General features: G+C 29.5%; 2 protein-coding genes across 3 annotated transcripts; one reads left to right on the forward strand and one right to left on the reverse strand.

The window, feature by feature from the left end:
• Positions 1-728: 728 nt before the first annotated feature.
• On the reverse strand, positions 729-5,864 carry LOC129963685 (coiled-coil-helix-coiled-coil-helix domain-containing protein 7-like). The gene is made up of 3 exons (XM_056078190.1): positions 5,652-5,864; positions 4,628-4,726; positions 729-956 (listed from the first exon to the last, which is right to left on the reverse strand). The coding sequence occupies exons 1-3, from the start codon at positions 5,745-5,747 to the stop codon at positions 849-851; spliced, it is 303 nt and encodes a 100-aa protein (XP_055934165.1). The 5' UTR covers positions 5,748-5,864; the 3' UTR covers positions 729-848.
• Positions 5,865-6,369: 505 nt separating this feature from the next.
• Positions 6,370-42,348, forward strand: LOC129963157 (zinc finger protein PLAGL1-like). Of its 2 annotated transcripts, none has more exons than XM_056077272.1 (2): positions 6,370-6,544; positions 30,863-42,348. In XM_056077272.1, exon 2 carries the CDS (start codon positions 30,966-30,968, stop codon positions 32,196-32,198), a length of 1,233 nt encoding a protein of 410 aa, XP_055933247.1. In that variant the 5' UTR covers positions 6,370-6,544; positions 30,863-30,965; the 3' UTR covers positions 32,199-42,348. The 2 variants fall into 2 exon arrangements, with proteins under 2 accessions (XP_055933247.1, XP_055933246.1); XM_056077271.1 differs by lacking the exon at positions 6,370-6,544 and adding an exon at positions 6,750-7,128.
• Positions 42,349-72,089: the final 29,741 nt, after the last annotated feature.

Below are 72,089 nucleotides of genomic sequence, written 5' to 3' on the forward strand. Positions count from 1 at the left end.
ATTTGGCTGGCTTTAATTTCTTATTAAAAAGAAGATGTCAAGAGTTTTGATATTTAATACCAATTAGTTATTGATGAAGTTTTACAGTGAAATTTATAATCTGAGAATGAAATACTACGAAATATTTCATAGTTGAAACTATCAATTAAAATTTGTATACTGGATAGTGATACCGATAACTCATATTTATATCATTACATTTATTTTTATAATCAGACTATGTCAATTTTATCTGATTCTGTTACCATCAAAGCCTAATTAATCGTAATAATCCAAATATATAATAAAATATCATGGTAAAAATCCGTTATGAAGCAACAAAAAAATTATTATCTTCTTATTTAACAAAACAAAAAAAACTAGAAGTTGTGCTCATAAGGTATTTTACTAAAAAAAGTCAGTTGTAATACAAAGTAATTCTTGTAAATAGAGAGTAAACTCTTCTCAGTTGATCCAAAGATTAAAACGCAATTATGAAACATCTCACAGTAAACAGCAAATATGTTTAAAAACCCAATTTGAAGATTCAACATAGCACACCAAAAGTAACAAAATTCATCAGCTTTTCGAAAAATAAACATGGGATTATGTTTAAAATTTAAAACAAAGAGTCTGCCAGTGTTCTATATAAAGGGATTAAGCAAAGATCAACAAATGTTTGGAGCATCACAAAAAAAGTCAAAACAAACATACAATCTTACTTTGTCAACATTAAAATAGAGCAAACATTCAGAAATTTAACAGTTTATTAGTGACATTTTTTCACAAAAATTTGAAAAAATGTGCAATCTTAAAACATAAAAGATCAGTTTATTTACATCACTTATTTTGTACAGAAATGTGTTTCTTCAAGGTTTGAAGCGCGGTAGGTACTCAGCCTTAACCTGATCCCTTTCTTCAGGGGCTGGGATGTGAGGTTTAATACCCGCCTTCCTCCTTTCACGCACCACAAAACCCTGGGAATAGATATAAATGTACTAAACAAAAAAATGCGAAACATTTAAAAATTTTGTTTTATAATAACATTGTCCGATAAGCATATAACAAGATATATTATGCATGAAATTTATAATAGAATGCATACATTTTAATGATTAAGTAATGTAGTAGCAATTTTAAAACAATAAAAAATTGAAAGCTATAAACAAAAACAAAATATTCTTTGAGAGGCATGAGATTTGATATAAAAAATGAAAAGGCATGCAAATTACATATGCATCACAAGTTACTGCATACTTTTACATATGCATCACAAGTTATTATTACGAATCTGTAATGTTGCTTCCCAGTACGGTTAATTCCATCGTAGGAAAGGCCGTTTTGCGATCAGCTCTATTGGATGCTGATAGGATGCAGACTTGGCGATAAAACGGATAATATACCAGAACCTTCAAGAATTTTGGCGATAGGGCCAATAGGAGCCGAATTATGCTTGATTGTTCCAGAACCTTCCCTACCCTGCTCCAGAAACTATAAAAGGCCGGCAGTCAAAGCCGAAATCGGTTGTATGGAGTCGTATAGTGAGTCAACGACAAAATAGTTGGATCAGTCCGGCGACACGCAAGCGTCGAGTGAAGCCCCAGAAAGTGGATTAAGAACTGATTCCGAGCGCCGAGTTTTGGAGACAAGTATTGAAGCAGCATCGAGTCGCGCGTCAAATAGCCAGGCGTATAATAGTGAGTCGGTAGTTGGGTACAGCTAAAGGGATGGAGACAGTGGAAAATAGCATGTGTTTGGAGAGACCGTAATGAATAGCTATAAGATTCCAAACTCCTGCTGAGTTCTGCCTGGTCGCTTTATGTGCTGTGGTTGTTGCTTAGTACCGATTACTACTTGTGGGTTGCTGTTTGTTGTAATTGCTGCTGTGTATTGCTTGTGTACGTCTCGGCTGTGTATTTATCGTCTGTGTATGTGTCTTCATGCTGATAAGCGTCGTTAACTGCTATTTAAGCCTGCTAAATGTGTTCAACCATACATCCACTACATACGAAACCGTACAATTTTTAACAGAACTAATTTGCCCGTAACATTATTTTCTCAAAAGCAGTGAGAATTAAATATAACTCCCATCAAAATGACACAAAATTTTAAAATACTGATGGCCTCATTTCAGGCACTGGGGATATTAGTATTTTGATGACATCCTGCATGACACATACTGACGTTTAGATGAAATAAGACAGATCATGATTGTTTGGTTTATTAAAATAAGTTTAGCAATCAGTGTGTAAAAATACATTTTCCTTCCTTCATTAAATTTCATTTCATATTTTTTTTTTATCATAATTGAATTAATTTAGAGAATTTTGAACATGACAACAAATAATCTAGCAAACATAAAAAGCAATGCATGAATTTAATTTCTTTTATATTGTTTTCATTAAAAGGTTTGCATTAAAAAATAATCTTATATAAAGGAATAATATGACCTTGAATAAAAAATATTGATTAAAATTTCTTTCATAAATGTATAATAACCTTGAATATTGATAAAAATTTGAAGGGTCAATCTGCTTTCAATGAAATAACCCAATAATAACAAGAGATTTGTATAATTTCTTAAAAGGAATACACTCAAATAAATATTTTTAATGACATAATTTCATTTACAGGAGTATTTTATGGAAGTGATATGCTACCTATCAAACATTAAATGGTTATTTATGATTGCAGCATCATAATTTTATCAAACAGATTTAGTTACTCATGTTAAAGAAAACAAATTAAACTTCACTCAATTCTAATATTTTAAACATGAACATAATTAGATTTTTGCAGATAGATGATATGCAGAAAATGCAGGGGATATGCATTTAAAGCTATTCATCTAAATTAAATTATTCATCTTCAGTCATATTTCGGATTTTGCAATAAAAGAAGGCAATCCTAAAATAAATAATTGCAATTTAATATTCACAATCATTGTAAAGCATCATTACTGATATAAAGTTCAACAGCTCCAAATGGCAATGCTAAAATCAGGAAATATGACCATTATGATGATTACTCTCTTACTTGTAATTTCAAATTCATGATAACATGTTTAAATATTCATTTCAATGATGGCCTTTATAATAAAGTGTGAAATATACTAAATAATGCATTGATCAAAATCATTTATCCTTATTCTACGATAATTTAATAAAACCAGCGGGAGTGGTCTCTCCAAAACTTTCTTGTAGACTCTCTAATAAAGATGTTATCCAAGAGAATGCCTTGAATGGCACAATAGTTATAAGATATTAAGCTTTCGTGAAAATTAAAAATTTTTTATTGAATCTATTACGCAATTCTTGGCAAGATTTTTGGCAATTAATTTTGGGCATGCAGTTTATAGTATTTCAAAATCAAATTTGTGTTATAATATGTTTTTTCCCAGCTGATTCAAACAAAACATTTCAACCAATTTTAACACAGAACGACAGTTGAAGTCACAAAATCACATACTATAATACTACATTTCTTTTATTTAAGTCATTGCATTTTTCAGCTATCATGTTTATATAATTGTGAAAGTATCAACCAACTGACAGTCAACCCTCTGATCAATTTGGTTCAAAATTTGATACACATCTACATTTTAGACGCTTAACTTATGCATGTACCAAATTTTATTAAACTACCTCTACACATTTTGCAGCCATTGTGTTAAATTATATTCAAACAATTGGGCAGACAGACTTCCTCCAAGAAGATTTTGCTCAATATTTGAGAGAAATCAACAAATTTGTTGTAAATACCATATACCAAATTTCATCTATCTAGCTCAAAGAGTTCTTGAGCTACAAACAGGCAGATGGACATCTTTTTAAAAAAAGTGTTTTTTGAACTCAGAGAGATCTAAAATGTGGAGTTTTATCAAAATATTGATTTTGAAATTTTTGACAATTACAATACTTTATCTATACTACGTATACAAGAATGTAGTTTCATCATTAAATATCAGATTGGCTCTCTTTAATGATTTATACTATAAAACAATATATTTTAAAATATCATTTATATTATTTTATTTATCCTAATAAAATATTTTAATATATCATTTTATTAGGATTATGATATATAAATTCAATGATAAAATTAGAAAAGCATCAGATTAGAATTGTATGCAAAAATAACTTTAAATTTATCAACAAATCAAAGCATATGCATTAAAAACTGAACTTGTTTACAAACTTGCCAATAAATTGAATTATAATTCTTTTTTTCATCACAAATATTACTTTACATAAAAATCATAAGAAATATATCATTTTCAACCATTTAATAATGACTCTGGCAATAGTTAACAATTTATTTTTATAAAATTTATATATTTGTAATTTCAAAAATAAGATTTCGGTTATTATGATTAATTGTAACTATTCAGTAATTACTCAATAAGTGTAATTATTAAAGCTATCATTTGCTTTAGAATAGTTAGCACCATTAATTTAATATATTTTTAAATTTAACTAAAAAATAATGTAATATTTCCAACTCGTATGGGAAAAAATATTTGTATGGGAAAAAATACCCTCTTTAGGAATCAAAAATGTGAATACCAATTTTTCTGAATGAAGAAAGATGCTCCAATTCAAATGCTTATACACTTTTAATAGAAGAAAAAGAAATACTGGAAGCTCACCCAAAATGCTCTGCAATTTTTGTAATTATCAAAATATGGTTGGCATTTTGCTCGAGCATAGTAGAACTCATCCAAGCATTTTAAGGAAGCATCTCGTTCCTGTAAAATATAACAAAGAATAATTAACTGAAAGATTTTCAAATGAAACTTTCGAATAATGCTAATTTAATAATTAGCATTATTCTAATTAATAATGCTAATTTAATGAAACATAATAAAGCTAATTTAATTAAACAAAAATTAATTAAAAGTTGACTGCAAGTTTTAGACTAAATTTTAATGGAATATCTGCACTAAGACCCTGAGAAGTTATTCACATTAAGTGTTTAAGCTGCAACAATATAATACTAACATTCTCTTTGTATATTTTAAATGATTCTGATTTAATCATTGAAATAGTTGTATCTAAATATAAAAATACGTTCCAAATTATATATAAATTTAGTCATAGCTTAAAAGAAATTAGTTCTATTAAAATATGTTTAAAACTTTTTTACATCTACATAGAAAATATTAGACAAACAAATCATGCTATCCTAATCATTTGTCAGGAATCACAATAAACTAATTAGAAAGTTTGTAGGGATTTATTATGGTCATTAGAGATTTTTATTAGGGACGTTTACCAATTAAGAGTCTAAAACTATTCCCCTTTAGAGCAAGAAGTCAGAGAAAATTAATACAACTGTAACTTTAATATGTTATGTAAGCATTTTATTTCAGGCAGTTTCAAGGACAACGGATTTTTTAAAAAAATGTTATAACGAATGTTATTATGCACCTTAAATTTATGTAATGTGTTTCATCGGATATAGCAAGAAAATACTAGAAGAGAGAATGGTCTTATTTATAATTTTATCTATTATATTTTACTGCATATTTTTAAACAATTAAACCTAATTAGGTTTAACATCCCATCCTCAATTATTAAAGACTTCATAACAATAATTTTTTTCAAACACAAGCATATAAATTAATTATTCTCATATATATTAAAAGTGCACATCTTTTTCCGAAATTATACCTTATAACAAGGATTTATTCTTTCAGTTCTTTCTTTAAATTGTCTTTTGGCTTCTTCGTGCCTTTCTCCGTCGGAAATTTGATGAAAGTCCGACATCTGTATTCTGTGTTATAAAACAATTTTTCTTAAGTAGCACACATTTTTTTCATATCGTTTAGGAAAGCAGACGAATTTAAAATCAAAATAACCTTTCCAGCAAACAGTTAGTTACAGTAACAGTGAACTAATGATGATGTTTCAAACAGTAAATGAATTTCTACAAAAGAGAAAATTAATTTTATAATTTAATCTCAGTAATTTTCGAACGAAAAAAGAATATACTTTTTATAAGAATTTGTATGAAATTAACCTACTGGACAATAAATTTTAATTTTGGCAAGAGAAAATTAATTTTATAATTTAATCTCAGTAATTTTCGAACGAAAAAAGAATATACTTTTTATAAGAATTTGTATGAAATTAACCTACTGGACAATAAATTTTAATTTTGGCACCATATCAACGATAAAACCCATATCATTTATATTATTAATTATGCCGAAAGTTTCTCAATAGTAATTTTATTAAAAGTAATTAATACCTACTTTTAATTATTTAACAATTTCACACCAAATTGATATTTATAATTAGGTAATTTAAAATGGCAATATTTATTTTCGATTGCAGCGCCATCTAGTCATGTTTATTATTTTAAAATTGATTTAATTTTCTGCTAATAGTAAACAAACAGCAGGTGAGACCTGTTGTTGTTTATTAATAATAATGTTCCACTTAAATTAATAAATAATCCCATATGAAATGTGCCTTCTCAATTCCTACATTTTAGTAATTAATCATTGTTGATACCAACCTTCTGATGGCTGTGTTAAAAGGATGCATCCCGGTAAAGCAAGGTAAAATTTACATTTTATTAAATCTGTTTGTTTAATGATAATAGAAATGTTTACTGTAATTAATCTTATTCACTAAGGAAGCATTAACTATTTCCTTTAGTTGGCTATTATTTTATACCAACACCATATTACAAATGTTGGGCGCAGTTAGAGGGGTGTTACTATGTATCAAATCAACCTTCACTTAGCGCTCGTTCGCCGTCGGTGTCGGACGTGTGGGTTGCACTCTCCAAATTATTTATGTTTCTTTTATTATTTCTGAAGGTTAATGGTCTTATTTTAGTATATACGCACTACAAGCACATATTTTGTTTGATACAAATTGAATATTTAATATAATTACTTCAAAAGTTTGCATTCGATAATTTTATATAATTTTTGGGTGTGACGTGTGGATGTGATAGCTTTGAATTAATGGGGAGCTACTACATCCGTTGCCTGTCGGATGTGAGTGATTCAGTTCTGTGAAATTTCTTCCTCCAACTTATTAACAATAACATTGTCTATAATCATGTGTTTGTATTACTATTGGGATTGGATTACTTATTTTTAGAAGTGATGTTCACTTATGCAATTGGAAGAAGGTCAGTAAATATTTTTAATGCTATAGCTATATATTTGTAATACATTCTTTTTCTAATATCTTGTTGAATAAAATCTTTAATCTAACTAATTTATTTCAAATTTAAATAAATATGTAATTTTTATGAAAATAATAAAACATGCTTAGTTTATTATTTTTAATAATTTGATATAATAATTAATACTTTTTAATATTTTTATGAATAAATTAATTTATATATAAAATATAATCTGACTCGTAAAATGTAGTCTTTTATTTAATTTTTTTTTTAATTGTAGCATTTTTTTTAAATCTAACTTTGAGCTGTTTCATTTAAATTGTGCTCCTCGCCCCACAAATTTTATATTTACTAAAAAAATTTGTTATTTATCAATTTTTTTTAATTCAAATTCCCTCTTGTTTTATTACATGTATACAATCTTTTTTTAATGAAATATTATATCTTGTATGCACATAGTGATTTAAAGAAACATAAGTCATTAATGTGTATAATTGTTATATATTTTTTAACCAATACTCTTAAACTATTGCCTTCTCTTAAGTATTGGTTTAGGCCTTTATATAAAATTGAAATATATAAATTTTAAATTAATTTATTAGCTCCTCGACTTGTTGATAGTATCATTGAAGACTTTTAAATACTTAATGGCTCTTATTAATTTTCTTAAAACTTATATCTTTATTGCTGCGTTTTATGTTATTGCATTTTACAAATAACTTCTTTTGTCATTTTTTTAATTCAGATTTTTTTCTGCATTAGCTTAAATTAGTAGATTTTGTACAGTGATCTTGAAAGTTAAAAAGTTATTAATCAAACACATAATTTTTTTTTAAAATTATCAGTGTTTTGGATTTATAAATTAAAATTGGTATTCATAAATGGAACATTCAACTGAAATTCATATCTATTTTGAGTTCTCATTGCGCTTATATAAAAATATAAAGTGCATTCATTAAATAGAAATGGTCACTAAATTTGATAACAAAGCAAACATAATATTTAAATGATAAACAGTTTTTCCTGTAATCCAAAGTTTGAGCTGGTTTGAATTTGTGGAGAATTCCACAATACAATCTATTTTTGCTGAGTATTTTTATTTGAATTGAATTTGATTAACATTTAATAAAAAATAATCTGAAAGAAACTGAAAATTAAAATATTTCATACTCTAAAAATGTAAATAAAAAATATATAATAGAATTTCTGGCATTTAACTTACTATTTCATATTTGTTTCTTTGAAAAGAAAAGTCTGTCTTGTATGAAATAAATCTGCTCATTTACCAGTCCTAAGTGTTTAGTAGAGTAAAATATAGTTTATATATTAAAATGTTTTTATTAAACTCATTTTTCGTGATTACTACTTTTCAATTCACTGAATTTAAATTTTGTCCAATTTTTAAAATTTTGATATTTTTTCATAATTACTGGCAAACAAAATGTAAAAAGCTATCTTTGCATTTACAATTGACTTAAAATTACAACTTACAAATTACAACTATTTTACAATGTAATTTGATGATACATTTAATGGTTGCCTCGAATCGGGATAAGGTTTATTGATTAGATTTATGTTTTAATTGAAATATTTTTAAGTTTATTTCTATACTTCTTCTTTTATTAAAAATTCTATAGGTTATCGTAAATAGATAAACTTTTAGACTTTTGTTCTGGACATTTTAGACTCCTTACTTATCTGGGCTTTTAATATTAAGCTCGTAACAGTTTTTTTTTTAATATGATGTTTTTTACACATTTAATTTTGAATTTTAGTAATAATGTGAAACATTGCTTTTTTGTAATGATCACACTTTGTTATGCTTTTTAGTTTTCTTTTCTTTTCCCTCAAAAGAAAGTGTTTTTAGCGAGTTAAGAATTTCTTTCCCTGGAAATTAAATCATATGATTTGACAATTTAATCTTTATCATATTCTTATGTAATTTTAAAAAAACATTTAAAAAATGAAATGATTCAAAAAATAAAGTAGCATCAGTATAATCTTGTATCTGATTATGTAGATTTCCATCCTTGAAAGATATTGAAATTTTGCTTCTTCTTCTTTAAATAATGTGGTCTTGTGTTGTCTTCTTCTTCTTCTTTTAAATAATGTGGTTTTATGTTGTAACTAACCATGTTGTGGATTTGTAAATTAAATTGTAAAAGTTCTTAATTTATCTATTTATTATTGATATTACAACTGTTTTTGGTTTTCTGTTTCATTAATTCTGATACAAACATTAAAAGTAGTCAAATATTAAAATTGCTATTTCTTAGGAATAAAACTAAATTCTTGTCTTGTTCTTAGGGTAATTTTATTTTTAAATAAGTAATGAATAAGAAGTAATTTAATATTCCTCAAATTTATGAAGTAAAAAGATTATTAATACCTCATATATTTAGCCTAAACTGTTGAGAAACAGTAAAAGAAACAAAAACTACATTTATTGACTTAAAAGTTAATTAATTTTTAAAAAAGCAAAGAAAATATGTAGTGTAGACTTGAAAAAAATCATTTAAGGCATACTGATGAGGTTAGGAAATAAATTGCTTAATTTTGTCATCTTGCACTTGTGAAGATTTAACAACCTAATTTCCAAGCGTAATAATTGTTATAGTGATTGCTACAAATAAATTATGTCCAAATACTTCTGCAAACCTTATACTTGAAAAATAAATGTCTCATATACAAGTTATCCACTTTAATTGTGATCAACAGATAGTTCCTAAATCGATAAAGATGGACATATACGCCATTTCGAAAAAATTTCTAAATAATATGTTGAATTATATTTTGTTTTTTGAGACAACAGTTGCATGTCAGAAGAAATTATGAATTTTTATTCAGCTCTCCAGTTGAGCTACTTATATTAATTAAAATATTTTCGACTCACTAACGTTTTAAATAAAAGCAAAGTTTTATTCATTTGTGATAGAACTGTCCGGATTTTGAATCTTTGAATTTCATTATTTTAATTCCATCAATGACCGCCTCGATGCTTCACGAGGCGACCATTGAGATGTTCTTTAAATGGTGATAGTCGGAGCTTCGTAATTCGGTCAAATTTAGACGCAGAAGAATGAAAATTTTGTTTAAATTGTTAACATTGAGAGTGTTTTACTACTTATGGCAATTCTTTAATGCCGTTCAGAGAATTTTTTTTTATTTCGATTGAAAGTGTTTTTCTAGCAGTTTAGATTTTGAGTTCCGATTAGAATGCATCCTTATTTATAAGCATGCAAGTTGGCATTATATTAATAACTCCCATCTTAATGAAGTTGTTTTCGAAAGTCATTATCTGGCTGGTCAATTTTAGTCAGCTCAATGTTGAAATTCATATCCTGCTTATTTAAAAATCTCTATTTGGCATGATTGACAAAAAGACTTGTCTTGCAATTTTTCAATTTAAAAGAAAAGAAAGAAAGAGAGAACCACAACTAACTTGTATTATCATTTCCATTGTTGTGTTCTGCTATTTTTCAAAGCAATCATAAATTGAAATCTTTTAAGATAATGACTCTTCTGGAAATTTCGGAGTCAATCGTTTAATAAAAATGACTCATACTGAGTTCCAGAAGGTTTAATTCCATTTCTCATGTTTGTGAGATGGATGAAGGACATATTTAGCTTTGAAAGTGTTAGAAAATGAACGATACCAAGATTTAAAAGTTATTGCAATCCCTTTTTTGATCAGCGATTTGAGCTAGACGATTGAAAATTTGGATAATTTCCTTGCACCAAATTTGCAGATTTCTGTCAAATCTATTTTTATTTCAGAAAAATTTATTCAGAAGAAGACCGAATATAAATTAATTCGATACCTACAAAACGAAAAGAACTATATAGATAAGCTTCCGTACACATATTTAATGTTTAAACTGTAGATACTTGCCAAATTTTGAGCCAAATCCAACTACGAATTGACTGTCTGTTGGTCTGTACTTTCAGAAACACGTTAACGCGGTAATTCAAGCGCGCATTGACTTAAATATATCAAATTTGGTATGATAATTGACGACTACAAGTTCACTTTTGTGTGAGATTTTGGTTTCAATTGATTGAAGAAAACGTGCCTAAAATACAAATTCGATTTTTTTGGATATTATTAACTCGTGCCAGGGATTAATCGCCAAATAACCAAACAACTCGCTCTAAAAAACTCGCCAAGAATCACACGGTTGATTCAGTAACAATACTAAATTCACGCCAAAAGTTAATATTTCGTAAATATTGTATGCCAATACCATGCAAGACGTTCTCTGGCACGGCAAGTTTATTAGAGAGTATGCGGGAAAGTTTTGAAAAGACCACTGTCGTTTATTTTTTGGACAAATTTTCTCCTCTCATTCAATAATGTAACCCTAATTGCAATGCACTTGTTTTCTAGAAAAGTTTTATTTGATAAAATTGAGTCTACATTCGATTTAATGTAAGTTTGAATTTCTGCAATTTCTTTAAAGGTATTTTTTCGAAATCGAGGCATCCAGATAAAGGCGAGCTCATACTGAGTTCATAACATCATATTTATCAATTTAAATCCTTGTCCCATTCTTTGAACAACTATTACATAATTAATGAAATTATTCCAAGTTTTGTGATTCAAATGAACTTATGCAAATGAAATCGCATATCGGAAATGGCGCAGAGCCTATTAATCGGAATTTGAATGCATTCTTTTTCAAAGAATAGTCTCATTTTGGTAATTGGGCCAGTCCTCATTACAGTTGCTAATAGAAATCCATCGGAGTGAGATCCGATGAGTGTAGCAGGTGTTCAATGCTATCATTTCTTCCTTGCCATAGTTCAGCTCTCTATCGTGATAGGCCTCATGGCACCCTAATATAATGCGGATGTGGTCCATCTTGCTGGAAGTATTGTTCGCTATTCTTAAACATCTCTTAATCGCGTGTTATGGCTGATTAAAAATTATCGCTGTAATGTAATTTAAGTGTGGAAAAAGAAAAGTTATGTATGATATTTTTATATATTCATGCAAAGTTTATTCAAAATATTCATATATTTTAGGATATCCTGTAGCTTGTTATAAAGCAGGAAATGGAGATTTTTTTTTTCTTTTTTTATATTCCATGTTTTTATAGTGAAAATTTGCCAATGACATTGATTGAATTTTCATATGCCTCTATCCACTGTTTAATTATTTCAAATGCAGTATACAGTGCAAGACTTTTTTCTTACAGATTTGAGATAATCTGATTTTTGATGTTCTGATGCGTGCCATCATTCTTCAAAAATGTGTTGAAATTCGCTGATAATCGTCTAAAGTATTTAAAATATCACTAATTCATTGCAATGGTTGACTGATTTTTCCCCCCTTAATATGCATTATATACATAAAATTGGGGTGAAATATCGTCCTTTCTCGCTAAGAAAATTGGCAATGTCCACTGATTCCACAAAGATTTGATTGTGCGCGTCTCTAATATGATGGATGAGCCGCTAATGGCCGAAGTTGTCTAATGTTAATAAAATTAATCTAGTCATGTCAGTCAGATTTGAGGAGCTACATCTTCTCAAAATAAAAGACCGCATATTAATTTATAGTTGTACAATAATGGCAGAGCATGCTAGATGGTAAAATTAATTGACGATGAAAATTGGCGAAATCGGTCCAATTGTGGTTGGGAGGTCTGTCAAAATTTTATTTTATAAATGTCTAAGAAAGGGAAGGGAGGGGCAGACGACCATTGATGTTGTATGTAGGAGTCCTTAGTTTTCTTATGAAATAAAAAAATAAAAAATCCCTGAAATTGAACCAATTGCTGGGGTTGACAATTTATTTCTTTGGTTTTACTATTTACTTTTTATATATTGATTTTTTTTATTCTTGTAAAGGTATCAAATTAAGATTAAAATATGATTTTTTTAAGCGTGATGTAATTTAAAGTGGTTGAATGTTAAATTTGAAGCAAAAATGTTTTGAGTATTTTAGATTATTTTATATTAAGTACTGAACTACTTTTTGATGTGACATGTAAGTTTGGAGGTGTGTATATTTGTTCAGATGCCCCCTTTCATCATCTAACTGACATTCAAAATGACAAAGCTCATACCAAAAAGAGCCTTCACAAGTCTTTAGTATATTTTTAAGCTCCCTCTATATATCACCAAAAAATGTAAAAACTGTCGCCAACTTGGCAATTGACAACTCGGCGTTGACGATTTTGGCATTAAATGAAACTCACCAAGTAAAACGCGAGAGCCATAAAAATAAACTAATACTATCATGTAATATATTAAAATAAAAAAGAGAAAATTTAAAAACAAATTTCTGACAATCATGTGCCAACATAAATTACAAAGGTAATTGTATGTACTTAGAATAATGGTGTATGTGTGTGCACTTGCGCTCTTAAGAAGGTTGGAAATGTATATCCCGAAGCAATTTTCGGGTACTCGCAGATGACTTTTGAAATTTTAAAAGTACAAAAGTTATATTTGCTCTATCCTAAAATACAAAGAATTGTCTTTCGATTCTTTTTAACTCGTGAATTAAATTTCTTTTAAAAGATATTTTAAGCATATTTTCTGGCAATTTATTTCTCATAATAAAATTTAACCCGCACGAGTACGTTACGCATGCATGGAAAAAATTAACTTTTATGAGTATGTTGCAATCACGTTGATGAAAATTCAAATTATAAAGATAACTCTTACTGCGAACTAAACCTAGGAAAGCATTCTCAAAAGTGTTTGTAGGAATTGAAATAAACATGATATTTTCTAGAAAGTTAGGTGCAAGAAAATGGTTTCTGTGAACTTTTAAAATATCTATATTATTCATTCCATAATTCTGTACTATTTTTCATATCCATATATATATATATATATATAATATAAGAAGTCAACTCGAATCGGGTCCCAACACCTTATTTCTAGTCAGTTAGTATTAGGCATATACATCTAATAGGAAAAATTGTCGGAATGAAATAAAAGATATTAATTTATGTAATTTGAGTCAATAAATGCTTTGATGAAGGAAACATTATACATTTATGTACAGACCTTTGGTCCTATGAGTCATATTTAGTAAAATGATCTTGAAATGCTAATATTTTAAATAAGGAAAGAAAGCTCTACTCTAATGTGACTAAAATGAAGTGATTTATGAAAATCTGAATATAATATTTTATAAAATCTCGCCATTTTAGGTTGCTCTATTCGTTGTCTCGGAGAAGATAGCCAATCGATGCCTGTAGTTTTCCCAAGGCTGATTAATAATGAAATTTGATATTCATAACTCGGTCAAATTTGGCCGCAGAAAATATTTAAACTTTTGAGTATCATGAATATTTCTCAATGATTTCTTAGGAACAAAGGACTGTATAAAAGGTTTCAGAAATACATTTATTGATTAAAGCAAAATAATTATTATTTATGTTATTTAAATCCTTTTGAAAGTAAAACTAAAAATTTAATTTTATGATAAACCTGAGAAATTTTTACCGAATAATTCTTTTAGATATTACATAAAATATTCTGTTATGAACATAAGACACTTCAAAGCTATAGCAGTGAAGTGTCGATTCTGTTCTGTGTATTTATATTTTTATAAAAATATTTGGTTTCCGTGAAAATGTTTTTGTATTTATTGAAATTTAATCATTTCCTCCTCAATTTAAAGTTCAAATTTTATGCAAGATAATGGAAAATTAAAGAGATACATAGTACAATGAACAAAATATCGTAAGGCTTCTATAATAATACGAATAATGTGGCTATCGAAATTCGAAGCTTGAAAATGTTTTGCTAAAGAAACTATTTAAAGACCAAGTTATCTAAAATATTTAATTGTTAATTTTTAATGAGTATTAATTCTGTCGAACTATCTGGTCGCTGAAGTCGACTAATCTACATTCGCCATTTTGTAAATTCTCCGATCAAATGGTGACCTGGTTAAACCTAAACTCTACTAGCTGTTTTTTTTTTTTTTAATATAATCATTATCTAAATACTTTCTTTTGTTAAGAGCTAATGTGCATTCGAACTAAAAAGCAATACTTTAATAAGCAATAATTAAAAAGTATACTTAAATTAAGACTGTTGAAACAAAATTTTCATGTTATTTTTTTGATATTACTGAGAATTTTTATAAAAGTGAAATTTTATGAACTTTTTTGTTACGCACCTCCAATATATGCCCATATGTAAATGGGACAGGCAAGCTTTACTTTGAGAACCAAATTTTTACTCTTAAATTGCGCCGTTTTATTACATTTAGGGAAGCAGTTTTCCCCTTTGACAAAAATAGAGATTCTGAGTTATCTTTATGATTTCGAGTCCAAAGAACGTATTATTGGAATTATGTCGCATTGTATGTATCAACTAATGTGAAATTTAGATGCGATTTCATTATAAATAAATATTGTTGTGATGGTGACTGATTTGGTGCGCTGGAATTAATTGTTGCTAAAATTACAATTAATTACTTTATGTAACTTTATCATTATGGCTTCCTCAACAAAATAATTTTAAATTTCATATTTTGCTAGACATAGATTATTTTAGAAACTGTTCTGTTCATCATATTATAACTTTCCCTAATTTTCGTTTACATATATTTTTATGTCTAATTATATCATGAAAAAAACAGAAGTGTTTAAAAATGGTCATTCTTTAATGGCTTGATTCTGCAGTTAAACTTCATTTATAAATCTTACGTTGAAACCTAAAGATCATGGAGAAAGTAAGCCGACTCTTCATGGATTGATATTCAATTATGGACGAAGTATTAAAATGGAATGTTAGTAATAACAATGAAAACGATTCGGATTTCACTTAAACAATGAAATACATTATTGTAAAATACGCTTAAAATATATATATATATTTTAAATTGATTACAAATAAGAAAAAAAATATTCCACAAAATAAAATGGCATCATTGAATGATAATTTTTTTAATTCTAAGATGACATAAAAAATCATTTTTATACTGTAATGTTTTTGGAAATTCTGTCTGAAAAAGGCCAAAATTTCACTTTCCGTTTTTATCGTCTGCTGTTTTTTTTTTTTTTTTTTTTTTTTTTTATGTACCTAATTTGGTTACTTTAGGCCAAACGATCTAGCCTTAGAATGCCAACACATAGACGTTCTTCTTTTTTTATTAGTAGAGATCGAGATTTCTGTTAAATTTTCAATGAAGTCAGTTAGTAAGAAATTTCCATGCCTATTTGAAGAAGATAACAATGCAATAAGCTAAATGGATGAAATTTTACAGATTGTTATCAAAATTGTAGATGTGTGTCTAAGTTTGGGCCAGATGGTTAGACCGGATGAAAGTGGAAAAAGAAATTAGATATATTTTCAAGACACCAAACTTTTGTGCTTTTATCAAGTTTTAAACTCTTTTGGCTAAAAATAAATTTAAAAAAAAAAAGACATCTAAAATTCATATTTTTTTTTCGATATTCTGCTATTAAGCACCAAGCATTTTATATTATAGAAAATCGAAGGGGACATGCACTGTCGTTGGGACTTCCATCACTTTATGCGTTTGTCTTAGTTGTAAGTGGAAGGTTGCGTCACATATTCAGATTTTTATGGTTAGATTATCGTTTATTATATATATACTCTATTTTATTATAATAGAAATAATGGAATAAGTCTCGATTATCCTCGGTTGTCAATCCCAAAATATAGTTAAAAAAACTCAATCAGAGATTAAACTAGTGTCAATAGTTTTATATAAACTTTCTCGTATATTCTCTATTAAATGTTATATATGTATTATGAATTGATACGAAAGAATCTATTGGTTTGCTATCTTTGGCATTTTTTTTCCTTGCGATTTATCGCTGGAATGTTAATACGCAAATACTAGAAAACCGAATACGCATTTTGGACAGCTTTATTCTGACTTATTTTATTCAAAAATTTGATATATAACTACGGTTGTAATCACAAAATCGTATTTCTCTTACCTAAGTCATTTCATTTTGTTATCGTGTTTGTGAAAATACAGACTGACAGTGGATCTACTTTTTGATGGATTGGTTCTAAATTTTATATATTTATCCATTTTTCTTATGTTAAATTTATGTACCAAATTTTATTCATCCAGCTCTCTTCCTTTTGATGTACTTATCGTTTCAACTTATAATGAAACAGCCGAGCAGACAAATTTCCTTTGGATGAGTTTCATTCGAATGATCGATTCATTCAAGTAAAAAGGTATTTTGGAACAAACAAACTTTTTTTTTTTTTTTTTGTCGGGAGGAAGGGAAAAAAAGTAAGGAAAAAGACTTGGAAATTTAAAAATTTGTTGTTTTCTAAGCGCTAGGGACTTTGGCGAATAACCTACCCAAATCGATGATTTCTAAAATTTTCTATCAAATATTTTTTCTTTTCCTTTATACTTTTTCCAGCAAAGTTTTTTTTTTTTTTTTTTTTTTTTTAAATTTCGAATTTGAATAGGTATATAATTTATACTATTTTAAAAACCGTGCGTCCTCCTGTTTATTATACTGTGTATTCCCCTGGTTTTCTGTCATCTCTTCTAATAATTTAAAACAGAAATGTTTAAACTTCGACCAATACGAAAACTGTAGTTATTTAAAAATCGATGCACTTTGAATTTTTTATTTCTTAGTTAAACTTTTAATGGTATGTGTAACAAAATTTGAAAAAAGTTTGTTAAAAACACACTTTAACTATAAACCCTACTAGTCATGAAAATATAAGCCGTGTCTTCATATCATCATCATCAACAGTGGAAGAAAATTTGTGACGAAATGAAAACGATTGTAATTTCGTCACAACAACGTAATAGAACATATTGTTTTAAAATGAATTTAAAAATGGTTTATGAATGGAGAGGGAAATTGTACAGTAATAAAATTGATATCAGTGGAAGTATAATTTTTTTTATTTTAAGTTGGCGTAAATCTTTATTTTTGTGCTATAATATTCTCTGCAGTTATGAGAGGAAAGGCTTCAAAATTTTCCTCAATATTTAATTAAAATTTCAAGGAAACCGGTCCGAAACACACATTTCCACCTTCCGAAGTGCATCCGTGCCAAATTTGGCAGTTCTAAATCTTAACAAACTGTCTTGTAGAGGCCAATACACGCACGCATATTTTCCTTTATTATTAGTAGATTCGAAATGCCTGCTGTGTTCTTTCTCTGTCATTTTATGGATTATCTGCGTTTTGCTAAGCCACCCTATTCTACGGATAATCGAATATTTTCTGTAGTTTAGTCATTCGTTGATTTCATTTATTGATAGCTAAATTGGCTTCTCTATATTGAATCGTCTTTGCCTATATAAGTTGACAGCATGTACTCAGGTACCGTTGATTGCATAATAGTGTGAAAACATAAAAAGTTCTCCACGCCATTTGCTACATTAGAATATAAAATTTGGCGCCTTTCATTTAATAAGTAATGGTTTGTTATACTGAATGTGGTAAAATTATTGGTGTATTAAAAAAAATATCTTCGAATATATCGATTACTTTTCAATAAATTAGAATGACAATCGAGACTATTTGATTGAAGTAAGGATTACACATTGCATAGATTTCTTTGTGGAAAAAATTAAGAATTGATTCTATTGAACTAAAAAAAAAAAAAAAGTAATACTTTCTCTTTGGATTCTGACAGTTTTGGAAATTTTTCTTATTTGCAATAGTGGATGAGGACTGAAATTTCATTTTTCTTTATAAAATTAGAAAAGGTTATTTAAAATGGGTTTCTTTAACTCGAAAAATTACTTTCTGAATCGTCCACCTCTATGACTTAAAAATGATTTGAAATTCGGGCACTTGCTTTTAATCGTCGACGAATGTTAAAATTCTCTGTTGGAAATAAGTCGCACTGCAAAACGGAAATAACTAGATGAATAAAATTTGATACACAGCTTTAATATCTCAAATGTAAGTCCGTATAAAATTTTGAACCAGATTTATCGAACGATTGAACGTCTATTTGTACATTTGCATTTGTGTAAACGCTATATTTCAAAAATGCATTGATTTTTTTCAATAAAATTGATATGCGGTATTGTCACTAAAATTGTAGTTATATGTAACTGTTGCTTTCAATCAATCAGAAAAATGGTGTCCAAAATGCAAACTTTTTTTCACTGTACTACGAAATGCAGCATTCATTTGTGGGACTCTGAAAATAAAAATCTGAGCACTCCTGACATCTACGTATTTGCTCAAAGTCTACGATTTTTACGCGTTTGAGCAAGTATGAAACTTTTGTTACTTAATTTCTGTAATAATATATAAGGCATTTGAGATATTAAACCCTTTCTAAGTATTTTTTTTTTCTTTCATTTTACATTACTTAGCACTTTTACTTAATTGTAGGTGTATAAGTTCAGTAATTTGATGCACGTGTCAGATATGTCTTTTGTCAAGGGAGTTAAAGATTACACGAAAAAGTTTCGGGTAGACTCATTTCGTTGATTAACTTATAACACGATTAAAAAATTCTTAATATTTTTCATTATATTGTTATTATAAAGTGGCGAATTTCCGCGTTAGATTTAAAGCATGGAAATATAATACTTCTTCAATCTAAAAAAAAAAAAAAAGTAACTTTATGCACGCGATAATCGCCATTTAAATTTTGGTGTCTTACTGAAAAAGAAATGCTGGCATCACAGTGTGAAGTTTGCCCTGCGATTGACTGACTGCTCTGCGAGATTTCCTGTTTTGTACGAGAACCAATGGGAGTGATTCTCGTCTCGGCTTAGTTATATATGTATTTGGACTTTTTTATCAGATTGTGTCTAAAATTTCAAAAAGTTTTACACGTTTGATGTCAAGAGCACCGGCAGTCAACTTTGTGGCGAATTTATTCTTCTGTTTTTTCTAATGATAAATCTGCATGAATTATCGTACTCTTAGATGAACATGGTTCTTTCCCTCTTCTAGTTTTCATATATGAAAAAGGAAGCCATCTTGTATATGGAGGGGGAGGGGGACTCTAAATCGAATAGGGAATGTGTTTCTTTAATGTATGTGATGGCATTTTGCATAAATGTTTTGAAAAATGTTTTAAAATATTTGCATTTTTTAATTTTTACATAAAATAGATTTTAAAAATTGCCTATGAGCTGTAAGTTTATCAAATAATTTTGTTCAAAATTTTGGTGATCGTTTAAGAAATATATTACATAGTTCTTGATTTAAAAAAATAAGCTGTGTTATGTCTAATTTCTGAAAACTGAATTCAACTGATAAATAACATGGAATGTTTTTTTTTTTTTTTTTTGTTTTTTTTTTTCGTTCACTCTATAAAGCTTTAAAACAATTGTTTTAACAATGAAGCGAATAAAATATTTAAATAAATTCTCAAAAATACGAGATTTTCGCCTGAAATCGACTTTTTAACTTAGTCACCTTGCCTTTTTTAGAAAATCTCATAGTAAAAAAAATTTTTAAAAAAAAAAAAGCTATTGATAGAATTAAATTCTTGTAATTTGAAAGCCTTAAAATATTGATTTCTTGATAACTAATATTTGCTCTTTCTCTGAGAGTAGATTTTTGGTTTTAAAATCTTGAAATGCCTCTTGTATTTGATTGAGTTCTGTTGTTTCTATTATTTAGTGATTAGCGTCTTTAGTGATGAGCTTCTTCCTCTGGAATATTGACACTATTTTATTTCAATGGAATCTTTTATGCTTAATTAGATGTTTGTGCTTCTCTCGAATTCCTCATATAAGGTGCACTAGTAATATGCAAAATCTTCCTTCCTTTTCGCCAATCAAAGAAAATCACGCGGTATAGAATAGCATTGCAGTGCGGTTGGAATAGCATTGCAACAATTAAATCTCGTATTATAAATTATGCAAAAAATTGCCAAAATTTAATTGAATTAACCAACTTGAATTGGTGAATTAACTAACTGAATACAATTTAACTAAATTGGTATCATTAAAAAGTTTTTTTAATTGCTATGAAAAATCAGCTTTTATACCATCTGTATCATAATGCTTTCGAAAATTTTCGCGAAAACTCAAAATTCTGCTTAATTTTTAATTAAAATTTCGAAAATATTGCTCCGACATGCACATTTTTATCTTCCAAAGTATATATGTGCCGAATTTAGTTTATCTAGATCACACAATCAGCTCTTTGGAACGCCAAGACACACACACACATTCTCCGTAATTACTAGCAAAAATATAAGGAGAAAAACTTAACTTAAAAGCATAACTTCTATTATAAGTTTGTAGATTTTCTGGTAATCGGCTGTGGGTTTTAACTTTTTTTCGTATGTTTAGATTGAATATTACAATTTTCTACGTCCATTTTTTTTTAAATCAACAGATTTTAAATGTGATAGTAATTTAATTCTAAATGAATCGCTTAAGGACGAATTCAACTGATGTTGCTTTGTTGTCTAACTTCCATTTTTTTTTAATTCGGTGTTAATATCGTCTGCTGTTAAGTTTTCAATGCGAGTCTTTTTTTTTTAATTTAATTTTGCTACTTTTTTTTTAATTATTTAAATATTTATGTTTTGATAGTTTTTATATATAATTTTTTTATAAATTTGTAAATTTTTTCATATAAAAAAATTTGAAAATTAAAAATAGCAGCTTGGTTAAAGATTTCATTTTTCTAAGAATTTTTAATTTTTATTCTTTAAAAAAAATATCTTAAAGGAAATGAAGGTTTGAATCGAATAATAATTTACAGGCTTTGATAAAAATCTTAACGGGATATGAATTTTTTATTAATTAGTAGAGTCAATTCGCTATGAAGTCCCTGACGTGATCATCAGAGTGATAATGATGGTGACTCATAAAACTCAAATGACTGATAAGTATATAATATTATTCATTGTCTTATGCTACGCTGTTGTTTCATTTCTTTATAAACAAAATATACACAAAGAAGTATTGTTATCGTCTAAAAAAAAATTGTCAAATCTCTACATTTTTTACCCCTTGAATTCGAAAAACACGTGCAGCTAGAAGAAAGAAATTTGGTTCTTGGGTCTTTACAAAAAATTTGTAGATTTCCATAAATTTTTTAACGAAATTTATTCACTTGATTTGTCTTTCAGTCCATCGGAGTGCGGGACGATAATGAGTAGAATTGTAGAAATCGATTCAATTCATTAATTGGTAGAATTTGGTACAGAAATTTAACATCTGTCTAGAGGTTGACTCTCTGTCAGTCTGTACATTCGCGCACATACAAATGCGATAAATCAAAAACGTGACCACAGACAAATTAAGCTCTTTATATGATCTTGTTAATAAATTGTTGCGTGTCAAATTTTGCTTTCACTCATTCCAAAGAAAGGCGCCCAATATGCGCATTCGTTTTTCTTTACTATGTTACGAAGCACAAAATGTGTGGAACCTTGAAAATAAGAATCTGAGAAACCTTGGCGTCCACGTCCTTGCTCAAGGTCCACAATTTTTCTAGGGAGGAAAGGGAGTTCAGAATTAAATTCAGTTTCAATCTTATTTAATAGAGACGTTACATTATTTTGTTTAATTAAAGAGGAATGTATTTAAAAAATTGTTTATTTGTATTGTATTATTAGTATTATCCTTTGTATATTCGTATTTCAAGTGTGAAATTATCATACTTTTCAATTTTTTTCCCTTTTTTTTTTACTCTGAAAAAAATTGTGTAAATGAAATTGCATTCATCTTTTAAAATTCCTTAATAGTAGCAACTTTTTATGCGTTTTCTTTTTATGTATTTCTATTTAATATAACATGTTTCATATTTGTAACTGATATACAATGGTTATAGAGTGGTTAAGGTTCTAAGAAGTTGAACAATTATGCATTTCTAAAGGCAGTACCGCATTTTAATATTTTCTGAACTTAAATGTATTAAGGAATATTTGAAAAAAATGTGTCTATACTTTGTGAGATTTTTTAATATTCGAAAAAAAAGGGGGGGGGCAACTCTGGTTATGACAATGTTTTTAATTTTCTCTTTTATGTTGTTTTATTTATACTTCTAGTTGTTATACAATGTTGCTCGGGATACGATTATGTATTTCTACCTACAAAATCTTTACCTCTTCGTTGTTTCAAAATTTTTATCAAAACATTTCTTATGCTTCAGTATATGTAAAAAAAAAAAAATCAAAGAGCATTTAATATTGCAATTTTCAAAATTTTGCCAATTATTAAACCAGCCGTTGAAAGCTATTTGATGAAAGGAGGAAACAACATATTTAATTTTAGAACTCTCTGGAAATAGAAAACAGAATTTCTCTATTTTCTAGAACTTTATTTTTAGTTAAAAAAATTTTTAAAAATCAGTTGCACCGCAGAATTTTAAAATCCCTTAGATTACTTGCTGTACCAAACGATTTTTTCTAGACAGAAAATTAATTTTTATAAGTTATGAATAATTTTTTTAATATTAGTACAGCATGATGAATATCTTGAATGAAAGCATAAATATGTCTTAAAAACATGGATTATGAAGGTTGCAATTTCTAACTATGAGTTTTAAAATCCTTCGACTGTTAAAAGCAAGTAGTCAATTTTTGAATCAGATTTTAAGAAAAAAGACTTCTTAGAACAATTTTCTTCAAGTATTCAGTAACATAAAATGTGAAATAAATCTTTTTGTTATCCCTTTGTCGTGCTTTGTCAAGTTAAGTGCACTAAAAAAAATCTTGAGCATTTTTGTAAATAAAAATTAATAATAATTAGTTAAAAAATTAAATTAGTAGTTAAATGGAAACAGTCTTTCTAAAAATTAATAATACAAATTAAAATTTGAATTTAAAAAAAATTAGACTATTAATAATGATTTTAATTTTAAAAAATAATTAACAAAGAATTAATAACCGCGAAAGCTTTCCTTCCTTTTGCTTCAGGAGCAGAATCTGAATGAAGCATGCTTGTTACTTAATATTTTTATACAGAACAAAAAAAGCTTTTGCACCAGTCTTTTTGTAACAAGTATTTGTACATGCAAATAAATAAGACTGTTTAGTGGCATTTTCTACAGGTGTGTGAGTGTGCGTGCGTGCGTGCACGTTTTTGACGATTTTAGTGTTTCTTTTAATATGCTTCGTTTATAAGAAAGAAAAATCTGTTCATTTTAAAATCAAGGTTACTCAAATTCGCCATATCATGGACACGAGAATTATATTGGATTTAACTCTCTATGTTTCGAAAGGTGTTACATCTGTGAAAATAATATTTCATAAAACAGGAAACAACTTTCACCCTTCAAATTGTCTCATAAGTTATCTACCGTCCTTTCCTTACTTAGCTCTCATTTAGATAGTAATCCAATGTTCCACAGAGACATTGGATAAAACCATTTCCTTCGTTTGTGAAAGCATCAATGAGTGGCTCTGGAGTTTATTTAACATAGATGGCACTATTGACATTTAACCAGTGCTTTAATGTAATCCCAAAGAAAGAAATCGCAAACTTCAAGATCTGGAGACTTCGGAGAAGGGTCTCAATCGTCTTTATTTGCATCGACCCATTTCTACATGAATTGAATATCTTCTTCCCTGCTGCTTTATGCGAGAGCATATCCTCCAATAGCCGCGGAATTTCCGTAGTTATTATAGAAATTAAGTGAACACTATGGACGAATATACGGAAAACTACACAAAACGCCAACAATACCACCTTTCCGAATCTTTGTTGGTATAGTGAAAGAATTTTTAGAAAAAACTAAATGGAATTTCGTTTCAGCATGAATACAAAAACATTGGAGTCGCTGCTCATTACAGAAGTGAATATAGGAGCTTGTTACGATGCTAAACTGATGACTTAAAAAAATGCAATGGTGACTTAAAAAAACAATACAAATGTACTTACTGTTTAATGAAAAAAAAAAATTGTAAATGTTTAACAATGTTAAATTGTTTGATCAATCAAATCGTGTTGTGTGGGGATTTTTTAAATCAAATTATTTCACTTATATATTTAGTCAATAATAAATGACTGTTAAATAATTTTAAAGAATGTTAGAAAATATATTATATGTAAAATATCAGTAAGTACTCCTGATGATTAGGTAACCAGTGTTGGAGTGTACGCGAAAACACATTTTCGCTGCATTACGGGGAAAGTGAACGATTGGAAATAAAAAAAATTAAACATTAGCATTGAAGTTGCCGTGGCATAATGTTTTAATCTCCAGGTTCAAAATCCGATGCCATTGAAGATTCCCTTTATATGTGGGCCTGGTACGTCTTAAATCCAATGGCGACTCGTCAATTCTCAGAAAGCAATACTGCAAAAGATATTAATCAATAATTTAAAAACTAACTTAATTTTTTTACCCATAAGTAGTCTTAAATTTTTAATTTCAAAACCACACTTGAATTTTGTTGCAGTTCAAGCATATTTAAAAACCAGTGCATGATGCAGATTGTAGCCAATACAAGGAATCATGTACCAGTATATGATTCGTTGCAAGTTTGTCAATGCCGGCATCCTGGCATAGGGGTCGCGCGTTTTCCCCATGATCTCAGAGTCCTACTTCGGGCATGGTTGTTGTTCTTCTGTGTTCTATCTGTGATGTGACGTGTGTGAATATGCCCCCTGTAAAAAAGGGTTGCACAAGCGAATGTGACGCATGAAGTAGCAAAGTCATACTCTTGGCCCTGGCTGGCGTTACTGAAGAAACAAGAGACGCTCACTCGGCTCAAATAACTGTCAGCGGGCTTACAAAGTTCCATAAGTCACAACACAGGTTTGTCAATATTAAAGTATGCAAATATGAAAGTGATAATTCATCAGATAAAAATATCAAAGCCTTCCTACCCTCACATGCTTCCGTTTGAAGTACAGTAATGTGATCAGTTATGTTTTTAATTAGTTAAATAATGCTGCAGTTTTTTTTTTTTTTCTTCGCTTGATGCTTTTTATGTATAAGGGGAACACTGTTTTTATCGGCAGCGTTTATTGCTTGATCTTGCTTTCAAAAAGCTCGCTTTTTCAAAGTTTTACGGAGAAGAGGCTGTAAAATTTTCAGTTACGCTGTAGTATTATTTTGATTCATTTTAGCATAAAATTTCATAACCATCTATAATTTCATTTTGTATGTTGCACTCAAAGCGATTCTTTTATCCGCTTTGCTTTCATAATTCAATCGCGAGTAACAGTGGTGTATGGCTGTTCGATAGATTTCAAACCAGACCTGGCATCATAGTTGTCTGTTTAAATCAATCCAGACTACCTAAAGGAACGTGAACCCCATCCATCCCTTGGGAAAATGACTCCCAGAAGATTTCTTACAAGTGCGGCAAAAAATTCCACAAGGGCCATTCTTAAACACTGGTTGAAAATAAAAGAATCGGCATATTTTCTACTTTAAATGTTATTACATTAAACGACGTAGTAATGAAACTAAACGAATAATTTTAATCGATTGGGGCCAATTAGCATTATCCGGATTCCCATTAAGCGGATTCCATTGCATCATATAAGGTGTGCAAACGGAGGTCTTTAACATTCATCATTTTTACTAGTAATGATTAATAATTATTATTTTCCCATAGACATTTTCCTTTGAAAAATGTTTTTTAAAAATTATTTATGTTCTTTTTTTTTCGTAACTTCTAACAAAAAAAAATGAATATTCAATAAAGTAGATGTTTCCATGCAGGGAACAAGAATCGGGAGGAAAATCCATAAACATCCTATAAGAAAGAGAAAAGAAAAACAAGAGAAATATTTCGAACTTCGAATCGAAGTGAATTGAAAAAGGTGATCAGCGCTATTCTGACTGCAGTTCCAGCGCCGCTAAATTCAAAAGAAGGTTGCTTTGATCTTCAGTCACTCAGTATGCTCATTGGATTTTCATGAGATGCACGATTAATTCCTACCCGCATTTTTCTTTCTTGACATTTTTTTTCTTTCTGATTTATATGTTTTTATTTCTTTTCATTTTCATTGATTATCAAGTTCTCAGGCCAAAAAAATAGAGATAATTTTTCACACTTTCTTTCTTTTTATTGGAACAGTAGAGTATTATGACATTTTCATTTTGAAATTTGATTCCTCCAAAAATCACTATTGTAGACGACATGCGTGATAAGTCTATAGGAGTCAAATGTCTCACAGTAATGTGCGACTTGGTAAACCATGTAGAATGTGGGATACCGACTTACTTTAATGTTGCCATCATTGTCTAAAAATGAACTGTACGGTTTCGTCCCAAATAGAGTTCTTATAATTCCAAAACTAGATGTCCATCTAATTGTAATATCTGAAAATTACGTGGACTCTTAAAGTTCTATTCTTATAAAAAATTGTATTCTTTGAATTGAACAAGTATTTCAATTTCAATGTATGAGATGCTGTATTTTATTGTTACGATTGTTTTGCAATCTGAGTTCTCTTACTGCTTTTAGAAACTGCGTAAAAATATTTTTTGATGTTCTGAAATTTTTTGTGATGTGTAATAGGAGTTAATAATATTATTTAATTTAAACTGTTTTATTAATAAATGCCAATATCTAAGTCAACGTAATCTTCCACAAAAAATGCAGGAGTTCCGTCATTTTCTTTGAATTAAAAAAAAAACTCCTGGTAATGCAAATTGATTGCATATTCGAACACTTATATTTATTCTGATTCGTTTTGTATATTTGTAATAATTATATAATGAACTCACTCCTTTGGGTACTAGAGTTTTGTATACATTAAGGCGTATTTTCGAGATGAATATACTATCCATTGTTTTCTTTTTTTAGTTAATCGATTCATTTAAATTTTGATCCATATAAATTACACCTAAAAATGAATTTTTGATGTGATTATAGAATATTTGAAGTGATAAATTGTAAATTATAAACTAAAAAGCAACTAAAATTAAGAAAGTAAGCCCCCCCCCCCCTTTCTGATATGTTTATACTGATACAGCTATTTTTTAAATTACTTACCGATAGTTTCTATGCGATTTTATTTTTTTTATTTATTTGGAAAGGGGGTTAGGTTTACAGTTAATTGCTGCAAAATTCTATTATTTGATATATATATTTACTAGTGATGTCTCGATTGCGTATACTTAGTTCAATAAATTTTTCAACGCCTGTTCGACTTGTATTCTCACATAAACAGAAATATCCATTTTAATCGTAACTCAATAGCTAATTTCTAAGCCATTAGAAGTAGATATTTTCAAATGGGAAATTACTCGTAAGAATTATATTTTCTGTTATTCTAAAATGGCAACACTAAATAAATTTCGAAATCTAAATTTTTATACCGTTCTCCAATCCAATCAATCATATTTAGCAAAATATGCTTTTAAGGCAATATTTATAAATAAATATATAAATTTTTCTGTGATTAAATCTGTCCAAATTATAGGTCTTTTGAGTATCATTATTTAAAACCATTTCACGGCCACCTCAAGTAAGATCCACCAATACAAAGTGACATTTGTTTCAGATGGCATGTGATTGGCTAAAAATAACGAAATTCAAGACATCGTAACTCAATGACGTCTCAGAAGACGGAACATTTTTTTTTTTCTTTTTTTACTTAAACTGTTTATTTATTAAGAATGTTCTGCTGTATATGACTCATTGGATCAGGGGATCGTAAAAAAAGATTAAGATCTCGTACTTTTTCCCAACATTGTATTTATTGACGCGAATGACATAAATTATAATTTTCGTCATTTAAAACATTTTTTGTAGTCTGAGTTCCCTGTGTTTGCCTGTTTCTGATGTTTAAAAATTAGTTAGTGATTAACACGATTAGAGTGAACAAACTGCATATAATTCGCCATTTTCATATTCACCTTTGAATTAAATAGAATAATAATCTTGATTTTTTTATTATTATTATTATTATTAAAATGCTAATTTCAGTGTATATCCTAATATTAGTGTTCTATATTCAAGATCTGATAATCATAATTACCTTCTTTAGTGATTAAGCAAAAATGAATATCTGCATATTAAAATTTAAAATGCTAATTCAATAAAATTGAATTTTCCGGGTAGGGTTCGAAATATTCTTAAATTGATAATCATGAAATAAATTAATAATTTTATTGAAAAATTAAATTTAAGTGATATTGAATGAAGTCATTAAAGTATATAGTTAATGGATTAGTAGACTTTGTATATTTATGTCTGGCATATATGTCTCGTATAACAGAAACTCACTTCGTTTACAAAGGAAATTTCCAAGACGTTAGCAATGCTGTTTATTCATCTTTGCTTTAGTATCTACGATTATGTCTACTACTTTGTTGAAAACGCCAATACCAAATTGTTCTTCGAATTTCTTTTAGTTATGCTACTCATTTCCTTATTTTTTAAAAGGTACATATTAAAAAAATTTCAAAATTTTAATTGCATTTTTTTAAATAAATGCGAAAAATGTTATTGCTCAAATATCATGTTGCGTTTATTCTTTAAAATGCAAAAATTAGTTTTTCATTGATACTTTTTTTTTCTTTTTTGAATGTAATGAATTTTATGTATATTTTAGAACAGTACTTTTCATTGTTTCAACCTTTAGAATAATATTCACCTGCCTCGCGACGATATTAAATAATGTGTGTGTGTTTCTTAGACTTGAAACTTGTTTAAATTTCTTTATCAAATGTTTGGACATCTAATTATAACTATAATCTGTTCTAAAAGCTATAAAGAAATTAATCAACACTAAATACCTTAAGAATGGAAATTCGTAGTTTCCATTAAAAAATAATATATCACAAATGTCATTACATTCTAGTTGCTTAGAATATTTCTGTCAAAACTTCGTCTATTTAAGATCTAAGATTCGTCTATTAAGATTAATTTTGACTTCTATATTACTGATAAAAAAATTAGCTTATGTATTTTGATACTAAAAAAATCGTGTTTTTTAAATAAATTTTAATTATATCGCTTTGAATTTTTAATTTAAGATTTATTATTTAACTGTATATTGATGGCAATGAAACCCAAATACACCTATGACCGTAAGTTTTTTGGTGAGACAGATCTTATGAAAAAAAAAAAAAAAATTTATCGTTTAGATTTTAAAAAATTTTAATAAGATGACATGTTGATAAAAATTAAATTATATTTCTAATCTACAAAGTTTTGTTAAATCTGATAGAGTTATAATGAAAGATTGTAAAAGCTCATGCAAGAGATATTTTGTACTTTAAATGTGCAAGGTTTTTTTTTTTTTTGTTGTTTTTTTTTTGTTTGTTTTGTTTGTTTGTGTGTGTGTGTGTGTGTGTGTGTGTGTGTGTGTGTGTGTGTGTGTGTGTGTGTGTGTGTGTGTGTGTGTGTGTGTGTGTGTGTGTGTGTGTGTGTGTGTGTGTGTGTGTGTGTGTGTGTGTGTGTGTGTGTGTGTGTGTGTGTGTGTGTGTGTGTGTGTTAATTCAGCTAGCATACCATAAGAAAGTCATTAATTTAAAAATCACTGCATCATCGAAAAAACTTCATTACTTTAGAAAACGTTCTTGGCAATCATTGGATTATTGCTTGCAGAGCCTATTTGGAAGAATCAATTGGCTTGATGCTACTTGTTTTGAAAACCATTACTAATTTTTTTTCCATCTTTCTCCAGATAGCCATTTTACTAGAGAAATCTTAAAATTTTATATCTTGGAATAATGCCGCTAGAATATCACTATCAAAGTTTTTAATCGATTGGAAAATCCTAACACGTTTTTGTTGCCGTAGCCTTGTTTCATTGAAAACGCTGGTTTAAATTCCTGGCTATAGGTGGACTATGTTATTTTTTTCATGTAATTCGTCTGACACCTTTCTTTCTTTGTTTTCACAGGTATGTAGAATCAGGCGACTCGTCCCTTCAGTGTAGCGACTGGGGCCCCTGAGTGAATGGGTTAGTTCTGGAGCGCAGTGTAGCTGGCAGAGTCGGAGCTTGGATGAGCAGGATAGGAATGAGAGACTCCGATGGCGAAGGGCAGTCCAGAGATGGTAATGCCGCTCAACATCATCAGTCTTCATTTGGTTTCGAAAATTTCGAAGTGACCGGGCAACAGCGACAGAAATCACGGAGAGGCCAGCTACAGAGAAATGACGACGAGAAGAAGCCAGAAAATGGAAAGACATTCATGTGCATTCAGCCAGGATGTCCGAGAACGTTTTCTTCCAGATTCAAGCTGGTAAGGCACATGCAAATTCACTCAGGGGAACGACGCTTCCAGTGTACTAGCTGCGGTCGTCGCTTCCACAGGAAAGACCACCTCAAAAATCACTTGCAAGTCCACAACCCCAACAAGATTTTCCACAACTGCGACTTATGCCAGAAGGCGTATCGCTCCTTGCTGTCCTATCGCAAACACATAGCTCTGCATGCGGCCGAGTCTGGAGATCTTGTTTGTAAGCTTTGTGGTAAAATGCTAGCGGATAAGGAAGGCATTTTGCACCATCTGAAAGTCCATACTGGTTCAAGAACCCTGCGTGGCCCTAGCGAAAGAAAGTATCCTTGTGACCTGTGTGACAGGGCTTTCTTTACGAAAAAGGATGTCAAGCGCCATTTGGTAGTCCATACTGGCAATCGTGATTTCGTCTGTCAGTTCTGCTCTGTTAGATTCGGTCGCAAGGATCACTTGGTCAGGCACACCAAAAAGAGTCACGTTAACAACTCAAACAGCCCACCTTCTTTGGATCCAGTGCGGAAATATGAACCGCAAACACCTCAGCCTATTGACAGTCGAAAAAGTAGCCCTTTGGTTGTACCTTCCCAGATGTCTGATATGCCTGGACTTGTGATATCTCCAGCTACTGGTTCTTCCATGATGGATCCGCCTGTTATGGATCAACCCATAAAGCCTGATCCCACCTACGCTATACCTCCCCACACTAGTGTAGTGCAGTCCAATTACTCCTTGAATTCCTTGTCCGGTGAGAATGGTCAAAGTTTGGGGAAGTATAGCGAGCCCACTCCTCTTTTGCCCACTTCTCAGTACCTTCCCATGTCTCAGTCCTATTCAGGTGTGACTCCCTTAATGCCTCATCACTACATCAATATGTCCTCCTCAGGCAATATTCTATCAGATCTTTTACCTCCTATGTCTATGGCACCTGCATTCACTTCTTTGCCCTTGGATGTGAACAATCCTCCTCTACCTCATTTCAACCAGGCCTTTCAGTAATGGACCTACTCTACCTCATTTCAACCAGGCCTTTCAGTAATGGAGAGCTGGTGTCTTCTTTCTCTTTCACTTCAGCAGGTTTTCTGTTTTCTTTTTACCTGAAACCCCATGTGTCAATTACTGATTTTAAAAATTTTGAAATTCTCCGATTAAGAAAGGTAGCAATAGCAGTCACTGTTCTCGTGACATATTTTTCTAACAGTTAATGATGTATAAATTTTAACGGTCTGCTCTTTTTCAGGGTTTATATTTGAACGGATAAATACTATTTTATTCTAAACATCGTAAAAAGATTTTATTTTTTCCAAGATTGTTTTCAGTGTATTTAATTTGCAGCACCACATGTTGCTCTAACAAGTTCTAATCCTATCATCAACATCTCTAACAGCAGTTGTTTGTCTAAAAGTATTTTAATGAACTTATCTTTATCCTTAAGAATTAAATTTAATGAGAAATTGCTATATTTAATGTGATAATTTAAATATTACCTTCCGTCATTAGGTGTTGCTGATCTCTCAAATCGCTTGTATATGTCTTGGCAAATGTGATTAACCTGGTGATTACGTATAATCACTGATAAGTATTCGTAATCACCAGTTTGTTACATTTACTGTAACGTAAATTTATATTTCTTGCTTCAAACTCAAAATCAGATGGTAACTTCATCTCCTTTTAAAGCTACCTGTAATTGAGAAAAACAAAGTTTTAGTATCAGTCTTCCAATGTCAGAGACAGGAAACTACAGTTCTGAACCTCCAAAATGCCTCGTTTTAATTCGTAATGTTTTATTCATTTATTATTTACATATTTTAAACTATATTCTGTTAAAGTTACGAGATACGGAGGGGATAGATAAAACACTTGAATTTTCTTTAGAAATTGTGAATGATTAAATATTTTATAATGCCTTCTACAAAGCAGTTATTGCCTTCTACATTGCAATGAAAATCTGAAAAATGTTTTTGTAGGATTGTTTAAATATAATTTATTTAATAAAATAAATATTTTAGGTTAATTGTTAAAATTAAAGATTGAGACATTTTTAAATGAAAGAGTATGTGATCTGAGAGATCGACACATAATGTCAGGCCAAACGAAAAATTGAATTAATTTAACAACACATTTATTGTAAAATTTGATCTTAAGCTCTTCATTTATATTGTACATAAATATGAAATAATATTTACTATGCACGAATGGTATTAATGTTTTAAAGAAGTGCCTAAGCCTAAAAGTATTTTTTTATAACGAAGTTCAGAGTATTATTTGGTTGTATTTCTCTTTTTGTCCTTTATTTTCATATTTCCCTGTTTAGTGACTATTACTAATTTGTGATCTTTGTCCTCGTAATTGAGAGTAATTGTATTAGTCAACGATCCTCTGCCAATTGTTTAAATAGCTGTGATACACAAGCTCAATTATAATCTAGTGTCTTCTGCAAGTATGCTATGTAGTCAGTCAACGATTGAGCTTCATTCATGTCTTGAAATATCTGTGGTTTAAATGTTTTCCGCCATCTTTGATCTAAAAAGAATATTTCATTCAGGTTTCAAAATAATACGTGCCTTACAAGTTTTTGATTACTCACCAATTCCAAAATTTTAATAATAATACATGTCTGCAAAATTAAACTCTTTAAATTTGCCTTTTCTAGAACAATTTTTTGGTTGCAAATCAGGAACCTGAGAAATCTCATGGCAACAACTGTAAATGATTTAACCACCTTAATTCAATTCTTGAATAATTATTTATATATTTTAGTTATACACTAAGCAATGTATATTTTTAATCTTCACTATTTTTTTTAAAATGCTCAGTAGATTTTAAAACTGATAGTCGACAAATAATTCGAATAGTTTTGATAAATAATTCGAATAATAAAGCCCCAGAATATTCCACAGGGTTGCCAGATTTCATTTCATAAAAAATTAGATTGTTTTTTCATTCTGATATAAGCTACTTTATATTAACTGTTCTTTTATTAATAGACATGTTTGATAGATACAATCAGTTTATAAAAGAAGGCTTTAATTCTACGAGGTAATGAAAGTATTTTGTTGTCCATCGTGTGATGCATGGATTTTTATTATTAGAGTACAAATATTTAGCTATTTTTCTCAGCTATTTAGCACTGCCGATGCTCCACCAACCTGTGTTCATATTTGTTTATGTGTGTTTACTTAATTTTTATGATTTTGAGTATAGTTTATTATTGTCAATGTGAAGAGAGATTATATTTATATGCAATATTAAATAACCTGGTGCCAAGTAATTTCGAATTCACCAAAGCTACTGGCTGCTGAAAGAGAATGTGTCAGGTAATGATAAAACAGAAACACAGCATGGAGTGAAGTTACAGTTAAAGTTACAAGCTTGCAGTACTGTCAATCAATTTGCAGTGATTTTGAGTGAGTATATGCAGGAAACGAAGTGGCCTTAATTGCCTCCGCAATGCCTTAAGGACAATCGATTGATGTGTTGTTGGAAGCTGAGTTATTGTTAGGAATGCTGATTTCAGCATGTGATGATTTAGAAACTGTTGTATCAGACGTGCAGCAGCTAGTATATCCTATTTTGTTTTGCACTAGGGTTTTTGTGTTGGGCAGACTGGCTGTTTTGAGAGACGAATTTGAGCTTTAAATTCTTTTTCTTTCTTTTTTAAATGTGTCCTTCTGTGATTTAAGGCTTAAATTTCTGTCTTTAATTTTATTTAACATATGCTTTTTATACATATTTAGCGTAATATTAGATTTGTGTGGATGTTCTTTATTACTATGTTAATTTTTTTAAAAATGGTATTGCAATTAATTTTCCCAGCCAGTCTGTCTTTTTGAAGGTTCCTCTTGTCTTATTGGTTCTTTTTTTTATGTATTTTCAGATTTAGATAACCACACAGTGAACTATTTTGTATATTCCTGTTATATACATCCATAAATGTCTATTTTTGTAAATCTAGTTTAATGAGATTGCACTCTGTTTGAAGGGAAATCTTTTGGCTTTGCTTTATGTTAATTCTCTCAACCCGTGTGTCATGAAATGTTTGCTTGTATAACACCATTGCGTCTTTAAATGTTATTACTTTGTATATTTTCTAGAATTGCTTATGCGCAAACGATATCGAGTTTTATTAAACCTTCAGGAAAGACAAGGCAAACATTGCTGTTGATTGAAAAATTCATTTTGTGATTTTTATATTCACCGTAATTTTAATAATTATAATTATAATAATTATTATTTTAATAATTATAAATCATATTCGGTATTAATACCTTTTTATCAGGCTACAGTTAGCATTAGTTTTTTTTATAAAAACCAAAAAGGTTTAAAGTATCAGAATATACATTATAAAAGCTTCGGACATTCTAAATTTTTCATAATAAAACAGTTATATTATCGAAGTAGCTTGTTTTTCCAAAATGAGTGAGAATTAAATAATCGGATTGTATAAAATGTCTACAAAAGACTTCCCTTCATGTATTCTCTCAGATGCATTTGTTGTTTTAGTAATTTTTTTAATAAGCCAATGTGACTGCATTTCTGATTACGTCGTATAATGGGACCATTTTTTAAAGCGCTGTTATCAGCTCTACTATTATACATGTCTACCTCATTTTTTGAACGCTATGAATGTTGCTGGTTTTTAGAAAATATTTTATATAGATCTTTATCTTTATACTCTTTTAAGAATACAAATATTGTGAATGTTGTTTTGTCTTATTGTCTAATTTTAATATGGGAAAAGTATTCGTGTAAAGTTTTCAGAATCGTTCTAGATCGTCTAATTTTCTGCCAAGATCAATCCTTTTATATGATTTTCCGTAATTTTCTAAAGATGTCTTACATTCCAATTCGTTTTATCAGTCTTTTATTCCTAATCTTTTATTCTTTAAATCCAATAATAATTTAATTGAAATAACATGTTCTACTTGAGATATTTTCATATTCTTTCATGCCTTTTAAATGTTTAGAAGGGGATGAGAATTTTTTGAAAATTATTGCATTTAGTGTATTCGGTTAATATATCGAATACCTTTCATCGGAAGAAAAATCCAGTTTGAATTTTAATCTTTAATACCAAACGATAAATGAGATATTTGATGAAGTGTTATTAATGCTTTTATTTAAATGACAAAAAAATATCAGTTAATTTCTTTTTTGTTTTGTCCACATTGCAATCGAATCGAATTTCCATAATGGTTATTTGTTTCCCAGATTAGATTTCTATTTTTTTCCTCCATCATGGCCTTTATCTTAAAATTTGATATCTGCTTCTATTGTCCTTTTTAACTTCGTATGTAATAAAAAGAAACGAAAATTTTGTGAGCATTTTAAGGCTAAATAATAGCTACTTCATTACAGCTTCGTCATTTTTTTTTCCCTTTCAAAATTTTTACTAAAACCATCTTTCTACTCTAAGAAGAGAAACTTCTGTAGAGGGAAATTGAAATAATGACTCTATATTCGAATATTTTATAGCCTGGATTATTGCATATATTTGTAGTAGTTATTTTCTTGTTATAAAAGCTTACATAGAATGCATTTTCTACCAGAACATAATCTTTTTTTCATTGTATTCTGCTTATGAAGAAACTAGAAATCTGTATCACCATCCTCTTTATTCATTAAGCAAGTTTTGTTGCTAAAAAGTCTGTGGAAATGCTATCTGGATCTGATTTTTTTTTCTGCTGTAAGTGTTATTGTATTATGTCTTGGTCTATTTTATTTTATTTTTGTTTTGTGTTTATCATGGAATTTCTTTCTCTTTGTAGAAGAATGTTGAGCCCTATTTTATAAACATCCTTTCAGAATAAATATTATATGACAGTCTTTGTGATTTTAGAATGGAGCTTCTTAAACTGCTTCCAATCGCGTCTCTTTACGGGGTAAAATCAGTAATAAAAATTATTAACCCCATTTTCATCGCGAAAATATTGTCCAGGCCTTAGAGCTATAAGAAAATCAAGTATTAAATTAATAACTTAAAGGAAATTCCTTTAAAAGATCATATCGAATATTTCAATGAAATTCTCTTATTCAAAACTTTTCGTTATTATTTTTATTCACAATTGTTTATATTTCTTTGAGTATCAGTGAATATTCTGAAAAATAAAAACCCTGAAAGCAGTTTCGTTTCTTTAATATTTTTCCATACGACCTCAATTGTGATTTAGATCCGCAAATGAGGTCCCAGTTTAAGAAGCCCATTTTGCAAAAATTTTCGCAATCAGTGGCGTAACTAGGCATTATGGAGTCCCGCTAAATGTGTACAGTAAGGCCCCTTTATCAATCCTCTTCAGTGTCTATGAGCCCATATAATTGTAATCTTCCTCGATTCAGAGGCCACCTAAAATCATGGGACCTTGACATTTCACCAGCCGTGCTATCCTGTAGTTACGTCACTGCAAACAGTCAAATTTGGAAACTTGCAAAGAAAAAAAAAAATTCACGTACATGAGCATAAACGACAAAGCAGTTTGAACTGTGACATTTCCCACCTGTATTTTTTGTTATTGTTTCTTTTTATTTGAATACCCACCCTTATTATTATTTTTTTGTCATGTATTTCTTGTGATATAACTTGTGCCTCGTAAATAGTTCCTTGATAAGCTACCGTACCCTGACAGTTGTGGGTACCAGATGGTCTCAGTGAGTTGGGGGTGGGGAGTACAGAAAATGGATTTCTTCCTTCCTGCTATCTCTTCCACTGCCTTCAAATATTCCAAAAGAAGAAAAAAAAATGCATATTAGTCATTGTAGCTGTTCTGCAGTTAAAAATATGTTGCGTTTCATGTTTCTGCTTTATTTATATAAATAATGTTAAGGCTGCATCTTAATGAAGTAAATCAAATTCTTTTACTGACTTTTGAATAATTTGTTTCACCAATGGGTTTGGTTATATAATTAGTTAAATGATAATAAGTCATGATGACAGTTGATTCTTTTTAACTTGTGTTATTTAAATGCATATTCATAAAATTACAAAACAGATAAAAATTTGTATATTAATGTTACTCATAAAATCAAAATTACTATTAAAAGTGCCTTATTTTGATCAATAAATGCTTAAATATGCAGGATGAGTTCCAAAGTCTTTATTATTTGCAAATGTGAATATACACTGAGATTCGACAGTAGTTTTTTTTAAGCTTTTAAGAATAGGCCTTTTGCAATGAATTTAATTACTGTCTTCAATAGTTATTTTAATCTGATTCTTTGTAATCGTAGAATGACTATACATATTATATACAATTTTTAAATTAGATAAATCCAATTACAAAAATATCACTCATTGTTAATATAAAAACCAGGAAAATCATGCAAATATACAGCAGCGAAAAAAAAATGCATCATAATCACTGCTAAACAAGTTAGAACAAAACATATGGCTTGGTTTTATCAGAAAATTAAAAAAAAAAAAAAAAAAAACTGTGTATCTGTTATCATATCTGATGTAAGTTTTTGCAATAATATTTGCTAGCAGCAAAATCGTTTGCAAATTCAAAATTTGTAAATATAAAAAGCATACGAAATATAAAAGAAGCATAATTCATTATTGATTAAAGGATTAATAAATGTTTTTGAATTTTCACCTGCATCAACCTAACTTCTGTTAGATCTTACAGTTTTAAAAAAAAAAAAAAAATTCTCTCTTACTTGAATAAGTTTTTAAAACCCTCTTTTGACTTTTTAAAAATGAAATTTATTCATAGCAGGGAAGGAAGAATCGAGATACGGACTTTTCACATTGCATGTTTTTAGAATAGATTATTGTTCCTTTTTCGTCAAGTGCCAATGTCATCTTCATTCAACATCTATAGTATTAGTGACATATGCTAGTAGATGTTCTAGTTCGGCTGCTGAAATAAAGTACAAATGGATATCTTACGAATTTCAGTATTCTTGGGAGAGAAGCTTTAATTATTAAAGTCTAAACCATTCGCTTCGAGTCAGTTGCGCCGCCATTTTATATTGAAAGAAAAAGTATTAGTTTATATCGTTGCTTTTAATTATTTTAAATTTAAATCTCATTTTTTATCGTATATTAGGATAAAGTATATAAGTAAAGTATTTTATACAAAGTTATTAATGCAAGAATTTTGTGATATTTGAAAACTGAAATTTAGAAGGCAAGAAAAATTGTTCTACAACTTTTGATAATGATCTGTCACTCATTTTAAGTTTATTCAAGTCTGTTTGTTCGCAATTCTTATATTATTTATTTCTATGATTTGTTATAATTTGTATTTACATGTATTGTTTTAATTACAATCTCAAGAAAGTATTATGTTTTGATTTACCTGTTTTTTTATAATTATATGTATCATCTCTTGCCTATGTGTAATGTTTTATTGTTTACATATTGTACTAAGACAATTGAGATATCTTTTCTATTTTTATTACTAATAGAAAGATATTGTATTTTATAATGTACCGATGTGCCTTTTATATTATAAGAGTTCTAGGGGGAAAAAATGGAAATACATTATGGTCACTCCGCCAAATTCATTTTTTTTTCCAACCCTCAGGTCTTAATAGTGTTGAATATAATACCAAATTTGGCGACTTATCGCTTGAAAAATTCGAGTTTGATGACAATACCGTGTTCTTAAGTCTGCCATGAATTTGTTATTAGAAATCATCTGAATAAATATAATATATAAAAATTTTTAATTTTATTTTTAAATTTAATGAATTTTAGTCTTGATTAGCTTTTATAAAATCTTTATACATGCATAATCTTGGAGATCGATACAAAGCAATTAATTTTGTATTGATGTAACATTCTTTAAGATAAAAAAAAATGTATTTATCTTCACCAAAATATATCTGCACACATATGTTATGTCTGGTCCATAAAGTGTAAACTCAAATTTATCTTTGAGGTATCTGTCTACTTTCAAAGTGCACAAAAATTAAAATTCTGTTTTAAAGATTTTGTATTTAATTCATAACTCAAATAATTTCCTGATCGCAATAAATGTATTAATGAATTTCGATATTATAATGCTTTAATGTGTCATCGTTTATGTAATAGTTATCGAAGGTGTTTAAAGCCTTTGGTGTACCATCTAGTGTTTCAAAAGCACCTTTAACAATGCAACTTTCAGTTTTTCGAAATTAGTGTATTTCAGTAAGAGTAATATGTTTTCACCTTCAGTCCTTATCAATCACATAACAAACGAAATAGTTCTCAGATTATGGTATTATTTTTACCATATTCATCATATTTGGCTATAGAAAGAGATGTAAAAGCATTTAAATTTTATTTCCATGTGATCTTTGTTCCAAGTCTCTACGTTATTGTAAAAGTGATATCTTGTTAGCAATAGCTTCACTCTTAATTTTTATAGGAATGAAAATTCATCTTTAAATAGTTTCAAAATCTGAGAAAGTAGATTTTAGCATAAATCAAATTTCCCATATTTTATTCAAAAGGCCATTTTAATGTAGGCAGATGCCTTAATGTGTTACAAATGCGAAGAACAAATGTGAAAACAATGCAATTTATGTGTTTTACTACAAAGAATTGATATTGAGAAAGATTTTATTTTTGTATTTGATATTATATTTTTAAATTTTATGCACACGGGTATTCCTATCTTCAGTATTTTTGGTTATTGGATAACGTGTATTTAGTTTGTTAGTTCCTACATTTCCTAAACCAATACATTTATTTGTGATGTTAGCTTTATATAAAAACATATGATTCATTATCTGTTAAACATTTTTTTAACATTAAAAGCAAATTTTAAAGTTGTAATAAACACTTTCTACTCATATTTGGAAAAATTAATAATTTTTATTCGATATGAAATGTTAAATTGCGTTTAGTTATTGTATGAAAACTGTATTTTTCCCGTTAGATTTTTTTTCTTACAAAATATGCATGGTTATTGCGAAATTTTGTAAATTTTTTTTTTTTAATAAAAAAAGGGATTATTTTGAAATTATATGGATGAAAAAATGAACCACCGGTGTTAAGGATGAAAAATATCATCCTATTATTATTTTTTTATTGTCATTTCATTTTATTATTTGATTTTTTTTTATGTGTATGTGTTGATTTCCTTTCTAGTGACATTCTTTTAAAAATGAATTCTTATAAGATTTTTTATAGATAAGATCAGAATTGATTAATTATCCTAATTTTAGTTTTTTAGAAATGAATTAATTTTAGTTTTAAATTTAATTTTCTTTAAAACTTAAATTCGTAAAAACGAATTTTCAATTTTTTTTTTTTTTTTTTTTTTCAAATGTGGCATTCCGATATTCGTCAATCTAACAAGAATTTTATTTTCATAAAACGCTATAATTTTCTTTTTCCATTTTTACTTTTTGCGTTTGATTCTCTTATGATCAGAATTTGTGACAGGATTTGGGAGAAGAAAAAAAAATTCTTACTTTACAATATTTCCTCTAAGTTTCGAATACTTATGTTTCTAATAATATCTTTTTCTAGTTTCCTTTTTGCTTCATTTGTAATAGATGAAATCTTTCGTTGATTATTTTTGATTCCACGAATAAAAATTTTAATGGAGGTTACTACTAAGGAAATCAAGACTGACAATGCTTTTTCCCGGTTTTTTATTCAAATTATATATTGCTAGTTATATGGCAACTTAAAAAAATTAATAAAAAAATTATTTGAAAAAATTTATTATAAAAATTATTAGAAAATTTATTTTTTTTTTTAAATTATATATATATATGGCAAAAATATTGTGCCTTTTTTTTTTAATTGCTAACCCTGTGAAATTTGTTTACAGGTTTTCTTTTGAGAAATATAACTCTCAATTGTATATTCTTTATTGTATTGCACAAAAATTATTGAAAAACGATAGCAAATATATATATGTTTATGGCAAAAATATGTGCTGCTTTTTTTATTATTATTATTTTAAACCCGTGTGAAATTTAAATATAATCAGTACATATTCTTACCTTTTTTTTTATTTTATATTAACAAATAATTGCTTTTGTATGCTTTCTGTGTTATTATATCGTATTATATATATTATATGTTATTTGCGTACTGTTTCTATTATATAGCAGATAAACTCGTAGAATGATGCTACGCAGTTTTCTATCCTACCTCGGTTTATGTGTTTAGAGCAAGTTCTGGATTATTTTAATAAACTATTTTTATGCATTTTCTGTTTATTTTTCTTTCTGGTGTGTTTCTCATTGATTTTAATACATTCTAAATGTTTGGTCCAACTGTGCGCTGATTAAATGAAGCGTGATATTTTGCTATTTGATAATTTAAAATAAAATTCAGATTAATTTTGATTTTTTATTTATTTATTTATTTTTTCATATTTTTCTAAGGTTTGTTGTAGTGTAAATGTTGACATTGTGAAATAGTCACTTCTTTCGGTGTTGTAAAATTAATTGAATCACCTCACCCCACCAGAAGGCATACAGTTAACTTGAATGATTTGGACCTCGAACAGCATAGGCAGGAACTAAAGTTGAGTCCTATTGACCATAATCGGCCCTGTTACGGCCCCCTCACACCAACGGAGGCACATCTTGTCATCGGCAAGAGACGTGTCGATTCCACGACTATTCTACACAAATAGGGTGGTGAGTATCGGGAGTTTTCGTCCCCATTTTCGAAGACCCACCAACGGTGACCTTTCAATGTCAAAAAATGTCCTTAACTGGATGCTAGAAATTTTTAAACATCCAAAAATTGAGTCGCATTTTAAGCCATTGTATCTAGGCACAATATATTTAACGTAACAACAATATATTACAATATACCTACAATATATTTAACGTAGTTTTCCAGCTATAGATACGTATGGAAAATAAAGAATATTCTTAAAAATTTTAAAGTATACAAACAAGTCATTAATTTAGTAGTTTGTATCAAGTATTGAATATCATATCAAAGCTTGAACATTCTCTACCCAGATTCAGGATGTAGAAAATATACAAAAAGGATTATTTGCGATTTTCTTTGTTTTAATCGTTGTGCATCGATTGAAAAAAATACATTATCTAAATGGTATAGGAATGGAAGGGGAATTACAGTAAATGTTTGGCATCAAGGGAATAAAACATTTGTGTTCTGTTTTAAAGCCAAATATTAGAGTAGAAGGGAAAATATAATTTTCCCTAAATGCAAATAATCATAGCTACACCACTAATATTTTTTAAGCAACAGCTGTAAATTAATTTTTATGTAAAAGCAATCTTCTATTAGTTTATCAATTCCTCTGCATCTTTCATTTTCAATAACGATCTATATAAGTTTATTTCAACGTACCTTTGGCTAGCACTTTGCAACTGTGGACATTTATTGCAGGTGAATGGTATATCCCTGATCTAACCAAGTTGGCCGTCATGACGATATGAATAACTTGACTCGAAGAGAGATGGCTCAAGAAATATAGATGATCCAACATTTTTTTCATCTAATTTATATAATTATAGGGTAACAGGACTAGCAGAATAAGTGGTCTTTGGTCTGGGGAGGTCCCGATTTGGGCAATGAAAATACGTCCATAAATACATAACATAGAATACATAAAACGACTTTATGGCATTCTCGAAGGCTCCGCCCCAATCCCCATAGATAGCTAGATACAGCTACTATTCTACCCTCCAGGGTTGAAAAATAACTATTAAGAAAATCAAAGTCATGCCAAATAGCGCAATACAGCTTCATGCTGAATATCATTTAGAAAATTATTGAAACCCTTACTTAAAGATTGTGCAATCTAGCATTGCTGTCAAATGAACATATTTTTGACTGCACATTAAAATTTGAAAAGTAGTAAGTATTTTTGTTCAAATGAAAGCTAGAAATGAGCAATAAATTAATTAGAAAATATTGCTGATTTGCAAAAAAGTAGATAAAATTGCATCGAATAAAAATCAAAATAAATATTAAATTATTGATTTGCTCTTTCTAAAAGGTAAAATCTTTTAAAATTCAGAGTATAGAAAAATAAAATTAAGCATCATAAAAATCATTTTGATAATTAGCGATAGAAGTTTAATTTTCCTAAGATATAATTTTAAACATTTAACACGAATTCGAATTCTAATAAACGCTACTTGTTTGTAAAAATAATTCAGATTTTGATCCATTTCTGAACCAAGCATAAAATTTCGCTTCGAGTTTTATCAGAAATTTGAAATCAAGAGTGAAAATGATAAATGGAAATTCCCCACCTGCTATTCTGTGAAAGTAAAGGTTGGGAGTTAACTATTAATTCTCAAAATTGTTTTTGGATGTCACGATTCAAGAAAATCGAGCAGGCCCTGGGGCAGAAATGCAACAAAGTTTATGGAACATAAAAAAAAAGGCAAATAATTCTTCAGCTCTATAATTTGTGCATTCTTATAAAACGCGCGTTCTGTGTCCCTACTTCATTCGAAGGGCACTGAAGATTATAAAGCATGCCCCGTGGGTGAAGTGCAACTGCCAATTAGATAAAGAAAATCCCCTTCGTGCAAAAGACAACAACCCCTCATGAATAAGACCATACCCCGAGAGGGGAGGAGGGAAGTTTTTTTCTTGTTTAGAGACAACATCCCACCCTCGGAGCGATAACGAAAGTAGGTCACTACTAGCATTGCTTGGGCAAAAATTGCGGATGCCACAAGTAACCTACAGACCTAGAGGACGAAAAATGGCGAATTCCCGGGGATTAGGGCCTTCGGGGTATTTGTTTTTTTATCCTCCCCAACTTTTTGTTTATCAAAATATTACGCAACAGGTCTTCTATGAGTAACCCTTTTTAGAAATATAGTGTATTATGTTGTAATATTTCAATGTGACAAAAGAAAGAAAAGAGAATTTCTGTTGTTACCAAACACAATAGACAGTTGTTAATTAAATCTGTTACAATAAAATTACAAATAATTGATTGTTATTGATATATAAATTCAATAGTTATAAATTTCCCTACGAATTTTTCTGAAGTGAAGAAACCTAAAAGAAAAATCTATTGTATTGTTTCGAAAGCTGGTTTGTATCGTCTAAAGCACTGAAACTTGTCTATTCATTTTATGTATATTCTACAAATGATTTCTATATATCGATATAATATCTCGCAATCTTTTGTGAAGTTTATCAAATCATAAATGAAGTGAATTAATTTTTTTCTATAAATTTGAGGAGATGGATGTTTCTTCTTTATTATACAGAATTGAACAAAATTTAATGTATTTCCTTAGATTGTGACAAGAATTCTTTGTTATGAAAAAGCAAAATTTCTTTTAAAAGTCAAAATTTCACTTGGAAACAGAATATAATCAATTCCAAAAATTCATTATTTAAGAAATTTTGAATATTATTTTACTTCCATCTTCGTAAAACGATCATTGAAACAATAGATTGATGATGAATTTGGCTTCATTCTTTAAAACTGATATATCCTGCGTTATTTAGGGTGAAAAAAATACTTTCATGTCTAATATTTTTAATACATAAATACTTTTATTTAAAATATTGTATTACACAAAATTTTCGTAATGTCCGATACTGTATTCTTAGTTAAAACACGAATATCAATTACGCTGATTAATTCTTTTTTTAAATCAAGTAACTTTACAAAAGAATTACTGATTATATCAAACGATTTTTTTTAAAATCGCGAATTCTAATGTAGATGCGTAGTTTTTTAGAACACTGCAAAATTTAATAAAACATTTCTAGTGTCAATTCGAAGTTTTATATTATGTAATATAAACAAATAAAGTAATTTAAAATATCTAATATTTTCATTCAATAAGAAGCGCAAATGAAAACATTTTTTTTTATGCGTTTCGTTTAATTTTCCACTCTGTATAATATATAATTATCATTTTTAATTTATAAAAATAAACATAATTAATTTAATAATGTCACTAAATTTTCATTTAGTTATAATTTTGGAGTTAAATTTGAAAAAAAAAATCTATTTTGATTGAATTGATGCTGGCGTACAAGCTATTTACGAGTTTCCAATTTTATTTATATAAAGTCAGCGGAAATGAATTTAAAATCAAAACAAATGAAAACAAAGTGCTTTAAAAGAAAAAGATCCGGAAAGGTGATCGTTTGCGTACGTTTCTAGAACAAATTTCCATGAAATCGTACACCTCAGCTGACCCGAATCGCCAGGTGAATTTTTGTAAGGATGCTTCAGGGTATAACTCGAGAATGAAAGCTAATTTTCGAAATAGGTTAAAGTGAATCTTCAGTTACTTTTTCCCTTTGCATTAATAATTAAGATGAAATAATTCAACTGATATTTGTACAAAATATGAACATATTTTTGAATGCTAAAATACAATGACAATATTATATTTATTTATAGATTTGTTACATTATTTCAGAGTGAAATAATACAATTATTTTAAAATTTGTTATTTTTAATTCCTTAAGCTATTGGAAAAGAAAATTATCGGAAATCTAGTTCCTATCCATTAAAGTTGAAAGGAAAGAAAAGGATTTTTGCAGTCTTAATAGGAAAAAAAAAAAAAAAAAAAAAATCTTTAATGAGGCTCAAATAAACACAAAAATAAGATTTGGGAGCTTTTAAAATGATTTTAATTTGTTTTATAGTTTTAAACTAGATGCAATGAACATAGCTTAAGACGGAAAGATTGGTAGAATTAAATTGTCAGAGCCTAATCTGAGTTTTGTTTAATTACATAATGCCATTCCAAATAACACAAATTAATAAACTTTATGGTATGTATAAGAGGTGTCAACAGTTAAATAAAAATGAAAGGGTACTTCTTCATGTTATTTTATTATTCATTTGTACCTATACATTAAATAAATACCGAATTATTTCATTATTACTTATAGAATTAGAAGATTTTTTTTAAATCAACTAACAGTATTATAAAAAATAGTTAAGTGTCTGAAAAAATGACATCTTTTTACGGTTATGGAATATTGAGGGCATTTAATTTTCTAAAGGTACCACCCTAAACATTTGTTGTGATTTCATGCTGTCTAGTTAGGCCAATGGTAATTTGTGAACGTTCAGATTGTAAATTTGGACCAATTCTAAGATCAGATTAACTCAATAAGACTCTTTGTTCAATATATTTTACATTCTGTGTATAGTAAGTTATATTAATAATGCAACAAGCCTTCAAGAATGACAGAAAAAAAAATTGGATTTATATTAAATACATTCATTTGTAGAAAAAATGAAGGAATGTAGTGTACCGTTTACCGTATTCAGTTTATTTACTTTTTATAATATTCAAAGAATCAACTTTATAAACTTCTGGCAACAAAATTAAACATTCAATACAGCAACTATTTGAAATTTTTTTCAGCAAAATGTCAAGGAATAATTCTGTATAAGCAATTTAAAAAATATTAATTTTGATATTTAAAATAATCTGTAAGAATATGGTATAATTTTCTTTGGGTCCTTTCTCATAGTAGCAAATATATTATTACTGATTGTCACCTTATTCGAAAATTTTTGTCAATTTACAATCTTCTATTTTACCATGATGTCAACAACTTTAGAGTCTTTTATTACACTTCATTTTAAATTACGGAGCAATAAAATATACATTATTCATAGCTGTTGTTAACTGAGATTTGATATTCCATTAACAACAGCTCCGAACATTATTTGATTGCATATTGCCAGATGCTTGACAGAAATATTAGAAAAGAAAAATCAAGTGTTGCCAAATATATTACTGGAAAATAATCAATCAGAAATCGATTTCTGGCTCGTTTTTATCTAGCATAATAGTACATATTATGAGAGACAGCAAGCATGTGTTCATGAAATGGTAGAAGTTCCTTTCTTCATTGCAACGAGTGCCAGCGAGGCAACCATGAGAGTTACAAAGAGATAGAAAGGCGCCAGAGACGATGAGTTTCGTTTCCTGTGTGAAATAGTTCGGGTGAAGACAGGTAATATTTTGGGGATTCATTTGATTGCCAAGGCCCCTTCGAGGGCCCCTCCGCCTAAACAAAGGCTGCAGAGCGAAAGTGAATGGATGAGTGACTGGCTGTGAGCACCCAGGAGTGAAAATCCGGGACGAACTGACCTCGTCAGGGGACAAGCAGTCCCCTGTTCCCTCACAAGGAAGATTGCGAAACCGGTATATCTTGAATATGGAATGCTTGCCTTAGCCATTTGCAGAATCTTGAAATTATTCAGGAGTCAAACCCAAAGGACAAAGTGGCCCCTTGGCGATTTTGCCAGAGAACCTGGTGCACGAAGTAAATTTTCCGAAAAATATGGCGTGGCCATTTTTGTTCGAACTCGACCGTTTCATTCTGACAGTCACAAATTTGCTCATAAATTCGAATATCCATTCAAATTTTTTTCGAAAACATGTTATCAAAAACACAGTAGCACAATATATACTTAGTAGTCACTAAAATTCGAAACAACATGTAATTCCAAAATTTTACTTAATTTTTAGATCATGAAACATAATCTTCAGCGAATGATTAATTTCTTTACTAAGTTTCATTTAACATCAAATATTAAACAGTTGATGATTTCTCTTTCTTTCTTTGAAGATCGCATTATTAAAAACATAAATATCCGGTTCATTTATCTTCTAAGTTTCCGATATTATAACTTTTTTTTTCAATTTGTCTTGTCAATATACAAATATTAAACAGAATCTTTTTTCTTTAACTTTTACCAATAAAAGAAAATCACGCGATCAGATAGTTAATGAGACAATAAAAAAAGTTAAATTTCAGTACAATAATGTATTATATTGTTAATTATTAGAAAAAAAAATATTTTTAAAAAATTGCCAAAATTTAGCAAATTAATACTTTAATAATTAGCAAATTATCGAAGTAACTTTCGCGAATACATTCCATTCTTAAATCTTCCCAGAGGCTTATCAAAAGATTTCAAAATTGGACATTTTTTTTTACCGAAGTTGGATACTTCTAAATTCAAACTTCCTCGATGTCAAGTATTTTGACAATTACAATACCTTCTCTTTGTATATTCCGAATATGACAAAGTACAAATATTTGTGCTTTGTGTTTTAATCGCCAAGAAATAAACAAGGAAAAAAATATTTCTTACTTTAATCAGAACATTACAAAGAATTCCATTTGTAAAGATTCTACCGAAAAAGAATGTTGAAAGCATCGCATGAAATAGATAAAAGTAAGTGGTTTTAAAGAATGCGTTATCTCTTAGAATTGGTAATGTAACCTAGATTATAGTCTTGAGTGATCAACATTCATTAGATTTCTGTAGTATTTCAAACAGGTATGGTAACGAAATGAAGTTCTTCCTGTCTAGCGTCTCTGTGATTTTGATAATAGACAGCACTCCCATCCATTTTCGGAGGATTTATAAAAATACAATCCATCACTGAGAAAAGGCATTACATTTATTTATCTCACCGAAAGATACAAAGTCAACGGGAATGTTCGTTATTTTTATTATTATTTTCTTGTACTTTTTCATAGAATGACTTGCTTTGGAAAAATGAATATGGATTTCATTTGTAACTTTATTCCTAACTAGCTGTCTTTGGCAATCAGTTAGCTTGCCAAAACTTCTTCAAATTCGACTAATCCTATTTTAAAAACCTCTAACTCTATTTAAAAAACTCACTCTATTTTAAAAACCTTACATTGCTCTTACTATGGGTCCTTCATATTCTTATTTTTTCTTCATATGTTTATGCACCTAGTTATACAGTGCAACCATTTTTAATAGTTTTTCTTCTTTGTTTAGTTCTAAAGTTAAATTTTTAGTACAACAAAATTTCAAAAAAATTTTGAAGAATATCTTATACTGAAAATTGATGACCATGGAAGAATAGGCTGAATCTTCATGTTTTGATCATCAGCCGTGGAAAAAATGTCAGGATTAAATATTAGAAGCAACAATGAAAGTAGTTCGAATATCCCTTCAATAATGAAGCATATTGTTGAAAAATACAATTTATTATTTTTTTAATTAATTAAAAAGTATTATAATTTAAAAGATTATATATGAATAACTTTTCTGTTGTATTATTTTCGAATGTCATGGTGTACCGACAAAAGCAGTCTCCCCGAAATCTTACATATTCTCTAATAAATATCTTACTAACCGCTTTACTGTTTTGTCCGAGTGCCATACGTGCACCGATTTATCAAATTTTGATAGATGTAAGTAAAAAATAAAACATTCATAACGATCATAATTCAATATTAAAATTACTTCGAATACATAGATAAGTCAAGTATTGAATGGATTTCTATTTGAATCAAAATAAGAAAATATTCCGAAAATAGAAGGTGTCACCTTATTAGATAGTAAGGAAAATAAAACAGTTGAGGGGTTAACCCCTTCTCTCCCCGCATAAAATTGTTGACTTAGGCCCTGACAATTGTAGACTTAAAATTGTAAGGCCGCGAATGCCATGCATTGCATTGGCGAATGGTGTAGTTACGAAATGTACATCTTAGACCCGAATCTAGCAATTTTATGAATCTATCTCGAAAATATGCATTTTGGACGTCTTTTTCAGACTGATACGCAACTGCAGTTATAATCACAAAACCACATAGCGAATTTCATTGATTTAAGTCATTTCCATTTATAAGTTATCACTCTTAAAGGGATGCGAAAGTACTGATCGAAAATAGTCAATTCTTGGACAGATGTGATTCAAAATTTGATAGGACTCTACTTATTAGATGCTAAAACCTAGCACCAAATTTTATCTATCTAGCTCTTTACGCTTTGGAGTTATAGAGTTCACTTATACCTGATGAGCCAAACTTCCTCGGAATGGACTTCGTCCAAAATTTGATAAAAATCTGCGAATTTGGTCTGAAAATCCTTATACTAAGTTCCATCCGTCCTGCTGAAAGCGTTTTTGAATTGTTGTTTTCACAGACGGATGGACAGACAGGCAAAACATGTGTTTTTCGAATTAAGGGAGGTCTGAAACGTAGCAATTATTAAAAATCTCGAATTCGTATTTTTTGATGATTAAATATTTTCTATATCTTCTTATAAAAAAATAGTTTTAAAAAATTAAAATTTTGCTTGCTTTTTAATAAATAAAATTCTAACTTTTAATAAATAAAATTAAAATTTCAAAAAAAATTGCTGCGATTTGCATATTTTTACCTTGCAAAGTATAATGGGCCAAGTTTAATAGCATTAGACAGTACACATACACATAGCATTAGACAGCGACAGTACACATACACATGTAGACACCTGTGCAGCACAACTTTATCACTGGCAGAGATGTCACTGTTGAAGTTTGTGTGACGTCAAATATTATATCTGACCCTATTTTTGAGAACCGTTACAACAATTTTTACCAAACTTGACTTTCGCTTACTTGTCTGCAAAACAAAGTATATATCAATATTCAGAGCCACAATAATTACTTCTTCCTAAAAAAAGGCCGCTTTCTTAACGGTGAAAATTTTCAGCTAACCATCAATCAATGCGACAATGAACAAATCCTTAAAATAGATCTATTATCTTTTGTTTTCCTCTCGCTCTTTGTGCGGAATGCTTATTTATACCTTCGGGGTATTCTGGAATGTAAAACCCATTTAATACCTGATGATTGCGAAATGTTCAATAAAAAAGACCTTTGCACAATCTGTAGATTTAGATCAGACAAATTCTCATCAGGACTGGAATGATGTAACCACTGAACTGGCATTGATGAACGTTATGTAAAGTGCTGCAGATTAAACTCAGACAAGAGAGATCTCCAATAGCACATTGCTTAAATAGGTTCCGCTTATGCTTACAATTATGGATATTTCCGGACAGGTGGATAACTTTTACGATGTGTCACAATTTTACACGACTGAACAACATGTGGATTCAAAGTTATTTTCAGAATAATTAAGAATACATCGAAAACAAAAAATTGGAAGGTTGCTTTACTTGCCATAATCCATTCCCATTTGGGAATTAAGTAATGTTTGTTTCTACAAGGATGGTCAGAGTTGAAAATTAAATTGCCACCTATTAGACTATATTGAACATTCAAGCATGAAAAGCGTCTTGGTAGTAATATCAGACAAGTTCCAAATGAAATAAAGTATTAATGATGCGAGGTTTCATTAATAATGTGATGTTCTGTGAAAAAATAATACCAGCAGGGATATTCCGTGAAAAAGTAATAACAGCAGGTCGTTTTCAAGATAATATCATTTCATTAGGTTATAAATTCAGAACCCGAAATCTAATTTACTTTTGAATTGGCTCCTCACCAATCATCCTTATATGATGCACAAGAAACGATAAAACAAATCTTGCTAATCTATCTGCTAGGACTTGTTTTATCCTTTCCATCAAATGTGAAAATGATTGATGCGAGTAAGACTAGGACTTCACTCAGTAGCATGGGGATTGAGAGAGGTTCTCTTCAATCTTTAACAAATGCACGAAATAGTAACAAAATATTTTGGTGCACAATCAATCATGGATATAATGATTATCCTGATGAATTGACAGAAATAAGCACGGAATCTGTTAAGCGCTTCTGCAACAGATTAGTTGTTGCGATTATTAAGTTTAATGAGACTTTGCTACTCATTATGTTCAAAGAAAATTCTATTCAAATGAAGCCTGTAAAAAATGTCTCATTCCAATGCTAATACAGAAATTTTCAAATGAAAACACCTAGTAGAGCAAGCTCAGAAGGATGTTGATATAACTTTTTCTCTATAATACTGCGAAAGGCGCATGTTAATCTGATTGTAGAAGGAGTAGGCATCCTTATATGCTTCAACTCCTGGTAATAATCGATTGCTTTTGCAGAAGCCAGGGAAAAGAAAATCAGAGGTCATCTTCTGAATTCTCCAACCCATTGCAAAATACCAAACGGAATTAAATGTATTATTTTTGCTCAGCATCAACTTTTTTAGTAAAAAAAAAATGATATTGCTAGTAACAAAATCACTGTTACTTTGTATACTGATGACCTTTCTAGTATCATGTTCACTAAATAAGGCCTTCTGCACAATGCTTATCAAAATATCTGATGCAAAACGATATCAACCTCGATGACCTTTTTCCTACTGAAGAAGAATCTGCTCGAGTACACTCACGGAGGACATTTCTTCAGATAAATTTGTGGAATGGCCATATGCAATACCCGATTCAGTGGGATTGGATGGGAACAAAGCTTGAGGACCGAATAAATACTAGAACTGCTAAACAGTGTTTTCTATAAATGTTTTAAAGTTTGTACAAATGCTTGTACAAACTTTAAAATCGAATGCCTGTACATCCTTTAAAGAAAGAAAGGAATGAGATGCTTCCCGATTTGCTTCATCGCTGAAATATTTCAATCTCAGAGATGCTTCATACATTATTGTACCAAAACATACCGATAATACGCCAAATTTGATGAAACAGTTCAGGAATTTCGGGGTGAATGTGTTTATGAGAATTTTGAACCAGATCAACCTTTCCAACTTCCAGAACCTAACGTGTAGAATTTCAATAAAATTTACATTTTTTCTATCTAAAAGTGTTATTAACCTCTTAACTGGTTTGTCCGTATGCCATACGTGCATAGATTTATCGATTTTTTTATAGTCGTAAGCAAAAATTAAACCATTCATAACGATTAAAATTCAATATTAAAATTACTTCAGATACAGAGATAAGTCAAGTATTCATTGGATTTTCATTTGAATCAAAATAAGAAAATATTCCCAAAATAGAAAGTGTCTTCTTATTAGATAGTAAAGAAAAAAAAAACAATTAAGTGGTTAATTTCAAAAACTTTCTTTATTTGTGTCACATTTTTTTTATTTAATAATATAAAATTAGTGGATTATACTGTAATTTTTATTTCCAAGAAAATTAATTCACCGAAATAATTGTAACTCTATTTATTCACAAAACTGGTAGGGAAAAGTTGGCAGCGTTTGGTAAAAATCGTTGCAGCCGTATTGATAAATAAGATAAGATATAAAGTTTGATACTACACAAAATTTTAATAGTGGTATTTAATAGATACAAAACATTCTTTAAATCGTATATATATTCTGCAAATAGAGTACAAATAGAACTCTCTTTTTAAAGACAATAAGGCAATTAATTAAAATTCATTTTCAATTCTTTAAAAATTGCAAAATGGGATTATTTTTAAAATTCAGTTAATGTAGGTCGATTGTTTAATCTAAAAAGATTAAATCCATATTCGACCAAGACAGTCTGATCCACAAGGCTAACTGAGCTGATGTTAAGAGTCGTCATTTATACAATAGCATTTAAAAATTTTCTATAATGATTTTATTCTTATTTTTATTAATATGATGATTTTATTTAAATGGCAATTACTGTAATTATTTTTACAAGTTAAGCATGATATTTATTTTTTTAAATCCCTCAAATCCCTTTTTTAAAGTCAAAAGATGACGCATATACACTCGAACGCCATGTAAATGGTTCCACAGTAAATTCTGCAAAAAATCATAATAAAACGAACTAGATCTCATCTTTGTGAGATAAAAAAAAAACTACACAAAACCTCGCCAACTGAAAATTTTGGATTATCGTGTATGCACATCGAAAGCATTTAACTGGTTAAAACTTTCAGCGCCATTAAGAACACTAAATCCTCATTTGGACAAATCAAATTAAATCTTTTAAGATTTTTTAATATGTAATATTTTTGTACATAATATGATAAATTAGAATACAGAAATCATATCGAAATTACTCACTAATTTACTATAAATAAATACCATAAAAATTTGTAAATGAAAATGATAATATTTTTATATCACTCATTTAAATTATTGCAAAAAAAGTTATATGAAATACAGAGTCCTTATATATAATAATTATTATATTCCTTTATCATCTGTATTATCCAAATGAATAGAATTTGTTTATTTGAATAATACTTTTCCTATAAGAAAAAATGCAAATTTATTTTTGTATCTTTAAATAGAGAGTATTAAAAATGTTAAATAAAGTACAAAGTGTTTATAAACGTTTTATTTCATTAGTTTTAATATTAAGTATATTATTGTATTTTTATATTAAAACAAAATATAATAGAAAAATATCTTGTGATATAGCAGTTAAAACACTTTTGCACAAACAAAAGTAACAGAAGTTGCCTTGCAAAATGGCGTTTTATTAAAATACCGATTTTCAAAATTGTAAATTGTTAATTAGAGAATTTTTTTTTTATTTTGATCCTTAACTATTTTGTTTGTTAGGTATTTTCGTAGAGTCGTAATCATTTTAGTTAGAATTTAAAATGAGACATCAAACTGATGTAGCATAGGTCACTCAAATGTTCTAAGACAGCTTTGTAGATGATCATTCTGGAACTTACAGGGATTTTTTTTATATTCTTTGTGTATGCATTCTTTTCCTCCTCCCCTCCCCCCTTCGGTGAATTTTAACGATTGTCTACATCCGCAACTAACATTACCTAAGATTTATTTACGACTAAAATTTATGTTCTTAAATCCGTTGTTTATGGCAAAAGATTTTTATCCAAAACAGTTTTTCAACAAGAATACAGCTAACATTCTCTTTACAGGTTTTTATTTAATTTGGCTTGAAGTTTTTGATGTAAGGGTCCTTAAATGGACTATATTGCAACGAACTCGTGGTTAAAACTGGATAAAGCTCTTTTTTATGGATCTGAGTTTAAAGTATGGTAATCTTAGTTTTCCAGTAGATCATTCCTTTAAAAGATAACATTTCAAACTAGGAATTTCAGGGATGGAATGCACCTAGGAATGTATTATTGTGGTTTTAAAAAACGGAGGGTGAGTTCTTTTCCCTATACTTCCTTCGTACTTTTCTCTGTGATATAATTTGTGTTATCAGTTTGTCTCATGTTTTATGGTACAGAAGCCATCTTGGCTGAATTGCGCCACGCTCGAGGTATTAAAATATTTATAACACTTTATAATAAATAGAAATATTCAATGAAAACGAAGTTCAAATATCTCGAAATGTAGAAACCATTATTATGAGAAAAACGAAACACTGAAAAGGCAAAAGAATTTCACAATATTTTTACTAATATTCAGATATAATCATAAAAATACTGATATTCAAATACAACCATTAAAAAAAAAATTCTTAAGACTTATGAAACTAAACCAGTGGCAGTGGTCTCCCCAAAACTTTCTCCCATACTCTCTCATAAATTTGTCATGCCAGAGAACGACTTACGTGGCATAGGCGGACAATAGTTACAAAAATTAACTTCTGGTTGAATTTAAGCATTTTTACTGTATCTATCGTGCCATCCTCGGCGAGTTATTTGGCGATTAATCCCTGGAATGCGTTAATAGTATTCAAAAACTGAATTTGTGTTTTGAGTAAAAAGAAAATTGACCCAAAACTGCACTTGTAGTCATAAAATCCCATACCAAATCTGACATATTTAAGTCAATGTATTTTTGAATTAACACGTTTACATATTTCAGAACGTAAAGACCTACAGACAGTCAAACTGTAGTTGCATTTAGCTCAAAACCTGACAGGTGTCTATACTACAGACGTTAAATCTCTGAACCGAATGTTATCTATCTAGCTCTTTTCGTTTTGTAATTATCGTGTTAATTTATATTCGTGCAGACGGATTTCTTCTGAATAGATTTTACTCAAAATGTGATAGAAATCTGCAAATTTGCGTAAATACCGCATACCAAATTTCAACTGTCCAGTTGAAAGTGATTTTGAGTTATCATCTTCACAGATAGACAGACACAATGCAAATAATTCGTTTTTCGAATTCAGGGAGCTCTGAAACGAGGAAATTCGTCAAAATCTCATGTTCGAATTTTTTCACGATTACTATACTTTCTCTATACTCCTTGCGAAAAAGTAAAAAGTTAACATCAGAAGTTTTGGAAAGTAAATCACCTAAAATAGGGTGTGGCATCTGAGAAAAAATATTAAACACAATAAAGCAAATCGTAGACATTCTACAAGAATATTCAAACATAAAACAGTTTCAAAATGGTGCTGGTTCCCCAGCAACAGATGCTGGTGGGTGAATAGGGTGTGGTCAATTCTCAGCCTTGTTAAAATGGCGCCCAATTTTCTGTCAGGTAATGTGGGTCAAAGGTCTATTTTTTGGTCTAATTGTATGTAGCTCATTAAGAATCTGTATATCCCAGTCAGTATGCCATTGAAAATGTAAAATATCAAGATATATATTTTTACTTTTTCATATACATAGCATAGAAAAAGTGTAGTAATGATCAAAAAATTCAAACTTGAATTTTGAAGAATCTGCATGTTTTAGACTTCCTTAAGTTAAAAAAAAAACACATTTTTGGAAAACTGACAAAGATAACTCAAAAAAGCTTTAAGCTAGACGATTGAAATTCGGCATACAATCTTTACACAAAATTAGCAAGTTTCTATCAAATTGTGAGTAAAATCAGTTCAGAGGAAGTCCGTTTGTTCGGCTGTTGAATATAAGTTAACACGGTAATTACAAAATGAAGAGAGCTAGACAAATGAAATTTGGTAGTAACTACTTTGGTGTGATTTAGCTTCTATCAAAAAAGACAGTGCAGAAACCTATCAAATTTTGAGTCAAATCCAATAATGGGTTGACTGTCTGTCTGTACTTTCAGAAATATATAAACGCGATATTTCAAAAACGCAAAGACTTAAATATATCATATTTGGTACGAGATTTTGTGACTACAAGCGCAGTTTTGTGTCACATTTTTGTTTCACTCGGTTGAGAAGAGCGTGCCTGAAACACGTTCTATTTTTAGATTCTAATAACGCATGCTAGGGATTAATTAATCGCGAAATATCTCGCCAAGGATGGCATGATAGATTGAGTAAAAATGCTGCATTCATGCTGAAAATTAATATTTCTCAACTATTAGCGCTAATGCCATATAAGGTGTTCTCTGGAATGACAAGTTTATAAGAGAATATGCGAGAAAGTTTGGCGGAGACCACTCACACTGGTTTATTTTCATAAATCTGAAAGGTTTTTTTATAATTTTATTTGAATATTTGCCGAACTTTCTAATATTGTACCATACTGCATCATCACTGTTTCGATTTTTCGTTTTAGGGTGACCACTGCCTTTGTATTCCGAAAGTATCTGCATGTGTCAAAAAGTAGCATCGAATCGAAATTAGTATTTTGTATTTAAACTGCACTTTGCAACATTGCTTTTTTACACCACATGTGACGGATCTTTCATGGGTGATGATACTGTTATTCACTTCACTGTTTGCCGAATTTGAATTCTTGCACACAAGTAAACTGGAAGTATTAAATCTGAACTCCAAGGGAGGAGAAATAGGAACTGAAGACATTATGGATTCAGAGTCATCCATACAGAATTACTGTTGAGTAATATCTATGAATAAATAATGGCATTGTCAAAAATCCTTCACATGTGATGTAAAAATATAATTACAGCTAAGTAATATTTGTGATTAAATAATGGCGTCGAAATTCCATCACATGTGATGTAAAAATATAACTACTGCTAAGTAATATCTGTGAATAAATAATGGCATTATAATCCGTCAAAAATCCAGCACATGTGATATAAAAGTATAACATTGCAAGGTGCAACTTATCGAGTTGTTATGTTCATGTAATCTTTGGATGTTTGGTTTTGGAACTGTTCAGCAGTGATTTTGTAAGCTTGATTCTGAATTCGCAACCTATTTTCATATCCCTTCCCCCCCCCCTCCCGCAAGTCCACTTATGAACCTTCTAGAGAAGGCGTGGGAAATGAAGGGACGAACACAACCAATTGCAATTTTCTGTACCAACAAGCAGTGGCGTAGAAAGATAATTAACATCCATAACATGGGAATTATTTTTGTCCCTTCTCTATATTTGATTTTCAAAAGCAACAAAATGCACTGATATTTTATCTCCACAGTGATGCTCGAGGCATTTATACCCTCTTTGTTCCCCTATCACTAAACCACTGCCATCAAGATCCTCATGGTTTGTGTGGAAGAAATTTTAGGCTATCTACAAATCTTAATTTACCGTAGACATATTTAAATTTAAAAATGCCTTGCAGAATCGATATTTAACCAATATGGACTGCAATTCGGATAAAAAAGATCCGATAAAATATCGAACCAAGGTTTCTAATTTTTTGTCAAGTTCCTTTATAACAAGAAATATGGAAAATACTTAAAATGATACAAATGTAATAAAAAATTAAAATATCTTTTAAATTTAAGAATTTTAATTTGAAATTGATTCATTAAAGACAGTTAGTTACACAAAATTTCGAAAATTCACATTTTTTTTTATATATATATTTTGGTTCGTTACTTCAAAGGAAACAAGGTATAAGCAAATCGAGGACAAAGAAGGTTTTCATGGTCTCTTCTTTTAATTTCTTCAGTATTTGTAAAATAAAAATAATAAGCAAATTAATCTTGAATATATATAAAAAAAATCCTTCAGATTTTAAGCAACTTAGTGTTTGATTTTCAAACAAACAATAAAATTTAAACGAATCAATCTTAATTGTCAAGAAAATCATTAAAATTTTAAACAAATCAATTGTGTCTTTCAAAAAAAAAACATTTCAATTTTACATAAGTCAATATTGTTTTAAAAAAAAGTCATTCGAGTTTATTAGCTAGCTAATTAATATTTATTTGTTCATTAAATAGTTCATTTTTATTTTTTTATGAATTTTCCAATTGCGATGATGCGATATAATCTTTCCGATGAAAATGGAATTACAAAAGGAAGTAATTTTAGAAACTTTGATTTAACAGCTGGAATACATTAGCACAGAATGAAAAGAAACGAATGATAATGTTTAAGCCTCTTCTATAAATCGCATTACACTTGTACGAAGCATCCCGACGTGCTCACCTTCAAGACCTTGAAAATCTACAAGCTGGGTCACACGTACCACCCATCTCCACCAGAGGCGTGTTTCGATTCTGAAGCAAATTATTCCAAAATTGCTGGAATTAATGATAAATGAAATCGTGTACGCTGTACGCTTCAAAACATAGAATTTGACTTAAAGGATATTTTGTTGAAAAAGTTCAGTCGTTGCATTAAATAACATAATAGTGCTCTTTCATTGATTTTAATGACTTAAAAATATTTTAATGTTATTAGGTATTAAATTATTTAGGGCGAGAATAAGGTAATTTTCATGCTTTTGATTTAACATTCTCGCAGGATTTGCAATTTAATATATAATAAAATTTAAATACATTATAACAAATAAATATTTTTTGAACATTCGAATAACTATTAACTAAATAAAATTTTTAGATTTATTTAAAAAAATGTATCAAATGTATTTTTTTCTGATAAATAACACAAGAATCTTATGGTATTTAGAATTATATTTCGATCATTAAAGGATCTAACACATCCAATGCAAAAAGGAATTAAAAGAAATAACAATACAAACAAAATAAATGGCAAAACGAAAACAAAATAAAAAATAAATAGGCAAATGTATTAGTATTTCTATCACAGCAGTATCTATTAATAAATATTAAAAAAGATAAACAATTCTTGACATATGGAGAATTTTCTATCAATATGTATAGGAAAATTAAAATATTAAAATTATCGTCTGTAAAAAAAAACAAAAAAACAACAAAAAAATATGTGAGTTGAACATAATATAATCCAACTGATCTGAGCAAAGGTGAAATCGAAGTAGAAAAATTTTGGCAAACTCCGCAGAAATCTTTACAGCACTTAAATATAGATTTCACAAAAAATTTCCAATTATAAATCTCTTATTACGTTGAGTTAACTTTGCTAGACGACCTTTTCTTATTTTATTATCAATTTGATTTTTTTTATTTAAAGCGTTTGATCACATAATATACTGTAGAATGCGATAAACCCACTAATTTATCGATATGCCGAATTGATTTAACACTGTTATGATAAAAACGAGTCATTTTTTGAATGCTTCTTTATATTTGAACCATTTTTGGCATTTGACGAACCATTTTAAAATAATAAATAGAATATCGAGAGTTAAGCAAGCAAAGATTAAAACCAAACGATTTTTATTAAAGGCGACTTATTGAAGCGAATTTCTCGAGAATCGATTAATCGGATTTGAGATTTTTGCTTTTGAATTCCATCATTAAGATCAGCATCATTAACATTACGACTGCAGACTTCTAAATGTGCCTTAGCTATTTCGTAATCGATTTGATTGGATCCTGGCTTTGATTTCGGTGACTCAATTTTAAGTAAGAATGAATACATTTTCCTTTTTTTTCTGTTATTTGTTAATTTATGAGTTTTGCATTTTTTTATGTGTGTGTATGTTTTGAAATGAGAAATATTCTAAGTAGAAAATTAAGAACTGCATAACTAGGAATTAACTCAAACTGAAATGTTACATTACCGATTTACAATTTTCATGTTAGATATAAAATATGTTATACCTTAGATATAACATATTTTATATATAGCTATTGTGATTTTTTTAAAGCTATCACACAGTCACGAATAGACAAAATGATAGAAGTCAAACTTTTCACAAATTAGGTGCAAAATGTGATACACAACTTTATTTCTGATGATAAATTTATATTCCAAACTTCAGGTATCTAGCTGGTTACGTGCTTGAGTTATTGCATTCTCATACACATGGATGGACAGATAGACACTTTCAGTTACTAGACTTCAACCAAAGTTTGACAGACAGCTACAATTTCTGAGTAAAGAGGATGCACAGAAATTATTCTCCCAGCTAGTTAGGATTTTGAATCATTCTGTTCGATTATGATTCTAAATCTGACTCATAAAAATGTAAAACTTGAACATTTTATTAAAATTTTACGATTACAGTATACTCACTTTCTATACCTCGAATAGATGAAAGTAAGAAGAAGAAACATTAATTAAATAAACGAATGCAATAATCTTCAGCTTGTAAAAAATAGTTTTATCTTTCCTACTCTCCTGAAAAATATCAACAATATCTGCTTAAAATAATGATAATCTATCTCTACCTCTACTGGCAATAAAAATTAAGAGTCTGCACATTGTAACTGTACTCGTAATTATTAGTAAACCTAGAGTTTACTAATTTGGAAAATATATACTTTAAATTGTAACTTTGATAAGATGTTTTTGAAATTTTAATGAATTAAGAAATAGACGAAACTGTGTTTTTCTGTGTGTTTTCTGTGTGTGTGTGTGCTTTTCCACAACAACTTCAAAAAATAGACAACAAAGATGATATTTATATCATCGTAATATTATATACTATATATATGTGTGTGTGTGTGTGTGTGTGTGTGTAATGATATCTCTTAATTTAATTTAATTTAAATCCTAATTAATTTCCTTTTTTATTTTAAAATAGCTCATGTTAACTTCATTGGTAACAGTGAAAATGCAAATGATTTTGAATATTTAGACGATGGCAACTTTTATCAGATAATATTTTGACGGTTTTGAAAACCTTTGGTATTGGAGTAAAATTGCTTGTACAGGATGGAAATTTTGTTATGGAATACATGATCGGATACACAAAAGGAAGAAGGTGAGAACCGCCGTCACAAGGAATTCGTTATCGGAAAATTAAGTAAAAGAGAAAAAAAAATGCATTTGATGAAATACGCAAACACAGCTAAGCAATAAGATTTTGTATATTATAATATTTTATACAATAGTATTTTTTACCATTAAAACATTATATATATTTTTAAAAAATCTGTTCGTTTACGTACTTTTTTCAATACAATTATAAATATATTTTTCACTTCTTCGCATATGGCAACGGCACCATCGTTATATTTCTGAGTTCCTCGGCGTGAACAAAGTGGCCATAAGCACTTCCACGTCATAATTTGGAACAGCAGCTTATAATTTGTAATTTTTAAGAAAAGTTTAAATTTAATTGAATTTGTTAAGAAGAGGACATAAAGCTCTGATATCGGGATTAGTAAAATTTTTTAAATATCAAAATAATATAAAAACAATTTGTGAGTAAGGATGGATTTAGTGGAATTATATTATTCGTGCCTTTATATTAAGGATTAATTTCACTAATTTTAAATTATTTTTAAGGTTTAAAAATTTCCAGGAATTTCTTGCATGTAACAAAGCATAGCTATTTAGATACGAAACAGGAATGATTTTGAAAAATTTTAATCCTTCAGATTGGCAACGGTGCGGTTTATGCACTGATTTTTCCTTTCTCATGTACGTGCTAAAGAGAAAGTATTGTAATCGTTAAAAAATTTTTAACTCGAAATTTTAACGAATGTCTACGTTTTAGACCTCCCTTAGTTCAAAAAACACATTTTTGAAAAATGTCCGTCTGTCTGTGATAAAGATAAGTGAAAAACGCTTTTAGTTGGCGGATGAAATTTATTATACCCTCTTTATATCAAATTTGTATACTTTTATCAAATTTTATACAAAATTCGTTCAAATTTTATACAAAATTCGTCTGTTTGTCTGGCTGTTCAAATATCAGTTATCACAATAATTTCAAAACGAAGAGAGCTAGATAGATATTTCAGCACACATATTTAATATCTATATTGTTGGTCCCTATCAAATTTGGAGCTAAATCTAACAAGAGGTTCTGTGTCTGTCGATCTGTATTTTAGAAACATGTAAACGCGATCTCAAAAACACAATGACTTAAACACATCAAATTTAGTATGAAATTTTGTGACTATTAGTGTAGTTTTGCGCTGAATTACTATTTCAATCAGCTGAATTAAATGTATCTAAAACACACATTCGATTTTCAGATACTATGAACCGCATACTAGGATTAATCGCCAAGAATGATACGATAAATTCATTAAAATTGCTAACTTCATGCCAAAAGTAAGCACTTCGTGACTGTTGTACGCTAATATTATGTAAGATTTTCTCTGGGGTAACGCCTTTATAAGTGAGCTCGTGAGAAAATTTTGTGGAGACGACTCCCGCTAATTAAACACAGGAAATTTATATACATGTTACCACTTTTCGTTCTAGGTCTTTTTCTATAGCTGAGAACAGCTGGATCATAAGCTGATCTTTGGGATAATTTTTCGAAGAACTTCTACTCATGACATTCACAATAAGTTACCGTTAGTTGAATTGCTATGTGAAGAGTGAAACCTTTTTCTCTTTTACAAATATTCACATTTTTCTCATATTTAAGAACACATATGGAATGTTCGTAAAAGGCTAAATAGTATGAAATGGTTAATTTTTTTAATTAAAAATAACATGGATATATTTTTATCACAAGCAGGACTAAGACTAATATCAACTAGTCTAATATTAATCAATAGTAGGTTCAGTTCGTAATGCCAGATCTTCTAGTAGATGAAGCATCGATGTTGGGTCGAATCTGCCAAGGTGATCTAAATCCCCCCCCCCAAAAAAAATTAATATTTTGCCAAAGAAAGAGCAGCGAGTTTTTCGGAGCGAAACAACATTTCACAAATCGTTAATTCCAGCTTTTTCCCTCTGGAAACGAAAGGGCTCACACACATATCTTCCGGATGTCGAATTTTTCAACATCAGGTGTCTCAGGGGCATACCACACATTTAACCCTACAGAAGCCTCAAGAGTTTCTGATCCAGCTTCCTGAAAATCACTTTCACTTCCTGAAACCAAACGATATTTCCCTTCCCTCCTCCCCTTTGTGCACCAAGAAAAACGGTATTCCATTCTCGAGATAGAATCCGAATCGAGGGGTCCGAGGAAGGCAGGCAAAAAAGAAGAGGGGGGGGAGGGACTTTCATTTTCGACTGCATCTGCCATGACCTTCCTCCCAAGACATCTCCACCGACTCCATCCAGCGTCTTGTCCTTGACCGCATTTCTCACAGTCCCTCCCCCCTCCCTGGGGGCTCCCGGGGGTCGAACACGTGCCTACTCTGGGTCTCGGCCGGAACAAGTCTTCCAAGAGCAGCTGCAAGAGCTCTCATTTCTCAGGACCTTGACTACCGCCCTCTGCCGAGACGAGGGGGGGGGGATGATGATGTACGTGTTGCGCAATGTGTGGAAAAGAAAAAGAAGGAAAAAAAATTATTCGGAAAGGGGGACGAGCTGTTCCATTTGGGGGGTCGGGCATGCTTTTTTTATTATTATTTTGTTGGAGGCAGAGTCGTTCATGATAAGAACTGCTGCTGAACTGCGCATGCTCGAGGTACTAGATATGCCATGAAGATTTCTTTTGCTTGTTTTGCATGGAAACATATTACACTTTTTAGTTTGTGCTAACTTTTTGTAAAAGGAAAAGCTTGCCACATGCCGAAGGGAAAAGAGCATTATTTTTAAAAACCTATTCTTTATAAGCATTTTATTAATTTTTTTTTAATCATATAGGTTTTTATAAACTATTTTTGGTTTGGAAACAAAAATGTTAATATTTTGTCAAATCAAGAGCAGCGAGAAACTATTTTGGAATTATTTGGTTCCAGTAACAAAAGTCAGTGAGGCTCCTGGCAAATGTTTAAGATGAAATTCTTATAAAGTTAAATTCATCATTAGTATTATCTTTTTGTAGGCGGAATCGTCATGATAGTAACTACTGCTGAGCTGCGCATGCTCGAGGTACACTTATTATTTTTATAATTAGTATTAATGGTAATTGTGTTAATTTAATGTGTTTTTTAGGAATGCTTGAAAGTTTCCTTATAATATTGTTAATTGATTTTAAGGAATCTTATAATTAACGAGAAAGAAAATAATTTGGTACTTTTTACATTTTTACTTTTTATATTTCACTTCCTCATATACTAAATATGAATAAAAAGTACTTTAATAATAGAAAATTTCGAAACTCGAGAAACATTTTTTTGGAATTAATCGTTTGTCTGTGAACATAATAGATAAAAAAATGTTTTGAGTTAGATGCAGGAGCGGATTAAGCATGTTGGAGGCCACTGGAGATGAAATTCTTGAGCGCCCTCTAGAAGAATCACACACATGAACAGGGCCCGACTTAGCCTAATTGGGGCCCGGGGCAAAAACTACTTTTGGGGCCCCCTTTGCTTTACTACTTCAGTAATGAAGAACCGAACTTTATGGAAGTATTTGAATTTTTCACCTCATTATAGATATATAACAAGAAAATTGACTAGAACCTAAAATAGCTATAAATAACGTAAAATAAACTTTCTATTCGATTTAGGGGGACCCTCTGTTGTGGGGGCCCGGGGCAACTGCCCCGTATGCCCCTGTTATAGTCAGGCTCTGCATATGAGCGTGTAAATTCCGATTTCTCAGATATAATGTTTTTAATTAATTTTATATATTTTAATTCGTAATAACTATTTTTTATTAAATACGGTCTTATTAATTATTTACTTCTTTGATTTGAATTATTTAATTGAGCACTTTAATTTATTTTTGTTATAATTAATATACTTTAAAATCAGTAGATGAATTTATGAAATTTATAATTACCATATATAAATATTTATATTATAACCGAAATAACATATTATTCATTATATAAAAGAAAGACTTTTTCTTATCAAAATTACTTTGATTATAATTGTAGAATAAATAATTTTTATATTTATTAAGATAAAAATGGTAATTAATTTGATTCATTTTCACTCCTTTTTTCTCTAAAAAGTGAAGTGACTGAATAAAAAGCTGAATGAAACGTAGAAAAGATAAGCACTTAAAAAACACTGGCAGAAAAATCAGAATAATAAATAATATCAAAAACAGAGAAATTCAGAAAGTTCTTTTGATACAACCAGCGGAAGTGATCTTTTCAAAACTTTCTCTCACACTCTAATAAAGAAGTTATCCCAGTGAACTTTTCCACAGCATTGATGTAAAATAGTTACGAAATATTTACCTTTGGCGTGTATTTAGCATTTTCACTAAATCTATTGTGTGATCCTTGTCGAGTATTTTGGCGATTCATCTCTTGTATGCGGTTAATAGTATCCGAAAATCGAGTTACAAATTCCCATAAAAAATCTGATATTTTGAAGCCATTCTATTTTTGAGACATCACGTTTACATTTTCTAAAAGTGCAGACCAACAGACAGTCAATTTCTTGTTGCATGTCACTCAAAATATGGCAGACGTCTATAATAAAGATGAGAAATCTGTGTACCGAATTTTATTTATCTAGCTCTCTTTGTTTGTAGTTTATCTTCATGAATGTTATTTAAAATTTGATACATATCTGCATCTAATATGTTAAACCCATGGACTAAATTTCATATACTTAGTTCTTCTCTTCAGATTTCGTAATTATTCTGTTCGCTTGTATTCGAACGGACATATTACCCATAAACGGATTGGGTTCAATATTTGATGGAAATCTATAAATTAGGTGTAAAGACCACGTCCTAAATATTATTCGTCTAACTCAAAAAGTTTTTGACTTACCAGGTTCATAGACATACAGACACAATTCCATTTTTTTTTTTTTCAGAATTTAGGAAGGTCTGCAATGTGGAGATTCGTGCTAGTATCGAGTTAGAATTTTCTGACACTTATGAAATACTTTCTCTTTGTAAAATTGGTATAGGAGAAAGTAGGAGTCATTAGTCACCTACAAAGCATTCATCTTGTAATTATAATTAATTCATTCCACATTAATCATGCTGGAGAGATTTCTCCCACTTATTCTACCTTGAAAGGACTTTCGAAGACAATGAAAAAAAGCGTGTTCACGGCAGTACTAGAATTATTCATAGAATCTGAATGTTTGTCATACGAAACTATTTGCTATTTTGTCGAGAAATTTTCTTTGTCCTACTCTTGCTTATTTCTCTCTTTTACACTGGCATCCTGGAGGTCACATTTTTTTATATGCTAATAAGTACTTTACCATCGAGCAGCTCCAACCGGGGGACACCTCAGATATGTGGATGAAAAGCTTCCGACATGGTGGTTGGTTCTTGCCACCTTGATAGGTACATAAATGGTGGGGGTCGGCTACCTCCTACGATGACGGAGCATGCTTCCCATAGGAAGGGTTGTACCGTGGCCAGTAATAGCCCTTAGGACTCAATATCAATTCCCTCCAATGCTGTCGTGGCAGTCAGATTTTATCCGTATGGCCTCAGTAGTGGGTCGGATTAACCAAGTTTGTGGTTACCAAAAAGCAAGCAGAAAACTTGCCCAGTTCGCCCTTGATCTCATGTTCGCATTATCCTTCATGACTTGTTATTATAAAATATACCTCCAGTCTTTGAATGCAGAAATCAAAATTTTTGAAACCTTCTAGCTTCTTGTTTTGGAAAAATCAGCAATCATATTAGACAATTCAGTTTCATTGAATATTATACCATATATATTTTCTATTTCGGTTAAATTAAATTCTCGTCTTAGCTACAAAATTATAATAGATGTAGGAAAAAAATCGGTCTTATAGTCTGTCTCTTTTTAAAAGATCATTATTTTGTTTCTGACTAGCCATTAAAATTCCGCATGTCATCTTCAGGTTTTCGATCAAGGCATACTTGTATAAAATAGCGCTCAGGGCAAGTATTTAAACATCATCCTACCGTTGATTTAATAGAAAAAAAAATACCAATTCGCATAATTTGTCCCCCTTTTCCGAGAAGGTTTATTCGAGGGAGCACTAAGATAAAAACTGTAATGAAACTTAAATATTATTACATCAACTATTTTTGAACTTCCATGATTTACATTTTCCAAGCTAGGATTAATTTAACTAATTAATTATTTATTGAATTTATAATTATTTAATAATTATAAATGTATTATTTAATAATTTTTTGCATGCTGAAAGCATTAATTAGGAATTAAATGAAAAATTATCAAAAAAAATTAGTGCACAAAATTATTTTTGTGTCAGAATAAAATGACATTTTGCATGTTTTGGAGCTCTTCAATCAATAATTTTTAGTCCTTACATTTAACTGTTAAAAAATTCAGCCGAATGATTTTTTTTCAAATATGAGACTTAATTAAGATTATTTATCATTTGGACCAAGCTTGAAATTACAATAATTTCGCATTGAAAAGTTAATTATCAAATACATATTTTAACAACATTACAAATGAATAACAAATTATTTGTCACAGTTTGCTTGAATCCTGCAATTAAGCAAAATAACCTTTTTACAAAATGCCTAAATAAGTAATGTTTGTTGTTGTCTTAACAAAACAAAACAACAACAACAACAAAAATGTGGTAATGATCTTTCCAATACTATATATTAAAGATATTATCCCCCACCTCCGGCAAAAATTATGGACCTTTGATAAGGCAGTGAGCGCATTGCATATAGTAGTTACGAAAAATTAACCTTTGATGTGGATTTAGCATTCTTCTTTTTAAATCTATTGTGTTATCCTTGGCGAGTTATTTGGCGATTAATCCTTGGCATGTTAATCGTACTTCAAAAATTGATTCATGTTTTAGAAGCATTTTTTTCCCCATCGATTGAAATGAAAATTTTCCACAGAACTGCAACTGCGCTCACAAAATTTTATATCAAATTTCATATATTTTAGTCTCGCGTTGCAGATTCGTTAAAATTTTCGAGTTCGAACTTTTTGACTACTACAGTACTTTCTTTATTTACTTCGTATACGAGAAAATAATAATAATAATAAACATCATGTGCCAAATACGATTAGGGATAAAACTTTATTTCTAATGGGCTTCTTAAAGTGGTCAACAGTTATGTAACGGTATAATGACCAATTATGCCCTCACCTACTCCTTTGAGGTCCAAAATTAAGATATTTTACAAAGTCTTTGTTAAATACTTGAGCTTTCCAAAGATAGGTTTCAGTTAAAAGATCTCAGTTGAAAATCACTAATCGTTATTTTGATTTAAGAAACTTCAGATTGTAAAAAGGATTGTTTATAGCTTATGTTCAATCTCATTTAAGTGGGATCACTTTAAATTTTAAGAGTCTGAGGCGTTTTTTAGGAAATAGTGAAATTAATTTTGATTTTATTTCCTTTTTCTCCCAAGTGCTACAAAATGATTTTCGATCTCTGGTAATGACATGCAATGCACATGGCCTACCTGTCCTTCCCTAATTACGCCAGAGGTTTTCGATAGTATTAGGTAAGATTCATGTTCGAGTAACAAAATTCTTGCGTAAAGTGGGATAAATACTTTTTTGACTTAAAATATCAAAATGCAAATATTGCTAACGGCGTATGATTTTTCAAGTAATGGGAAAAAAACCCACATAATTCTAGCTTTCTACTTTCGAATGTAATTTCCTTGCATAAAAGAATACTGCACATCCTGTCTAAAGCTTTAAAAAAAAATTGAAAAATGATGAGAGTGAATTTTTTTCCCAAGAGTTGAAATTTCGCGCGCATGCGCCGTGAAAGCAATACTTACTGCCCATATCAAGTCGCTTTAGAATGGCGGGAAAGGGGAAAGGGGGGGGGAGAAAAGGAGAGAGAGCCCCGAAAAAAAGGGGAGCCCGAAATGGATTTTTCTTCCTCTGGAACACGGAAGCGGATCGAAAGTAGGTGCAAGGTTGGAATCAATTCAGATCAGGGTCGAATCTGAGCATGGAATTCCAACAGATCCCTCCCCCCTTTGTGAACGTAGGGTTACAGATGACACCCCATCCATTTACCGTAGTATATATAAAAAATACCTTCGATTTCTCTCAGTTTTTGCACCTGTCACTTTCACCGGGTGCAATCAAAAAATTAATCCGACACATAAAAAAAAAATCGCAGGAATTTAGTTAAAAAGCTATTTACACGAACGGAATTTTTTACTTGTCATTCACAATCATTCGACTGATTTTATACATGTACTTTTATTATTGTTTATTTTTTAATAAAATTAATTATTTTTAATCAATTCATCAACTCTGACAATTTCATTATTTTTATTATTCTTTTCTTTTCTTTCTTTCTTTCTTTTTTTTCTTTTCTTTTTTCTTTGCATTTTATTTTAATACGAAAATTTTTAGTATATCTCTCAGAAATACTAATTCCAAATTAACTAATATTCGAAAAATTTCTTATCATAAAAATGAACAATCTATCTAACGCTATGCTACACAAGCTAACGTATGTGTCATAGAAATGGGTTTTATTAGTTATTGCCGAATGGCAATAGTCAGACATAAACAAATCGCTATACAAATGTTTCAGATTGCTCCACTGAGCGTTTTTACAGCTGCATTTAATTCAATGCTTCACAAAATAATGGAGTTGTAAATTATTATAAGGGAACTCTGGAGACGGTTTGCCGTGTTCCCAAAACTCAATTCAGTAAATAATAATAATAATAAATAAATAAATAAATAGGACGTAAAAAAATCAAGAAATAGTCTTGAAACAGAAAATTTATTCGCACGCACAAGTAAGTTTAATTATTGCCAAATGAAGAAAGTCGGAATGACTTACTTATGGAAATTGATGATCTTCTAAAACTATTATCTCAAAAATTATGTCTACATGATGTTAAAATTCAAAAAAAAAAAAAAAAAAAAAAAAACTTTTTAATGATATTAATTTCATTTTTAAACAATGTTTTCCTTATTTTTAATATTTTATTTTATTTTATTTAAAGCACAATCTAACTAATTTTTTAATGTTAGGATTAAATTCAAATTTATCCGTCAATATTATTCAGTCACTTGCTTTTGCCAAGCTTAAAATTCAGATTAAAAAATATATATATATATCATTTTTATATCTGCACAATGTTTTCTTTATTTTTAATAATTTTTTAGGTAATACATAATTTGTGACAGTTAAAATGTTAATTGTTACGAAATTTAAATCATCCATCAGAACATTCAATTTTGTGTTTTTTCCAATGTTAAAATCAAGGTATTTTTTTTTAAAAAAAGAATGCTTTCTTTTTTTTTGGGGGGGGGGGTTCAATTCTGAAGTAGGATTTTCATATCCACTTATATTTGTCGCATATAAACTTTTTAAGTTGCATGCATTATAATTTGTTTTGATTTATTCAATGAAATTTATGTTTTACCGACTTCAC

Source organism: Argiope bruennichi, chromosome 3 (genome assembly GCF_947563725.1).
Source record: "Argiope bruennichi chromosome 3, qqArgBrue1.1, whole genome shotgun sequence".
Classification (NCBI taxonomy): Eukaryota; Metazoa; Arthropoda; class Arachnida; order Araneae; family Araneidae; genus Argiope; species Argiope bruennichi.

What these genes read in the sequence shown, in the direction of transcription:
- LOC129963685 (XM_056078190.1), bottom strand. Translation starts at nt 5,747, where the DNA reads ATGTCGGACTTTCATCAAATTTCCGACGGAGAAAGGCACGAAGAAGCC. An exon ending in GAATAAATCCTTGTTATAAG is followed by an intron (nt 4,727 to 5,651) that starts GTATAATTTCGG and finishes TATATTTTACAG; the next exon opens with GAACGAGATGCTTCCTTAAA. An exon ending in AAAATTGCAGAGCATTTTGG is followed by an intron (nt 957 to 4,627) that starts GTGAGCTTCCAG and finishes ATCTATTCCCAG; the next exon opens with GGTTTTGTGGTGCGTGAAAG.
- LOC129963157 (XM_056077272.1), top strand. Translation starts at nt 30,966, where the DNA reads ATGAGCAGGATAGGAATGAGAGACTCCGATGGCGAAGGGCAGTCCAGA.